Source organism: Cheilinus undulatus, linkage group 21, assembly GCF_018320785.1.
Source record: "Cheilinus undulatus linkage group 21, ASM1832078v1, whole genome shotgun sequence".
Classification (NCBI taxonomy): Eukaryota; Metazoa; Chordata; class Actinopteri; order Labriformes; family Labridae; genus Cheilinus; species Cheilinus undulatus.
Window position 1 is genome coordinate 34,222,815 of NC_054885.1, and position 61,130 is coordinate 34,283,944.

Here is a 61,130-nt window from a genome sequence, read left to right on the forward strand (position 1 = left end):
GTTTAGCATTGTCTTACTGAAATGCAACCCCATACCACCAGAGATGCAGGCTTTTGAAGTGTGTTCTCCACTTTAGCCACTGGACACAGCATTGGTGGTTTCCACAAAGAATTTCAAATTTTGATCTGAACACAGAACAGTTTTCCCTTTTTGCCTCAGTCCATTTTATATGAGCTTAGGCCCAGAGAAGATGATGGCGTTTCTGGATCATGTTCACATATGGCTTCTTCTTTGCATTATGCAGCTTTAACTTGCATTTGTGGATGGCACTGTGAACTGTGTTTATAGACAGTGGAAGTGTTCCTGAGTCCATGCAGTGATTTTCAGTACAGAATCATGCCAGTTTTTAATGCAGTGCCACCTGAGGGCCTGATGATCACAATTCCAATATTGACCTTCAGAGATTTCTACAGATTCTCTGAATCTTTTGATGGTATTACACACTGTAGATGGTGGGATATTCAAACTCTTCATAATTTTACATTGAGAAACATTTTCCTGAAATTGTTCAACAATATTTAAAGCAGTTTTTTGCATCTTGGTTTACCTCTGCATATCTTTACTTCTGAGAGACTCCGCCTCTCTAAAATTCTCCTTTTATACTGAGTCAATTTACAGAATTGCTGCCAATTGACCTAATTAGTTGCAAAATGCTCCTCTAGCCGTTTATTATTAGCACCACTTACTTTCCAGTCTTTTTTTGCCCTGTTCCTACTTTTTTGAGATGTGCTTCTGCCATCAATTTCAGAATGAGCTAATATTTTTTCATGAAATGCTAAAATATCTCAGTTTCAACATCTGATCTATTGTGCAGTTTATGTTCGATTGTGAATAAAATGTGGGTTTATGAGATTTGAAAATCATTGCATTCTATTTTTTTATTTTACACAGCGTCCCAACTTTTTGGAACTCAGGGTCATACCTCTATATTACATCACTACTGGTGTGCAATCTTATACTGCTTGTGCATATCTATGCTGCTGTTTCAAAATCTAGTTGAAAGCTCTGATGATCTTGTAATAAATCCTAAAAAAAATAAAAAATAAAATTCAGAGGCTTCTGACAGTTACCACAAGCATAACAAAATACACAATAACAAACATCAAAGTTTGCAGGTATATTTCTGTTAAAATGGAGACTTTGGTCAGTTCATACAGCGATGTGATGAGGTAAGCAGACCTCATGAACAGTGCATAAAAATCTGAATTTCATGAGCTCCTCTCTGTGCTGTGTGTGATAGGCGGTGCAGTGAAGGCTTAAATTAACTTACACCCCCATTCCCCATCATATGCTGCATAATCTGTGGACATTTTAGGGGGATTCAGAGCTCAAGTGTCCTACAAGATTATATTGGCCTCCTTCCTGCTTCTTTGCCACATAATCAGATTCTCCTGATAATAGGATATCCCTATCCCCAACCAAAAAACGAAATACAAAATCTCCTAAATGAGTGAAATCCCTGAGAAGACTGAATTGGACTTTTCTTTGGCTTGGTGTGGCCCCTGGATCACAGCTCAGGAAGACAAATGGACAGATGTGAGGCCCCTAAGCTTGGGGATCCACCCCCTCAGCCCCTCCCAGGAGGAGAGAACAATTAATTGACTTTTAAAGAAACTGCTTTCTTAGCCTATTCCACACTTCTCCTTGGCTGAGCAGCGCTCACAAATTGGTGTGTTGAACTTTTTATGAGGACTAAATAGCTGCCAATGAAAGTGTAAATGACTGTGAGCTGAATGGGGCCCACACAAAGACCCTGCAGCGACAAGGCCTCTAGCAGACATAATGACCATTGTCCCGGCTGCTGTCATCTAGAAACCATCAGGGCTCATGAATCCCAGCAGCTAGAGGAGTGGCCGTCCATGCTCGAACTCACTCTTTAACCACAGTTTGGCTTTGTGCTCTAAAGCTTTATATTCTTATCTAGCAAATGTCTCACCTTTTCTTTCTTTGTCTGAAATTGTTAACTTTTTAGTTAAAAATGTATTACTAATCAGAACCTCATACAGGTACGATGCCCCAGCAATTAAAACCTCTATACTTGCAATATTAGTTTTAGTTAATATTTACTGCCTTTATTACAGATAACAAATCAAACATATTATAATAATACTTGGGCTGAGAGAGCTTGTAGTTCTTGTGCAGTACTTTTGATTTTTGCCAATTTTGTCAGCCAGTTTGGACAAAGTAGTATGGCTTATCTTTTCTGGTCCTGTGGTAGTATATTCAGTGTATGTGCAGTCAGAATAAGGCAATTTATTGTGTCGTTCCATCTACAGCTTAGAGTACATGTAAAAGTATAAGTCTGACAATAATAGTATAATATAATAGTATAAGTAAAAGTTGGACTAACATGCCGAGTTAATGCGGTCCTCGGCCAACTTATTTTGCATGAGACATGAGGCAATGCATGAAACTTGCTCCTGTTTTGTGTCATCCACTCCCGCCTGCATCTGCAATACTTTTCATTACATATTTCTCAAATTCTATTTGTGCCTTGCTGTTATTATTCTCACCAGTATATAAAATGATATTTGCAATAAGGCCAATTTGCATGGAGGAAGGGTAATTTTTCTGCAACCGACTGCATAATGCCTCAGTATCTCATTGCACGCCTCTCTGTGCACCACACTGAGATGCACAAGTGGAGATACTGCAAGGCCTGTAACGCATAAGGGGAGCATTAAACCTTTTACCTGTGTTATATGAAATAGACGGTGCCTGTTTGACTCATTTACACAGTTTAAGCAGGAGCAAGAGCTGGGCAATTCTTATGTAAAGAATGTCCTCAGCTTTTATTGTGCATCACATTTTTTGGCTGCAGTGAGACCATGCCAACAGACCATATTCAAAAATATGTGCACAGCACATTTAAGTGTGTCACATCTGCCATATAATCTTGTTTAATATGAGAGAAGAGAGCATACTGATCAAGGAGAACAGAGAAGTGGTGTGGCTCTATCAAGACATCAGTGTCTACTGTTCTAATATAATGTTTTCCCCTGTTTTCACCAAGTACAGCTATTTTTCAATGTAGTCACTAACTATTACATTTATAGAGGAAAATGCATCCACCTATCAGACCTGCCTTGCTTTGTATTTGTATTTAACAAAACAATATTTACTCCTTTTTCCCCACAACATTGTCTGATTCCATCATAGTACTAGATTGGGTCCCTTAGACCTGCTAAACATCCTAGTGAAACCAAAACTGAGCAAGTCTCTGCAGCTCTAACCCATAAATTGGACAGCATAAATGCCAAGCAAAGCAGAAGTTGCATTATCATCTCCCTTTGGATATTATACCAGAAGCTAGAGGACTAGCATCAATTGCATTTGTACCAATAGTGAGGCTTAGATAATGTATACAATATATAGACCTGGGACATTTCCACTGTGCAAAGTTTGCCGCTTATATGTATGCTAGGACAAGGACAGTGGCAAAGCTGAAAGGCCTAAGTGAGCTATAACTATAGCTACTGTTTACAAAAAAGTTAGGAAATCTTATAACTTCATTCTGTTTCATAAGTAGATAAAAACAAATTGGTGGGGCTTTAAGTCAAATCATGAATATCAGTCATTTATAAAGGCATTTTCTTTGTCTATCCTAAAGTGTCTGTATGTAAAACATAGATAAAAGTTACAAAAATATATTTTGCTAAATGTTACAGAAATTCAAGATTTCCAAAAACTTTCCTTAACCCAACAGAAGCCCAATTTGAAGTCTCCTCCCTCAGTATTGTCCCAGGGGGGCACCATGTCAAATTTCCAAGCAAAATATTGCCTCTCTGCAGGCTTTTGAGAGCACACAATCCACATCTCTGGGAATTCCAGCAGGCTCTCAAGGGGAACGAACCCAGGAGGGCTCGGCCCCGGAGCCGCTGCATGGTGCACCGGCAGGAGTCCACCCAGACTGGGGGGTAATTGGTTTATCCCACCGCCTATCCAGCTTTCCCATGTGGGCCACTGCTGTGGGGAGGCCTGGGGGTACAATATGGAAACAGCGTGATACCCTCCAGTGCCGAGCAGGCATTCAGTCCTGCGGCTATAGAGAGCAGGCACAGGGTAGCACCAACACAAAGCTGAGGCAGAGTTGTCTCCTGGCTTTGAAAAGGTTGCCATTTGGTCTCCTTTTAAAGGTCTGTAGCATTTGTGGTTGAAAATGTTAAGTAATTTAATTTTAGCTCAGGCTCTATTATAATCGTTCCTCTCACTTCAAAAGGTATTGAGTTAGGGAGTTTTTTTCCCATTTATATGAAGGTCAGTGCACATGCACCTGCTGCACCTGGTTGGAAACCTGGTTTTCCCCCAAAGTCTTCATTGTGTAAAATAATATAAGGGGTCAAAACAAAGCAGTGACGAAAATAGCATCCACTTGAAGCCTATGAGAATGTGCATTGTGCTATTTTTTTTAAAAAAGGGCCATATCTGAAGTTAGAGTTGAATAAAATCATCTTTAAAATAATCCCTAGATAAAGATTTTTATCTGGAACTGGCAATCAATCTTTCTTCCTAAATAAAATAAAATTTTAGCATAAAGTTTATCAGTGGGAACATTAAGTATCTTGTCTTTGGGATGCATTTGATCAAATATAGGTTAAATAGTCGTTATTTTATTTCCATTTAAACAACAGTCCCAACTTATTTGGAATTGGGGTTTGTACCTGGTTTCAGTCTTTATGATCACTTTCATGATTCACCACTCCTTGCACCCACATTTTCAGCTTTAATTAGCTGCTAAAGTTGAAAAGATGACATTTCTATCAGCAGGTAGCATCAAAACTTCAAGCCATTCATGCAATTTATTATTTGTCCTGATAACAGGGAGATTATCCTGTTATCTCTGACAAAGCTTGTGTTCTTAAGATAACTAAATGGCATTCTTGAGTAAACTGTTTAAACAACAAAGCCATGTTGAACCCCTGTAATAAAGCTTTCCCTCTCCAAAAGAGCCACAGTTTATTCGGAGCAGTTTCAATTACAACATGCATTTATATGAAGCCTGTTACAGGATTTTCAGATACAGCTTTGGCACTAGTAAGCATCTCTACTCCTGCAAACCTTGTCTTATTTCTCAGCCCTTCATTCCCTCATTTGAGATATCAGGTAACTTATTTAACAAATGATCTCCAATTCTGTTTAACTTTAACTCAATGTGTCTCAGACCAGTGTCATATTAAAGCAACCTTTAAGCTCAGTATTTTACATTATGTACACACTAAAGCTCCAATGCGAACACAAAGCCTTCTCTGTATTATGCTGCAACAATATTAAAAAAAACATTTCACAAAAACAAAGAGATGATTTGTAACTCTAAATGATAATTTCCTGATTTAAACCCAGGGAATCATGTCAGAATGAGTCTCATCTTCTTGTCTCCAAGGAAGAGTCTGCAAAAAAAAGGAGGAAGTTTTGATTGGTTCATTAACAAACGAATCTCTATTATCAATACAATCATTTCCAACAGGGTTGTCTCTAGTGTTTAATCTTTAAAGCTTATTTTATTTAGTTTTATGCATTTGTTGTGTTGCACCTACCGGACCAGTGCAGCCGCTATGACGCCCCCTATGATAGGTCCCACCCAGTAGACCCAGTGTTTCGTCCAGTAGTTGCTCACGACAGCGGGACCGAAGGCTCTGGCAGGGTTCATACATGTGCCGGAAACGTCTCCACTGATAAAAGACAGATATGAGGACAAAGTATATTTTTACCTCTATTCATGCAAAAAATTGAGCAATTATCTGAATTTGAGTATTTCTGTTCCATTTGCTTTGGTCAAAAGCTGCTGCCTTATGTAATCTCATACTAGGACATAGCTGTCATGTGATGCAGTGTTAATTTTAGCAGATATTTTTAATTTTTGTCTTAGTCTTTAAATAAAATGTCTTTTGAGTTTTTGTCACATTTTAGTCATTTCAACCCTTTTTAGTTTTAGTCTAGTATTAGTCGATGACAACTCAAAACCATTTTAGTCTAGTTTTAGTACAAGCATTTATTTTCTTGCCTTAATCTGGTACCAAATCATAGTAGTGTGCTCTATGCACCCGGCAAAAACCTGGGACCCCTACTTTCTTCAGCTGAGAGGTAGAATAGCTACAGCTGCATTGTATTTTGACAGATTTACCCACAGTGGAGAAATATCATGGATTTTGAATGTAAGACGAAATCTATATCACACTCTAGTCTAGTTTTAGTCATCTTGATGAAAACTAAACTTACATTTTGTCAGTTTAAGTCATCACAGATCTATTTTTGTTAGTCATAGTCTAGTTTTTGTTATGGAAAAAAAGGCTGTTGTCGAACATTTATAGTCATGGTTTAAGTGATGAAATTAACACTGATGTGGTGTCACACATTCATTGAACCGCCCCCTGGTGGGCAAGAACATGTACATTAAAGTGAGGTTGACGGGTCCCAGTTGTCACCTACATGTTTCCGCCAGTTTTATCTCTATCTTTTAAATGTACATTTGTTTCTGGTTTTTGTACCCTCTTAAAGTGACTTCCTGTTTGGATACAGACCTGCTCTAAAGTGGGACTTTGGGTAAATCAAAGATGATGGAATGAAATGAACTGCAGAAAAAGGAACTTGTCGTGGCTAGAACAGTACATGCTGTGGGTTAATTTTGATAAAATGGGTGCTGATGACTTTTGACTTGTCCACTGAGCTTTCTGGGAGTTTTTTAAAGTGAAATGTGATGCTGAGGAGCTGTTTTACATCCTCGTGGCTGCGGGAGGATGTTGTAGTGGCTTATGCAAAGGGTACTGATATTTAAAAAAAAAAAAAGAATGCATATATCATGGACTTTAACATTATTGTGCTTAATGCATCAATGTTGACAGCCTTATTTTTAACACATGGTATTGAAAAATATAAAAATGATCCAAAATTTTCAAAATTGTTCATACCCATATGTCATATACGGAAACTGATTTTTTGCAAGATGCAATATTTCACAATATCCCCATAAACACAAATGGTGGAGGATATTACTGCATTATTAAAAGTTTTTTATTAACTCTTTCAAAACTGCAGCATTTAATGCAAAACAAACTTCTGTGGCATCACGTTATCTAGTCAGCGTTCTCATCGACTCACCCAGCCAATATGGTTAGTATAACAGTGCCTCCCACCATAAATGGTGCCATGGGGTTTCTAGTTTTGGTGTTGAAAGCCCCCAGCAGCAGCACCATGGTGATCATGCAGGTCATGAACACCTCGCCAAACAGAGCGCCTCCAACTTCAGAGTCTGGCTGCAGAACAGCAAACGCAGCACCGTGGGCTTTGAGGAAGCTCGCCCTTGAAGTCATTGCCTGTTTGCACCAAAGGAGTCAATAGTATCTTATTTTTATGGGCACAGAAGCAAAGGTAATAAAGATTGTTGAAACAATAAAATGAGGCACACTAACCTTTGCCATAGCAGCTCCAAGCACCCCACCAAGCAACTGAGATGCAAGATATGGCAGCCCCATACTCATCTCCATCCCTCCACACAGATAGATTGCCAGGGTGAAGGTGGGATTAAAATGGGAACCACTGGGAAGTAAAGTGCAAAGGAGAAAGCTTCACTTCTGCAGGTTTTATTATCTAGAATATGATTTATGACACAGTATTTATTTTTACAGGAAGAAAAATGATCCTCACCTGATTTCAGCCATGCAGGCTACCAGCGCAGCCACAGCCAGCCCGTGCACCAGAGCAGGCTGAAGTCTACCTGTAGACTCCTGGTTCTCTATGACTGACACACACCCGATAAATACAAAGAAAGTAGTCCCCACCAGCTCGGCCAGACACGGCTGAAACACCCTCTCAAATTTGTTAGGAGGTCTGGCTGGAGGCTTCTTATCTGGAGACATAAGAGACGCCCCAACTTCACCCATCTCCATCTTCTCATCAGCCATGGGTCGTCAGTGGGTGCCGATGATGTGACACTGAGTGTGCTCTCCTGAAGTGTGCACATGCATATCTCTGTGCCTGCTTATCACACAGACTTTGGCGTGTGAGCTTAGGCTGTGATGGATCTGCTCCACTGACCTGTCATTGACTCACTGACCCTTTTTCTCATTAAGCCAAAATAGTTTGCTCATCACCTGCCTTCTCCCTGCTGCAGTCAACCTGCAGAGGTTAATATTGTATATTCCTGCTGAAAAGTTGGGCCATGATCTGTTTAAAAATCAGCTAGTTTTGTTAATGATTGCCATGAATAAATAAATTACCATGAAGCTATACAAACACAGATTCAGAATGTCTCCTTCATTGGCAGAGAGGCAGAGAGAGACAAGGTCCATGTCGAGAAAAGTAAAGATTTCTGCCTAACTAGGCAGGAAATCAGGTTATAGCTAACATTATATAGCAATGAATGCAAATATGACAAGGCTTGTCTCACCATCTTGGGTATTTTTGCTAATTCAGAGGATCTTTAGCAGAGCTTATGTCTCCTTTTTAAATTATAGGTGAAAACATTATACAACTCTGCTTTGTAACATACCAGAATGTGTATCTTCAATTTGATATGAGTAAAAATGAGACAATTTCAATACCTGTTATGATGCCAAGGCATAAATATAAAAGTTCTGGGCACTCAGTATTTGTTGATAAGAGCCCCGAGCATTGAAACACTGCAAAGACCCTTTGGAAACACAAGAAATTGTTATTCTTACGCTCAGTCTTTGACGAAATGAATCACATTTTCAGGTTTAACGCACCCAAACATCTTAAAAGTTTCATGTGTGCATTAGGGCAAAATTTGGATATTCTAAGGCTCCAAAGCACTTCCCTTAAAATGTGAAATAATGAGTTCCCCCTACATGTATGAAAATTGAAAGGCATATGAATCATGTCCAGGGCTACAAAAATGCTGCATCATAACCTCCAAAGAACCTGCATGCACATATGAGGCTTTCCTCCAACAAAGTAGTAATTTCTACCATTAGAAGTTTTGAGATTACAGCCTTGTAAGTCCAATTTACTTAAAATACTGGAGAAATTTGGGGGTGTGCCTTTGAATCCAGAATTTGCATTTTGGAGGATTTTTCCATCATTTTCACGGAATCTTGGGGGAATTTGCTTTAAAATATTGAGATTAAGATTAAAATTTGGGGGTATTTTTATAGCTATTTTTGGAAATATGTCTTAGGAATTATGGAAAGTATTTTTATTTTATTTAAATATGCATACTTTAGAGAGTTTCATTGAAATTTGGGGTATTTTCATGGGGATTTTGGGGCAGAATATTCAGGCATTTTCTGTACATTTGACTCAAGCATTTGTAATATTGGAGAATTTTATTTTATTTTATTTTATGCTTTGAATGTTTTGGTATTTTTATGGAAGTTTGAGGAATTCATTTGTTAGTTTGGGGAATTTGGCAGGAAATTTGGGGGGAGGGGGTTCTTTGAAATTTCCAGAACTTTTCTTGGGGGTTCCCTTCATTTTCATTTATGGTCAGAATATTTCCTGTTCAAAGACAAAGCTGAGCTTTAAACTTATCAGTTCCTATTTATCCAAAATAGGTCTGAGAAATACAAGAGCTCAGGTCTCAGGAGGTTAACGAGAAATAAACAGGAAGTGAACCATTTCGATCTGAATTTCAAAATAAGGCAACTCACAGGTCTTTCATGAGCTCGACCTAGAGGTGCCATCTTCTAGGTCCCTTGAGATTTAAAAGTTAAAGTGTCAGAAAGATGTGTGATCATAGTAGCGTGTAGACTAGAACTTTTGGTTCTTGATTCTTTGCCAAAATAGTAAAAGCATAATAATTCTCATGTACACTGCACAATCGACTTCATGTTTCAAACATGTGATAACTATCCCAGTCTGAAGACATTCACATAATACTGTCTACAGTATGAAATTTGATAAGAAAAAAAAAACTGTACCAAACACAAAGGCAATGCGCAATTTCGTGTCCTTTCCTTTTCCTTTGGGTAATTAGTTCATAACAACAGTAATAAAAATATTAAGAAGTCAAAGAAATGCTTAAAGCAACCAGACACTCTGGTATGAATACCCAGTTTCAAGACAGAACCTATTCTTGAAAGACTCTTATAAGAAAGCTGTATGCAGTGACACTGAGAAACAGATTCCCAGAAAACTATTTTAAACTAATTTTATCTCCACAGAAGAGAGTTTGTTCATCCCCTTTTATAAGGGAATTCACATGACTTGATTTACTGAGCGCCGCTCAGATGTGAAACTGTAAAGTAGGTTGTTCTTTAACATCAACAAAATGGGGTTAAAGTGCACAGAGCATTATTCACAGCAGTTCTTTCTCCATTTAAGAGCTCATATAATCATTATTAGCATGTATATGACCCCACCAGCATGTTCAAAGGTCAATAACATTGCAGCAGTTCAGATAAGAATGCAATTAAAACATACACATGATCAGCCACACTTTTTAATAGGCATTTAAGGTGAAGCTGTGCCCTTTGTCTGAGCAGGCATAGTGGTTTATTATCAGTAATTATGACCATAAATATCTTTGAGGCCCATGGATGGAATTCTTAGTTTTTTATGATGTAGGAAGAAGGGAAACTGAATAAGCTGTATGCAAAAGACTGCACAAATCTCAGCATACAAGTGATCATTCCCTGGAAGTATCAGAAATAAGTGGTTAAATCATTTTATATGTTTATTTTAGGTATTTCATTCAGATGGTAAAATTCATATACAGAAATTAATAAACCAAAGATCTATTGTATGCAAACTAAAAAAATCAAAAAGCTGCAGAGCCTACTTCTACATCCCAGGGTTTTGTGATTGAGACTGTATCATGTTATAACAGAATCTTGGATTCTTAATTGATTATATCAGTGATACTCAACCTGTGGCTCTGGAGCTGCATGTGGCTCTTTTGTGATGATTTGTGGCTTTTTTATGTCTTAGTTTGAAATATTTTAAAAAAAACTAAAAAGGGAAATTTTGACCTCAGAAATTAATCACCTTGATCAGTTTGTTACCCATACTTATACAGAAGGCTATAAATGTCAAACTTAAATGTCCCATTTATCCAATTTTTCACACATTTAGCCCATTTTGGACCATTGCCACAAATTTTTGCCACTTTTCACCCAATTAAACTACCTTTGCATTAAACCACTTTTTTTCCCTTTATAAGCCCAGTCTTTGCCACCTCTTGTTTTCACTTTTTCACCATTTTTTGCCACTTTTATCCCATTTTTGCCCCTTTTCACCATTTTTTGCCATTTCTTGCCTATTTAAACTACCATTTGCCATTAAATACCACTTGTTTCTTATTTTTTGCATTTTCTTTTTGCTTCTTTTTCCCCATTTCTGCCACTTTTATTACATCTCTGCCCATTCAAGCTACCTTTTTCCATTAAATACCACCTGTTTCCTATTTTTTGCCACTCTTGATTGCTTTTTGCCCATTTAAGTCACTTTTCTCTCATGTTTTGCCACATTTTTGCCACTTTTGGACCATTTTTTGCCACCTTTAACTCATTTTTTTATTGCTACTTCAAGCCATTTTTGCCACTTTTCACCACTTAGATTGTGGCTCTTGCGAAGGTATCTTTCAACAATTTGGCTCTTTGCTTGAGCATGGTTGAGTAACACTGGATTATATGCTTTCCTTTTCATGCTTTCTTTTGTGCTTCCTATTCAGCAATTGTAAAGTTGTTAAAGTTGGGTCTTTATTTCAGAAATGATTTCTGTAAAAAACAGGTTTGCTGCAACTTGTATGCCATTGACTACATGCATCTTTTCAGTGCCTTGGATCTTTAGATAATTACAATTGGATTGTCCACTTTTAAACAAAATCAATGGCATAACCTTATTCATATGGCGCTATGTAACGAAAATGCATTCTTGTCATCTTTCCCCAAACAAAGCAGCACTAATGCCTGATTTTCTGAAACACTGTCACTGTTAAATGTATTTTTACCGTTTAATACGGAAACCAGTTATCCTTTTTCCCCCTTTCAAGTAATTTTAAAATGTTATGCCTTTAAAAGCCCCTTTAAAGACGGGTTTGTTGCTAAGAGATTCTTAATCTTAAACAGGCTTTCCTTGCTCAACAGATCAAAAAAAGGCTGCCCGTGCCATGACAAGCAGCAGCCACTAGATGGCAGCAGACCACATGTATTGCAAAACTGCAGGCTTCACGGCGCAGGTAAACTCAATTTCAACCAACAAAACGGAATAAAATAAACAATTCTTGTTGCTCCTGCAAACATTGTATGTATTACCTGCTGGACAGACTTCTTGCAGGCTCCTCTTGTCCCTTTTCTGCACTGAAATCCGCCTTCAAGCCTTCGTCAGTCAAGGTAAGTATCCTCCTTCACCTCTTCATCAGGTGCTTGCATCTACTGTAGAACGAATGCTAGTCGACTTTTAGCACTTTCACCCTGATTTATCGACGCTAATGACGTTATTTGTTGAAAATATAAGCTTTATCTTCAATACTTTTGCAGCAGTAGCCTAAAGTTTATTTTATTCTGTATTTTTTTTTAACTCACTTGTACCTTTATGTGATATAATTGCGTTGTTTTTTCCACTTATCTCCGCTCTAATTTTGTTTATATTTCCCGCTTTGACTGTGACGTAACGTGGACGGATCGATTTAATGGCGTTGGAGGGGAGGATCACGGTCAGTACCACTTACCTTACCTTTACGGGTGATTTACCTAAAGCACGTGTCATTACTTGTACAGAACTATCCTCATTTTTAGTGCTTTAATTGCATGAACTGTGAAAACGCTATTTGTTTTCACGAGGTGTTTCACTTAATCTGACCCTAAACAACGGACTTGCCGTTGAAATAGCCTTGTGGAATAATTTTTTTTTTTAACTATGATTTTTTTTTCATTCAGTAGCTCTCCGTGTCCCCTTCTGTATTTTTATGGATTTGTGTCTTCACATTTCACATTTGCTAATTCTTGAGTTAAAGCCCATTTTTGTTGGAGTTTTTTTTAAATTATTTTAATTATTTAGCAGTGTTTTAGCATGTATTTATTATTGTTTACCATGTATTTATTATTGTTTACCATGTATTTATTATTATTATTATTATTATTATTTGTAAAAGTGATTGTGCATATTCTTATGTTATAACTAATTTTTTGGGGTACTTTTTAAAAATTATTTTTATTTTGCCTTTATTTTAGTAGCAGTTATTTATTTATTGTTGTTGTTTTGTTGTTGTTTTGTTGTTGTTGTTGTTGTTATTATTATTATTTTATTATTATTATATTCAAAAGTGATTGTGCCAATTCAAAAGTTATAGCCCATTTTTGCCCTTAAGTTTTTGTATTTTTTATAGCTTTTACCTTACGTATGCTTTAGCTGTATTGGTAGCAGTGATTTTTTTTCAACTAAAAAAATTGAATGTATTTATTTATCCATGTATTTATTGATTTATTTTTAAAAGTTATTTTGCTTGTTAGATTTGTACCCTGAAATGATATATTAAAAATAGTCTGTGGTCAGCCTGCTAACATTTCAGGACTGCCTGACCCCTCATAAAATGAGCTGTTCCAAAACCAGGTGGGCCTCACAGAGCAGGTAATTCCCCCTCCTCCCCACCCACTTTGCTGAGGGCGTTGGCCCACTAGGTGGACCCCTCTGACTCTTTCCAGAACTGCCTGATTACAAGGACTAGTTGGAATAATACAATTAAAATGCTGAAAATTGGAGCGAATAACGTAGTAACTCTTAAAATCGGTGAAAACTTCTTTTAATAGCTTAAATGTATTATTTCCACTAGCTTTTGTAAAGGGGTGCCTTTTAATTAGTATTGTTTGTCATGTTTTTTCCATTTTTTTCCAAATTCTGTTGACTTTGCAGAACTCAACTCTCAATTTTTATTGTTAGGCTACTCATAGAAATATCTAACCTGCGAAAGAGACTTAAAAGTTAACTTGTGTCTGACTCCGAGCATTAAACACCTTTCCATGTTGAGTTTTAAACCACAAACTTACTTTTACAGCCAACTAAAACGTAAAGGAGAGTGACTTTGCTGTGACCATGACAGAACAATAGCTGACTCAATGCTTTTTCTTTCTCTCTGTTTTTTCTTACTGAGGTATCACATGTCAGCTCTGGGCTGTGCAGCGTACAGTAGGGAAGTACAGGCACTTCCTCCTTCCTACCTCACTGGTTGCACACAGACCAGCCACTTTAATAGGAAGTGTGATTTTCGTGGCTATGAGGATCCTGGACCTCGTCTAGAACTGCTGGAACTGACTCCTCTGTGTTTTTTCCTTGTTGTAAAACAGCTTCAGCAGATGTCACCTGGTTTAACCGGGGGAACTGCTCTCCGGTACTGTGTTAAACTGCTCTGAGCTCAGCCCTTCATTCTGCCACAATGGCTGCGACGTAGCGCAACTTTTGGGTCCACGGTGGATGAACGAGGGCGCTCCGAGGCGCAGCTAACTTTTACTGACTTTGTGGGGACTAAAAGAAGGAAAAGTCATGAAGAAGCAGTTTAATCGTATGAGGCAACTCGCCAACCAGACTGTCGGAAGGTGAGTTTTATTTTGAAGAACACGTATTATTGTATGTGGACTTACAATGCAATTGCAAAATGGCACGGTAATCTTTTTTTAAAGATTTGACAGTTTTCTGGGCAAAGCGTTTCCATTGTCAACCGTTTTCTTAAGGGCTTGGCTGCGTTACCTTCAAAGTTTTCTGTTGATGTCTAAATCAGTCTAAACTTTATTGCACGCCTGTTGAATCATCTCTTCTGTCTATGTGGAGCCTCCCATATGTCTGCTGTTGTAATAAATCCCTGACTTCAATACCTTAGGATTTAAAAACTAAGGTTTTCCAATAGGCTACTTAAGTACTTTAGATGTCACGTGGTTTAAAAAGTATAGTCGTTCTTAAGTCAATAGTTTTTCTGTACTAAAAGGTACCAAAAGCTATTAATAACCGACTAGTTTACAAAACAGATGCCTTAGAGAGGAATGTCTCCAGCTATTGTAATTAGACTCTTGCATACAGTCTAAATTGCACAAAAACAACAGTGTTGCCACTTTTGTATGCCAATGTTTTTACACAGTTAAGACAGGAAAAAACAAAACTGGGTGTCCAGGGATTGCATTTTTGTTGCTGTTGTAATAGACCAGGCATCATACTATGTTGCAGTTGTGTGCCCATAGTATGCCCAGGTTTTGTCATGTGCAGTTGAGAAGGCATCCTTTCTGCCTTTACAGCACAGTGTGTGCTCAGCCCCTCCCATCAAAGCAGCTCTCACTCTGATTTAAGTGAGGAGCAGAGGTAACCAGAACAAGTACTTCAGTTAGTTTGAAAAATAAGAAAAACAAAAAAAATGACAGAATTGCAGCCATTAGCTACACAATAGTTGAAAGCCTCAATCAGTTCTGACATTTGTTTTGTTTGCCAATAATTTTGTGCAATTGAGATGGAAAACACCCAAAACTGGGTGTCCAGGGATTGCATTTTTGTTGCTGTTGTAATGGAACAAGCATCAAACTATGTTGCAGTTGTTTTGTCTATAACTTTCTTCGTGTAGTTGAGGTTGGAGTGCACCCTTTCTGCCTTTACAGCACAGTGTGTGCTTAGCCTCTCCCAACAAAGCAGCTCTCACTCTAATTTAAGTGAGGAGCAGAGGGAGCCACAAGTACTCCACTTAGTTTGAAAGTGAGACAACCAAAGAATATGCAGCCGTGGTTGCACAATTGTGCTAAAACATTGGTCAGTCCTGCCAGTTGTTTAGTGTCATCTTCAGAGGAAGTAACAGAGGTGTTAAAGAGACAAAAATAGGATCAGCAGAGCCAGTGGGGGAATCCAGCGCTTTGTGCATGCATGTCTAGCCGTTTTTATACAGAGATTCTGCAATAAAGGCAAAAAGGAATGCCCGTCTCTGTTCCGCAACGAGCAATTCACACAAAGGTGTAACAGAGCCGTGCATGCCCAAGCTTACACACGCACCCCGGTGTCCCGAGCTGCTGCTTTCAATGAAACTTGAAACTCTGGATTTCTCTGTTCAAAACTTTGTATTTTCTAGATGAAATACAGGGAAAATAACATGAACATTCATTTTGATAGATTAGATTTAATGGACTTTCTTTACTCCATGTTTCTAAGTTGGAGGTCGGACTTTAAACAGTGTCACAGCCCACATATTTACGTCAGAGGTCGGAAACTTCAGGGTACCGGGCTCACTTGAACACATCAAGTAACTTTTCAGATGCTGCTGTGAGCAGAAATGTGTCTGCTCTCTCCTCTCCTGTGCAGAGTGTGATCAGCTCTCTAACCTCGCAGTGATGTCCTTTCACACTCGCTGCGGAAAAGTCTGTTACGGCTCTGATACTACCTCTCGATCAGGATCAGAGGTGGGGCGAGATCGACCCCCCATTGCGGAACAGTCACTTTCATACAGAATGGCATTGCGGAACAAAGGCATAACAGACACAGAAAAGAGAGGCAGTGTGAAAGTAGCTTCTGACTGAATATGTACCGTATGTGGATCTCCCATTATTACATGATCTCTCATGCTCCTGCAAAGCTAAGATGCACTGTGAATTGAAAGACAAGGGTACATAATATCACAGATTGTGGTACAACTCTGTCTGAAAGTTGAAAAATGTCTTTTATTCTCTGTCATTTACAGTGTAACATTCTCAAATTCTCATGATTTAAATTCTGAGGAGATGTAAGACTTCAATTAGAAGCCCAGGCTTTTATTTACTTCAGTACCATGGTCAAGGTTCTCAGTAGGGATGCAAGGTATTGGACTTTTGCTGATATCTGATATGCCGATATTCATACTAATTTGAGCTGATAATGATTCTGATACATGCACACTTTTTATGAGAAGTGTCTCCAATGCAAAGAGAGGCTGAGTCAAGCAGAGCTGGAGGAAGAGATGGGAGGTAAATTATCTGGTAGTTGTTTTATGTTTAGGTCTTCATTCAAAATGTTCAGGGCTTATGATGGGCCTCCTTAAGTGTAGTACCCTAGCCCAGGGGTTCCCAAACTTTTCAGCCTAGTGCTATCAGAAAAGCATCACAGACCAAGGTAACCCCACTCCACCTGAAGGCGGCTGAAGCATAGTTGAACACAGCCGTGCACATTCAACTTCAGTCAGGTGCAAATTTACATTTTTAGGTATTTTTCAAATCAGTACTTTGATTTTAGCATACATTTCACCAGATTATTGTGTTTTTTATTTTAAACTGAACTAAGTTAGGCATATATCTTTACAAATTGGCTGAAATATACAATTTTAAATCATTTGAAAATGTCCTTTGTTTTTTTGGAAGGCATTTTGCAGTCCCCTTTTGGGGACCACTGCCCAAGACAACCACCGAAACCTTATGGTACACTTGTATATTTTACTGATATTTAAGGCCAATATGTAGTGCAATATTGGCAGAAATTCTCATATCTGCTGGTAATGATATGTTGATATTGTGCATCCCTACTTCCTTGCTGTTGGATCAGAACCTAAAATGGGTCATGGAGCTGTTTTCAGTGGGTTGTGTTTTAGCAACAAGTCTGTGCTGTGCTTTTATTTTGAAGGACCTGATTCCTCTTTGTTCCATCCCTTTGGTTCATTTCAGATCCAAACTGCACCATTGTCAGTGAAGCTGTTAGACTAGTTGAAAATGCTCCAATATTTGGGTTGCAAATTGTCAGCATGGAGGCGTTGGTGACCCGGGAAGGTGTTTGTTGACTTTGGTCAGAAGTGGGGAATCAGGTCTAAAATCAGCCTGATTATCTTGTGTGTCCTGCTTTAGTCTATAAAATGTCCCAGCCTTTATTTGAGACAGGCCTCTGATGATTTACAAACAAATGCATGCTGTGCACAGCAAAGAGGGGAAAGACTAAACAGTTTTAAATTTACTCCATAAAAGCTTATTGATGACCAGATGAAATGATAAATCAGTATTTTGCTTTGCCTAAGAAGGTAGCCCATCTATGAACTTGTTGCACTGTGAGTGAGAGAAGGAGAGACTTTATGTAGCTTTGATTAATGAAGATATTTCATATTTCAACTCTAAATGCATAGGGGTCTCTAATCGAGACCTGCATGTGGCAACACAAAAAAGACTGGATCTTAAATTAAGATGAGTTTTAATTTGAAGTTTCATGGTTTTTGGCCCTTTTTGTTTTGCTAAATAATTGATTTATATTTGGGCTGAGATTATATTATCTAATCTCTGTACCTGCCATAGCACCTGAAGGCAGAATTCAGGGTTTACAGAACCCTTTTCACATCAGGTCTTTACCATAGTTTTAGTATTACGAGTGATTGGTATTTTTACAGTTATTAGCTACCATGTGCACAACAACACATACTTCCTGATGTGTGGTGGTAATGGCGGTTAGTAAATACCCCCCACCACGACTTTTACACTCTCACACACAAACATGCACAGTATCTCTACTATCTCCTCTCGCTTCATCTCTGTCCCCACAGACCCCCTTTCTCTATCAGCCATCACTTAGAATCTTACTGTTGCATTAATGTTGTCTGCAGATGATGCCCTCTTTGAAATGTTCCTCCAAAATGACTTTCCAACCAGTAAAACCCCCGTAGCCGCTGGATTCCTCCACACATTCCTCCACGTGTTGTGTAAGAGCAGTAAAAACCAACAGAGCAGAATGACAGCTTGTTTACTGACAGGCTGATGTGTTTATACGTACAGAATGGATGGATTTTAACATGGCAGGAAATCCCTCTGGTGCCCATGTACCGCTGCATGGCTTAAACAAAGTGGGAGTTATGACTATCTGTGAGTAAATGGTTGAGATTTGCAGAATTATTTTTGATTCATGGGGAGATGGTGCAGTGGCAGATCAGTGTGCATCCTAACCTAGAAAGACTCCTTCACATGTCGATGGCATGGGATGTATTCCACATCCATCAGGGTAACACCCTGCAGTGTTGTGGAAGGACAGAACATTTAAAAATATTTCAGAGGCTGATTGGATGAATGCTCTGTCACATAGTAGGCGTGTGCCACCCTTGGGAAAAGATTACATAACCCGAGCTCCATAGGCAACCGTTGTTTTTGGTCACTATAGGTGGAGTCAGTTGGTAAGTCAAAGTCATGCCAAAGCTTTTCAACCCAAAAAAACTTTCAGTGCTTTTTGTTTTTTGTTTTTGCACAATGAACAAAGAAATGTTGTCCAGTTCTGGTAAAACTGCCACTGTAGCTGCACCCAAGAATCTCCCTCTGCTAATGTCATCACCAGCTGCAAGAAACAGAAATCTTTTAATTTCTCAAAACTTGTTTTGATTTGGATTCTGACAGGCTATGATCAGATTTAGAATCAATTATTGATTCAAACATGTTTCCTGTTTCTTATAAAGAGGTGCCTGTTTCAGAATCTACTCCAGTGCTGTGCACAAAGAAGCTTTGAATTATTATTGACATTAAAAAGCACAATAAAACATGTTCAATGTGTTTATCCAATTGTAGTGTATGTTACAATCATGTAAATATGCAGAGGGAAAAATAAAACACTACATTTCATTAATTTATGATTATATAATGCTTATTTGCAGGCTTATTAAATTGCAAAATAATTTAGAAATTATTAAAATGTGTGATTTTAAATGATAAAAGTATTTATCTGAAACTTGACAGTAAAAAAACAAACATATATTTTTAAGATTTTAAGACCATAAAATTGAGCTTATAGCATTAGGCCACAGAGTCTAGTGCTGCCATAACTGAGATCAGCTGATCTTGCAAGCCCTCTTCAGTTGACAGCCAGCTGATTTGCTCTGAGCACACAATTGGCTAATCGCACTCATGCTGCCTTATTTAAACTGATCTAGCTTACTGCTCCCTTTGCAAGCCATGTTCTACAACCCTCCTCCACCCCAGCTCCTCCTTCATTCAGCTTCTGACTTCCTCAGTAACATTCTGTTGTCTCTGATGTCTGCTCTCCTCTGGGATTTCTTGCTGCTTCTCTCCCTGCCTCAGGCTTTCCTTGTAGGAACAGGAAGAGCAGGAACATTTGCTATTCCTGCTGCGTGCTTTCCATGTAGGCTTGTTGAAGGGCAGGGGGATCCCAGAACAGCCACACCACCAAATATAAATAACTGCATAATGTGAATAAATCAGAGCTGAATTTTATCATGCCTTTCTGTGCACATCAGGAGTAATGCGATTGTCCGCATAAATTATGCACAATTTAAAATCATTTGTGCTGCAAAAGTCTGCGGTGTTTTCTTCTTAACTAGGCTTAAGTCCCATGAGTTTGGAAACAGCTCCAGCTGTGCACATTTACATTCACATGGACATGTCAGGCTGCCTGCTCTCTGTCTCCTGCTCTTACCAGGCAATGTAATATCACATAAAGGCAAAACAACTAAGTCCTGGCTTAAGACAAACATTTATAAGACAAAAGGGATGAACATCATGTGGTGTTGGAGAGTGAAAAAATCAACCTCAGTTCAAAAAATATCAGCCAGAATTTCGCACAATGAAATTCAGCTGCTGATGTCAAAGCATGCATTGACTTATGCTCGATAATTTTGACAATATTCAATATGCAGATATTTATATATTTATCATTGTAGCCGATACCTTTATCGATACAGATATTTAAATGTAGTTTTGACCTAAAACTTCAGTTATTAAAACACACTTTAAAGTTTATGGAATGAGGATGAAGAAAGAAAAGGACTCCAGCAGTTATCTATTGGTCCGACCTAAGTCCACACAGATTTACTCATGCATATGGCTGATAATCACAGCTGATATGGGCTGATATAGGCTGATATTTACAGCCAACAGTATTGTGCATCCCTCATTAGAATGTAATAAAGTAGGTCTAAAAAATTATGTCTTTTGGACATTTTGTATCAATTGAGAATCGTAGAAATAAATATTTGCCATTCTGATGTGAACACATTTTTTCCAACACTTCTACCGGCCACCATTGTTTACAGGCTCGCAGAACAACTCCACAAAGTCTGTAGCTTTTGCCTCTGTCTCCTTGAATGACCCTGATTGGTCCGGTCATTCTCTCACCTGGAGCAAGAATCTTAAAGGGATACTTAAACATTTTGGCAAATTCGTCCATTGCCATAATCCCTATAGTCTTAGTAATAGGTTTGCTACCTTCAGTTGTCGGTGCAAGCTATTTTTAGATCGCCGCCACGAGTTTGGACCTGCTGTGCCAACTCAATGTAAGCAGACGGTATTCCGGCTTTCCCTCATCAAACTCATCAAATACACAATCCAACAACTCCAGAGCGCTCTTGTGGACAAGTTGTGACCTGTACATTCACCACGCTATGAAATAATAATGTATAATTATGTAACATTACGACGCATGAAGCAAATACTATTTACAAATAACTATTTCTTGAGCAAAACACTGGGCGGAGTGACACAGTGCAGCAGCCATGTCTGGAGTTTAGTTCCGGCTTTGCATTTAGCTTTAAAACATCTCAGTCTCGTAATGTTCCATGATTATTTCATAGCGTGGTGAATGTACAGGTCACAACTTGTCCACGAGAGGGTTTTGGAGTTGTTGGATTGTGTATTTGATGAGTTTGATGAGGGAAAGCTGGAATACCGTCTGCTTACATTGAGTTGGCACAGCAGGTCCGAACTTGGCAGCGGCGATCTAGAAACAGCTTGCACCGACAACTGAAGGTAACGAACCTATTACTAAGACTATAGGAATTATGGCAGTGGACGAATTTGCCAAAATGTTGAAGTATCCCTTTAAGAAGATTTGCAAGAGGACTCCACCTCATGATAGATGACACTCATGTTAGACCTTGAAAACAAGGGAAGTGTTATACACTCAATAAGAGGGAAACGCAGGCTCTCCAAGCATGAACAGTGAAACAATGTTAAAGGAAATACTTAAAATACCTTTGTTATAGCAGCCAAATCACTTAAAAAGCAGACATATTTTAATCTTGGTTGTCCTCATGAAGGCTTGCAAAAAGCTTTGCCATGCTTGGGAGGTCTTTGTTCCCTCATTTTGTGTGTATAAACACTTGTTTTTTTCTCTAAATCACTTTATTTCCACAGTTTGAATGAAACTATTTAGTTTGGAGCATCTCAGAGGGGTTGTTTTATCTCTGTTATTGAATTTTGTGATCAACATCTATTCTAAAATGTGTAAAGAGATGTGTTTTCTTCACCTTATTTGTCACGTATGACTCTGTTATAATGAAAGTCATAGCTTTCACACGGTCAGAATCAGATAAACCTATTTACACCCAGGGGAATTTTGATATTACAGTTTCTCTTATGCACAAGTAACTGTAGGAAATAGAGAAATATATATGGAATGCAAATGTGAATACGAAATAGAATAACAAGTAGGAAAAGTGCAGAGAAATGGACAAATAAGCTGAGCATAAAAGAGCAGAGTGTTGCAAAAGTAAAGATATTTGTACAAAAGGCACTGTTTTGAAGGTCAAAACAAATTTTTTATATGCCCTGATGGAAAATTAATCATTCCTAAAGCACTGTTGTGGCTTTTTAGCTGTTGGACAAACCAGCGAGTCTCATCCAGCATTGTTTTGGTTCTCTGTTTGGCACAGGAAGGGCCCGGCATGCAGGTTGTTATTCTGTGGAGTAAGCATTTCCACAGTTGTTGACGGGGACACAGCAGAGGGTTGGGGGACGTCACGCAGCAGCAGAGGGGGTGTTTTTACACAAGAGGAAACCGCTTTGATTTACATGTGATTAATAATGGGGAAGCAGCTTGATTTAGTTGTGGTGTGGTGCAATCTTGCAGAGTTGCAATGTCTTTGCATACCACTGGAACACTTTTCAGAGATAGTCTTCCACAGAGAAGTCTTCGAGTTGGGAAGAAGATCATAAAAACATGAAAACAGCGTTCTGTGTAAAAGTGTGTCTGTTCCTCTCTTTCTTTGTTGTTTTGCTCCAAGTTTTCTGCCGAGGTCTGGGCTCCAGCATTGTGGGAGGTTATTTTTAGAACAATAGCAGAGCCAAGCTGTGCTCCAGTCAAATCAATGCTAATTCAATATTGATAGGAATCTAAACATTCTTCCTGAGACTCCAGCGTCACGTGTAATGGGATCATATGGATCAGTGTGAGGGTATTCTGACTGCAGATTGGATTTCATGCCATAACATAACAGACTTGCAATGAATCTGGACCTTTGTTTGTTTAACTGTAGCTTTGAATTCGTCATATAAATAAAAGGCTCATTTGCCTTTTCTGTCTGCATGCTAGGAAGCTAGTTTATTTGTTCCTGTTTTATATACAGCCTCTTTTTCAACTAAATGCTCCATATAGTATGTAAAAATTCACCTTATAAAGCTGCTACGAGTTAAAGGAAACTTGGAAAAAATCAGAAGTACCAAATATTATCTTAGCTTGAGCAGCCAAACTTAGTTTTTTTTTATAAAAAATACATCAAAAGAGTATATAATATGATCTAGATCCAGCAAAATTCTCTCGGGAATATGTGGAAAGGATGTTGAAACTGACTTAGAATTTGATGCCTATCTAGAATAGGATTGTTGCTCTTATTAATAGATTTATTTGATTGTTTCTGTATTTAGTCCTAAATTATGTGAGAAAACATCAAAAACATGAATAAAATATTCTAAGGAACCAAGTAAGGCTCTCAAAATTTCAGTCCTTTTGGTTCTTATTGTTATCTTCGGTTTTAAAATGATTGATTTTGCATTATTACAATAATTGATAGAATTTATTGCTGTAAAAATGTATATGCTTTGCAAGACAGACATGTTGGAGAAGAAATAATCCATTAAAAATTGCAGACACAGTCTGTCTCAGTTGCTCCAAATTTTGCAAAGTTTCTGTATGGAAGTGTTGCTAGTGATTTTGTGCACTGCAACCATTGTGCAGGAGTGTTCTGATGTTTTTTTTATATTGATCCTGTTATTAATACTGCTGAGTCCTTATCTATACCTCTGTAAATATCCTTCTTTTATCATACAAATGCTGTTTAATGCAGGATGTTTTCTACTTTTAACGGAAAATGAATTTTCATATCTATTTTACATTTCTAAGAAAACAAACAGAATTCATTTATCAATAATAAATCTTGGCTGTATCCATGTTTTACCCATGAGGCTGACAACAACCACAGACTTGGACTCACACATGGAGCGATGGGTTCACCGAGCAAGACAGTGTGGCATTCCCAGTATCTGAGCATGTGGATGAAAGTCAGTCTTTCAGCCCTTAGTCCTCCTGGTCTTTCTTTGCTCTTGTGAAGCCTGAGTGTTGACCGAAGGCGCTGACTGCAGTGTTAATTCTGGCAGCCATTTTTAATTTTAGTCTTAGTCTTTCGATTAAATGTATTTTAGTTTTAGTCTTGCTTTAGTCGATGAAAACCCCAAAACATTTTCGTCTAGTTTTGGTTCATAAAAAGTCCTCACATTTTAGTCTTTACTTTTAGTCCAAGCATTTATTCTTTTGCCTAAATCTGGTATCAAATCATGGTAGTGTGTTCTCTGCACTCTGCCAAACCTGGGGTCCCTGCTTTCTACAGCTGAGAGGCAGAATAGATACAGATGCCTTGTTTTTTGACAGATTTACCAAAGTAGAGAAATATCACGGATTTTGAATGTCCGATGAAAACTACATTTTAGTCTAGTTTTAGTCATCACAGATCTATTTTTGTTAGTCTTAGTCTAGTTTTTGTCATGGAAAAAAAGGCTGTCGATGAACATTTTTGGTCATAGTTTTCGTAGATGAAATTAACACTGGCTGACTGAACTTCTTTCTCCTTGCTGCATTTTAGTATTGTTTGCAAGACTGGATTTCTAATGCTGATGTGATCATGAGAGCGAGGATGGGAAGGGTCAGCTACCTGAAACAGGAACAACAACTGTGTTTTTACATGCACCTGGGTGCCCAGGACCTGCTGGGCTGGTTTAGACTTTGGGGTTGACGGGGCGTCATGAAGGGGGAAGCTGGGAGGATACCTGGAGAGGTGGTACGTCGTCCTGGCACAGGCCTCTATGATGGCCATCAGGAGGCACTGGTATGACCTTTCATATGGTCATACAGGTGCAGCTAAGTTACACAAAGCCAGTCCTGGGTGAGTCACAGTGCTCTCTAATAAACAGACCATGCACGGACAGCTTTAAACATTTTTGGGTAAAAATAAATTTAATAGATATGTTGCAGAGAAAAAAAAATATCACAATCTCTGTTTTTTTCCAACATCATTCAGCCCTAATGTAATGAAACAGCTTGTGTTTACACATGCTCTTCCCCCTACTGAGCACTGAGGTGTAACATTAGAAAATTGCTAATGCATGAACGGTTGTACAGATAGACAATGAGGTGAGGCTCATAATATACTATAAATTTTTAAGATAACTGTTGACAGGGAGTGAGCACAAACTGGCATGGCAGTTTACTGGAACTGTAATGTGCAGGCACACATCTCTGTTCGGAGAAACTGCATCATGGCACCAAAACAGGACAACCAACACAGTGCCATTGCAAGTTTGCACTCTGGCACTCATTTTCAATACTTCCTGTTTTCAGGCACCCGAAACAGTGTTGTTGTGGCAAAGAACAGCCGAAACGGTTACCGTTTACAGATGAATTATTTTTCCTGTAATGTGTGTGCAAATAATCATTTATGTGCTGATAATTTAGTTTACATGAAGTGACTCCACTTGAGATCTAACACCATGTTACAGGACCCACAAGACTCCGTATCAGCAAGTGCAAACATGGATTTTCAGATTCTGAAATATGCCAGACAATTCTGATCTCCATCCCTCACTTTGGTGGACTCATGGCCTTAAATTAAAAAAAAAAATCAAGATGAGAAATTAGCCAGTATTTGGTGCATACAACTTTTATTAGTGTTGCTGTAAGAGTTTGTTTAGCCTGCACTTATCCTGTATGCCTACAGCAAACTACTGATCATGTTTAACAAAGTACTGCACTAAAACATCTTTGTGTCTTGCTGTTGGTGTTTCAGTGAAACAGAGAGGATATTTCTGGCATTAGTGAGGTAAGCTTGCATCTGTAGGGTGTTCCTTACACCGGTATTAGGTAATAAGTCTGTGTGGGTGAGGGTTAATTGATCCCTGTGAGGTTTGAATCTATAGCGTAGGCCTGCTCAGGAGGAGGGCTCATGGGATTAGAGTGTGTGTAGATGTAATGTGAGTGTGCGTTGGTGTTTTAGTGTGATATCGGCAGGGTGAGTGATGAGCTTGAATGGAGAAACAAACCAAAAAATAAAGAAAAATTATCAAACACAGGTAAGGATTTTGAAGAACAGATTAAGATAGCACTTTATGGAGGGATAGACCATGTACGTATTGGGTTTTCAATATATATCAATAGATTTCCCAACAAGATTCAGGGTAAGTCATAATCATTTATATCCACGTAGTTTATGTTAGTGTTGATTTAAAAAAAGAAATGGATGCAAGGCCTGAAGCTCAGTAAAAATATGGCTTTCAGTGAGAACCATTCACACCAATATGCTTACTAACCATGAGATAATTTATTTAAATGTTTAGGTAAATAGGATGCATGGCATTATCAGCATGATATTGATATCAGGAGATAATTAGCAGTTAATAACAGTAATAGCACTAAATTATTCGTATCTCCACAAACAGCAGCCATACCTTGGCTGAAATATAATTTTTTTATTCTTAAACCTTAAAATTTAAAGTGTGTTCTAAGAAATCAAGCATTTGAGGTATGATCAGGCAGGCCACGGAGTCGAGCGCTGCTATGTAATCCAGATCGGCTGATCTCACTCAAGCCCTCATCAGCTGACAGCCAGTACGCTATTGGCTAATCACACTCATGCTGCCATGTTTAACCTGCTCTTAGTCTGGCCACGCTTTGTTGTTCTCTCTGCAAGTCACTTTCTGCAACCCTCCTCCACCCCAGCTCCCTCTCCGTTCTGCTTCTAACCTAATCAGTGTCATTCTGTTGTCACTGATGTCTGCTCTGCTCTGCTTCTCTCCTTGCCTCAGGTTTTCCTTGTAGGCACAGGAAAGGCAGGAACGCTGTGTTGTTTCTGCTTGAAGCTTTCCACGTAGGCTCATGGAACGCCAATTAATAACTGCTGATGAGGAAAATATTTATAACCACAAATCATGTGCTTCTTGACTGAACCGAAGTGTTAGCTCTGAATTACAGAAAGTTTTTTTTTTACTCTTAAGAAGAATGAGTTATTTCAAGAATTTTATATCAGGATTGTCTCAGTGAGGCCCTGTGTTTAAATGTAATATATAAACTAGATGAAAAAAGGGTCACATTGTTATTGAGAGCTCTACAGAGCTCACTGTCTGTCAGCAGGTAGTGACAGTGCTATTTATAGCACTCTGAAAGCACATGAAGCTTGTTTTTAGTTTTACTGTTAAACGTACAATTTACATATAAATCAAATAACTTTAGATTGTGTTATTACTGAAAGTCTCAATTTGAACAGAAAACAAGACTCAAAACAAGAGGAATGGGTTCAAGATGCACTGAAAACATCAAGGCCAATAATGATAACATTTAAATTAACATTAGCTTATATCTTTTTAATTCCTCTTTCCTCTCCCACAATACCAGCATTTTCACTTGTTTGACCATGAAAACCACATCAGATTTTGTTAAAAGTTCACACCTTCTGCACAATAAACAGCAGTTAGGGGCTTAATACCAGCATTAAATTGTTACAACTCAACAGATAAACATCTGCAACTGATATCTGTTCATACCTGCTTTATGCCTGCTGTGGCTAATCTCAGCCAAAAGGGCTGATACCAGTAAGTTCTACATCTGTGCATCAACAGGTAGAAAATCACAGACTTATGTTTGTATTCTTTATTGTAGTATACTTCAACATCATTACACAGCACTAAATCGCAGCAGGGTAGTGCTGTCTCAAATCTCAGTGCCATTTGGCACTTACAGGAAGTGATGACAGTTTAACTGCTTCTGTTTTCTTCTTCTGCTTCTATTTTCAAGTTGCAAACAGACTTCATCGAAATCTGGTGGCTTATTCACCCACTATTAAATACATTAAACTTTATTTTGACATTACTCTACTAAAGAAATTAAACATTCTTTACCTCATGGCCTATTACTTGTTTAAATGGTGCTGTTGTTGCTAGCTAGTGGATGCTAATTTTAGCTTATGTGCTAACAGTGCCATGTCCTCTGGCCAGACGCGTGAATGTGCCACGCCCTGGCACTGAATGCCACAGCTGTATTTCCAGCGCGGACGGCCGCTCCTGGTGGCGTGTTTTCCTGAGAGAACAGCTGTTTTCATCACAGTTGCTGTAGTAGCAGCTCTGTTTGAGAGCACAGAAATTTAGCACCATCTTTTGTTCAAGTTTTAGAATAAACAGTAGGCCTCATTTATTTCTCTTACCTGGTGAGGTGGGGAGGTGAGCCCTGAGCAGGCTTTCTGCTCTGGCATCACGCACATTGCCCAGCAGTGGCTGGAGGGGAGTTTGACCATTGGCATACAGCTGTCGGTGTGTGGAATGGCAATTTAGGGGAATCATAGGATGCAGAAAGTGTGTTTTGGGCTTAAAATATTTAGCACAGATGTATGCAATTTGGAGCACACTATTGGTGTTCTTTTTATTTTATCAATAGCAATATTGGTTAAGATAAGTTTGGAAATATTTATCAGATGTTGGCAAAAATTTGCATCCCTATTAGTTGGGAAAATGTTATTTTTTGCTAAATCAAAGGAGCATTTACATTTTAAGTAAAAGTCAAATGATGTGCCCCAGTAAAGCTGAGTTGCTGGAGAAGGCCCAGAACTAGAGACAGTCTTTGATGCACTGCTTACAGGCCCAAATCTCGGTGCTGTTTTTTTGCATGCCTTCCCTCACTTTGTCTCCCTGTGTCTCTTTTCAGCTCTCCTAGACACCATACATTGGGTATTCAATGCTTTTACTGGTCAAATACTGCAGGATAACTCCTGCACAATGTCAGGATTGCACAAAATTGCACTGATATACCGGCAGCATTTGAAAAGACAGTGCACTGGGCAAGTTTCCATTACTCCTTGTAAATTTCACACACTCTTCCAAACAATGCCAACATCATTTTGCAATTTTGACAGTCCTCTCTTTCTTTTTTACTATCTACAGAAATGTTGTCATAGTTTTGTACAGTTTAGACCAGTGGAACGGATCTGAACCCACCACCAACTCCTGATCGAGCAATCACGACCCAAATTTCCTACAATTTTTAACAAATCAGTTTCGTTTAATGATGAATGTGGAAGTTTCTCATTTGGACCAAAAAAAGAGACAGGACTAGCACATCATTGTGGAAACCCTTCACTGATATGCATGTAAAGATTGTATTTTATTTCCTAATGTAAGGTGTAAATTTTGGATGTTTTCTAGAATTTCTGAGAAACTGACACATTTAAGCAAGAAGGCTAGTTTTGTGTTCCTTAGAAAAGGAGTTAAATAGGTTTAGATCTCAAGAAAATTACTGAACTATATTTGTTATGATGTAAAAACAGAGTAAAAAATGTATGAATGTATTTGGCTTTGGCCCTCCATAGATGTAGTTTACAACCCACTTTTGGGTCCTGACCCATCAGTTGAGAACTATTAATTTAGACGGCATGTGGGAGTTTGTATCTAGGTGAAAACAATTAATAGAAATGTGCATTTAATTATGATATTACTACTTTTTTTTACAGCCCCAGATTGTGTTTAGTTACTGACAATTAAATATGAAATATTGCCTAAGACATTTACTTTTGTTATACGGTTTGATTTTTACCAGAGTTACATGAAAGCTTACTTTGTTTGTATTGTAAAATCTATTTTTTATTTCATCACAGAAACACCCAGTCCTAATAAAAAGGTGCCATATCTTACTATTTAGGGATGTATTTGGGCCCTTTTTCAGTGTTTCCCTGAAGTTTTAGAGTAACATCCCTGCTATCCAAACTCTGCCATAATGTGAAATGTATCTCAGACATCAGCAAGCCTCTGTGTAACGCCCTCCTGCCCACAAACTCACACACCTTCGTCTTGTTGCCATAACAAACAAGGAGGAGATGACACAACAGGAAGTGTGTCTTCGAGCAGAGTGCAGGAATCCGGCAGGTCTGTCATGGAAAACAGCCACAGGGCTTGTCTGTTTGCACACACGATGAGTACTAATGCACAAATGGTGACCAGTAAATTAAGGATTCTGGCACATTCCACATTATCAGCTGGTGTGTCACCTGTAGTGTGATTTAGATTCTTATACTGTACATTATGTGACTTTGCTGCAGGCTCAGTCTGCAGACAGGTCGGTCTGGATCAGCTGTTTCTACTTTGTAGCGATAGCTTTAGTTGCAGGTTTGGTCCTGTCTGATAAAAATTCAGCTGAAAAAGCGGCATGTCACTTAACAGCATTCATCACCAGTAAAGACGACTGTGTCGTACCAGATTACACCATATCGTTTTGGAGATTAATCCATTTTTATCACTAAAGGCGTGTCCCTTCACTCATGTCTTCAGATTGTGTTTTATTGCTTTAATGTTTATGATTTAGTGTCTTATCTCTGTATGTTGAAGGTGTGTTTTTCTCTGTATTTATTTCTCCATATGTTGTCATGACTGACCTTTGGCTTTACGTTTGTTTCAGGGCTGAGAAAACCGAGGTACTCAGCGATGACCTTCTACAGGTGAATATGCTTCTTTTTTTTTTCTCAGTTTCTAGGAGCTTCACTGTATCGCTTTCTGGGAGGCCCATAGGAACTGTCTGTGGGTGTGATATTCTGGCCCAGAATAAGGTCCTGCCTTGCCTCCTTGTCCCCCAAAATTTAGCCTAAGTTATGTTGGGCCTTTATTTTTTTTCTAAGAGATATTTGGTGTAGCATGAACCAATCAAAGTGTAATGGAAGACAGTGTCATCATTGCACCCTCCCAGTAGTCTAAATTGATTTTAAAATAAACTTAAAAATGTTTTTGCAGCATGCAGAATTATTTGAACTTCATGATGCTGTACTGAGATAACAACTGATTCAGAGCTGTGATCCTAAGATTTTTGCATTCTATAGTTAAAAACGTGTATGGTACAATTCAAACAAAGTAAAAGAGAACTTTAATTCAAATTCCTATTTTTGTTTCTGTATACCCCCCTTTAATACATAAAGAGAAATAACCAATGGTTTTTCAGTGTCACAATGTAATGTTGCATTTTTGTGATCATTTTTGTCATAAGCTAGGGATGTTCCGATACCATTTTTCCTCCCCGATTCCGATACCAAGGTGTTGGGTATCAGCCGATACTGAGTACTGATTCAATACTGGTGTGAACTTTCTGGAATGACTGTGCAGACTAGCATATTATTTTTAAACCTATGTTTGACTCAGAGCATGGTTCAACAAATAAAATCATAATGTACAGCATCTCTGTGACCCTAAATTTTTTCTGCTGATTATTGAGTTTTACTGCTAAATATTAAAATAGCAATAATACAAGCATCACAGGCTCTCTCTCTCTCTCCATTATGCTCTATTCCAGCAGCATCATGTGATTACGGAACAGCCTGCCATTGGCTGACAGTCCCTCACAAAGGGTACATAATACAATATGGCAGTTAGCATTCAAGATAGCGGTAATACATGAATGTAACTGGGTTAAAATGGTTAAAAAAACATTCAGTACTGGGTTTACTGGTGTGGATTTAATCATTAAAGTCCCCAAAAGTCACACAAGGTCCAGGCTTGCTGGAAATGCTGCCAAAAGGGATTCAAAGGCATCAGTAGTGTCAATGGGAAGGCACAACAGCTAGCTTCAATAGGAAAAACAAGTAAGAGGCAACTATTTATGGTTCAACAGTTATTTAACTTTCGATAAACTGTGGCTCTTTCTGTAATGTATGACAGCACCACTCTGAAAGGCATTTTAACGATCACATTCAGAGAAAAACTGTCACAGAGTTACCATTCTCTGCTGCTGCAGTGGGTCATTTCGTTCTTTTTTGCTGCTCTAAAAAATGGTAGCTCGTGCATGCAGTGTTTTCCAGCAGCAAAGAAGAATTAATTTCAGGTTTATAGCGCTAACATTTGGCATGGTTAAAGGAAGAAAAATATAAAGCTAAACCAAACAGTATCGGATCGGTGCATAAACTCGTGTACTTGCCGATACCAATATCTGAATTTTAAGCAGTATCAGACGTATTTCTAATACTGGTATTGGAATCAGAACAACTCTAATCTAAACCATTTAAACCTACATTCTCTTTTTAGTACGTTTTTAAATTAGTACTTTTACTTAAGTAAGTTTTAACCTGAGAAACAGTACTTTAACTTGAAAACAATAGTGGTGTGCTTTACCTCTATCATCGGTTGTTTTAAGCCATGGTTGTACTGTATTGTTGCGTCCCTAGCAGCTTTTAGGCCCTCCTGGAGTAAAACCCTGAAGTTTCCCTCACAGACTCTGTTAAAGCCATCACGCTGCTGCATCTGTTTGATGCCAAGTCTCACTTCAGTTTTAACTACAACTGCTGCTGGCATTAAGACGCAGCCAGTCAGTCTTTCATTCAGTTCAAACTTGCCAGCTTCATGGTTTTCCACTTAGGGCGAACTTTGGCAGTGTTCTGCTATCTTCAGATCACACCGGGTGTACTCTGAATGCAGCTTGTGTTGAGTTTGTGTGTTGGGGGATGGGGGGGGGCTGCTGGTGAAACCATGAGATCACTGTTAGAAAAAGGAAAAATTAAAGAGAGACTTAGAAAGCAGAGTGTTTTAACATAAGAGGCTTTCCTTAAAGGAAACTTAAAGGTGACTTCAGAGCTCTTATTCAATCATAGCTGAAGTTTTATGACATGCAGGAGTGAACTCTGAACCTAAACAGTTAGCTCACATGAATGTTGGTAGATGAGGTGACTATTTCCAATTAAAAGGGGAAAAAACACTATTTTAAGGCTAAATGTGTTAATTTTCTGCTTTTACAAGGCTGATGATGATATTCAGGTGTAGGAGGAATATTATGTTGAATAACCTGGCCCAGCCCTTCTACTTTCTCTACTCTTTAGTGGAGAATGACAGCAGCTTTGTGCAGCGTTGACATTCCTTTAGCTCCAGCTCTCAATGAGGAATGCGATTGTCAGGGGTTCAGAGTGGAAGTAGCTTTTTGGCGTAATAACAACAACTTGAACTCAAGCTTTAGTCATGTTGAAGATATGCAACCTGATTAGAGTCATATCTTTAAAAGACTACAGATCAGTGAATCACTCCTTTAATTTAATGACCCGTCACTGGGAAAGTTTTCCCCTCTTTCCTAACACGAGCAGAGAGAATAGTTTTCCCTTTCCCCATCCCCTCGTCTGCTTCTCTGAACCTGAAACTCGACACTATGATTTCCATGCTGTGGTAGTATTTTTTTCCTCAGTTTTTCCACAGCGCTTTGCTTTGGTTGAGGCATGTTTCTTGTTCTGACACGTCCTGAAACAGTGGGAGAATCGAGGAGGCTGGGTTACACTGCTGGTCTCATACAGAAGAGAGTTGGGCTGGAACTGGTCCATATCTCAGTATTTGAATACAACTTGGGATGCACAATAGACCGTCATTGTTGTGAGACTGGAGTATGCTCGTATCTGATATTATATGCTAAGTAAGGTTGGGTGTTGAGACAGTGGAAATGTATCAGTGGGTATTTAAAAATAGCCACCATATCGCTTTAATTACAGACATGAAAAAATCTGCTGTGTAATGTGCACTTCACTATTAAGCCTCTAAAGTGTGTGAGCATTTCCAGCACTGCCTGTGCTTGAAGATATTGTAAAAGTGATGACAGAACTCCAATTAATGATGTAGGTCTTGTTTATCAAATAAGGGGACAAAGGAAGGACTGACATATGAAAGAAAGGCACCATGCTATGGTAGACAAAAGTATTTGGCCACACCTGTTATCATGTAATCATTAAATTCGGGTGATTCAGTCAGACCTTTTGCCACAGGTGTATGAAATCAAGCTCCTAGCCATGCCATGGGCATTTGCAAACATTTGTGATACTAAATTAGCTCAGAGATTTCAAGTGTGGTACTGTGATGAATGCCACTTTTGCAATAAGAAGGTTCATGAAATTTCATCCCTGCTGGATATACCACAGTCAACTGTAAGTGATATTATTAGAACCTGAAAGAGTTTAGGAACAGCAGCAGCTCAGCCATGAAGAGGAACGCTCTGCTAGTGTCATAGCTGAAGTGTTCTGAACTTCCACTTGCATTAAAGGGGACATATTATGCAAAAAACACTTTTTCAGGCTTTTCTAACAAAAATATGTTCCCAAGCCGTTCTCAGATTTTCCCTTCATGATGTCATGTGGGGAGTTAGCCCCCCCCCAGGTTCTGTTGGCCCCCTCTGCTTGGAAGAAAGTTCTTCCCTCCTGACAAAGTCACATCCATTTCCTGAGAGGGGCAGGGTCAGGGGCGGAGACAGCTCAGTAACATTTAAAGCCACAGACACAGAAACAGCTAGTTCTGAGCAGGGCTGAAACAGAGTGGCATTTAGACATGCAAAAACCCAATACTGGAGTGTTTTCCAGTTTTGGGGACCTCTGAGACCAATGTAGACTCGTCTTAAAAGGGTAAAATATGTCCCCTTTAATATAAGCATAGAAACTGTGCAGCAGGAGCTTCATGAATGGGTTTCCATAGCCAAGCAGCTGCGTTCAAGTTTGCAATTATTTGATATGGTTACAAATTGATTTAGACATTACCGAAAACAATACCGATATTGAAATGTAGCTCAGACCTGAAGCTTTGGTATTTAAAATACACAATTTACAGTTTTAGGATGAGCAAATTTCAATCTTTTAAACACACTTTAGAGTATTAGGAAATATAAGTGAAGAAAAAGACTACAACTGACATGCAGTGCATTCAGAAAGTATTCAGACCTCGTTCACTTTTTAAAAAATTTCCCATGTTTCAGCCTGATGCTACAGTCTTTTAAATTCATTTTTTTCTCATTAATCTGCACTCAGTACCCCATCATAGCGAAGTAAAAATAAAATTTCAGAATTTTTATATGAAAAATAAAAAATTGAAATATTTCATTGGCATAAGTATTGGGCTCCATTTCTCTGGATCTTTGCTGAAATGTTTCTACATCTTAATTGGAGTCCACTTTTGGTAGATTAAATTGATTGGACATGATTCTGAAGGCACACACCTCTCTATAGAAGGCCATATAGCTGACAATGCATATCAGAGCAAAGACCAAGCTATGAGGTCAAAGGAACTGCCTGCAGACCTCAAAGAGAGGATTGTAGACAGGCACAGGCCTGGGGAAGACTAAAAATAAAGTTCTGCAGTACTAAAGGTTTTCAAGAGCACAGTGGCTTCCATAACTCTCATATGGAACAAGTTTGGCACAACCAGGACTCTTCCTAGAGCTGGTCACTTCAACTGAGCAATCAAGGGAGAAAGACTGTAGTAAGAGAGGGGGGAGACTCTGACTGAGCTCCAGAGATCCTGTGTGGAGATGGGACAAAGTTCCCTCCACTGATCTGGGCTTTATGGCAGAGTGGCAAGACAGAAGTCTCTCCTTAGTGCAAAACACATGCTTTGCTTTCATGTGGAGTTTTTTGCAAACTCCAAGTGGGCTTTCTTGTCTAGTCTGCTCACAAGATGGCCTACTTCATGAGAAAAGTCTCTAGTTGTAATGTTGTTTGAATTTTTTTATTATGAAAATATCTGATCTGTAGCAGCTAAGCACATCTCAGCAGGAGAGAAATGAAACTTAAACCCACCTTGTAGGTACAAGCTACAAAGTAACTGAGCACAGAGGCTTATTAAAGTACCTTTCTGTGTTGTGTTGAATATCACATAAGAGACTTGTTTTAGGGGTAGCAGAGGGCTTGACTATAAATGCATGCTGTAATCCCAATATATAAAACTGGTCCTGCAAAGAGGAAAGAATACTATGATATAGATTTCAGGTCATATTGTCCACCTCTACTGTTTTCACAACTGTTGCACTTGAATCCTGTTTTTGCACCATCACCGGCTCTCCTCTCCAGACGTTTAGCCATCCTGCCAACAAGGTCAGCCTGTCAGTGTACCAGCTCTACTATCAGCCAGAGCAGCCTCCCAGAGCCAGAAAACAAAACTGAATCCACCCACCGGTTCCTCTGTGACTCACTCCATATTTTCTGCTGTGGCAGGTCAGAGGTTGAGCTCACTCTGCTGGCTGTTTTCTTTGGCGCCTGGAAAAAAATGCCAGTAACTTGCTTGTAAACCTTTGGACAGCTCTATAACAGAAGAGGCAGGGCAGAAGGGAGCAGCTCTGCTCTGTTAATTGTTGAAGAGTGCTCAGGATATATGAATTTGTCTGCTTTTTCCACCTCTATGGCTTTAGGTTTTTTTTAATCTAATCTATATTTACAGCTAATATATATAGGTGTAAAATTTGCACACAGGAGTTGTGATTTTTTCTTAAATGGTTCCATCTCATGGATGATTTGTACTAGAATCACATTGAAGTTGTTGAGTAAAAATCATCCGAAAAAAGGGCAGCAAACTGTTCAAACTTCAAGTAAATCCACAAACAACTCCAAAGACATAATTTTTTGAGTTTTGGTGTCTCTCAAGGGTCTTTAGGTGTAAGTTCATAGCAGACAAAGAGACTAATGCGATCTGCCTGCTGTGCCGCCCACGCTGCACTCACTCAGACCTCTCTCTTTCCTTCTTGGCAGTCATTATTTGGATGTCTGGATCCACCAAACAGAGCTAGACTTCCATGCACTAATCAGAGCCAGGGATCAGCTGAATGATGAGCAAATCGATTGGATGCAAACGAGGAAGCTGATTCCAGCTGTGGTCTGGCAGTAGGCAACAGCTGCAGGAAGAGGGAGGAGGCGAAGAGTGTCTGAGAGAGTCAGGGAGCGCCAGCATGCCGTAAAGAGACTGGCAAATTAGCAAGGATAAAAGTAAAGGAAGAGGAGTGAGAGCAAGATGGGGATCAGACAGAAAACGATGTCGTGACACAGCGGGATGTTTACACTGAAACAGGAAGAGGAAGTGAATAAACGGCAGACAGACGGCTGGGTTCAGAATCAGCACATCATGCTAAAATCAGAAGTGGAGCTTTAGCTCTCAGTCAGACTCGTGAATTTAAGTTTTCACACTTTGTCATGAGTGTTTCACTTCTTATTGAACCTCGTATTTTGGAAACACTGCAGAAAATGTCCTGGGTAAAGAATGTGTGCATTAATTTGATTCTAACAATAGTTTTTATTTTAAAAAGTCAAACCATTTTGACTCTCATGTGATACTAAAGCAATAAAACAAAACTTGTAGACACGTAGTATTTGGGTGATCTTCTGTTTTTTTAGTGTCAAAAGTAGACAAACTCCTGATGTTTGTCCATAGAGCTGATATGGCAGATACCAAAATCAAACTGATTCATTTGTTAGAGTTAGACGGCCTCATAGCTGCATCTAAGACTCAAGAGATCTGAAGCACCCAAAACCCCCACAAAAGTCACTGAAATGATTGCAGGACTTATAAATCTTAAAGATGTATGTTAAGTTTGTATTTTCAGCAAACTGTTCATCTTCAGAGAGTCAGAGTTTTAAAACTCAAACTTTTAGGTTTTATGTGGTAAATTCTAAAAGAAGGAATTTGTGTGCAAAAGTTGTGACTGCGGCTGGGTTTGTTGTACATTTATATGTTTTTACATGTTGATATGTACAGTGAGGGGAACCACTGGTGTAAAGTATTTCCAACCAAAATCAGGTGATTTTACACTCTCAAGGCTTGATCCTACATGTCAGTCAGTTTCTGTCAAAGACTAAAACTAAGGAGATTTTGTTTCAGTTAGTTTTTTGTAAAGCTTAGTTTTTACTTCATTTCAGTTAATTAAAATGATCTTTACATTTTATTTTTAGTTAGTTTTAGTCAACCATAATAACCTGACTATTGACTCTCAGTACAATTTAACCCTGCCTATAGCTACCTCCTCGTTCTCCTTAAGTGATGCTGATTTGTCCATAAATATATCTAAATAAGCTTGTTATATTGCCCAGCCCTGGTCTTTCTCTCTGCTGGTCTTGTACTGCATAATAAAGTGTTTTTGACAGCTATACCTTGAAAAGGTTTGAGTCTGCAGCCTGCTTTTTCCTCTCGCCTGACACTTAACTGTAGCAGAGGTGATAGAAATCTAAAATAACCACATGGAAAGAATTGTCTTCCGTCCTGGGCCTGGTTTGCTTCTGTAGCTGAAATAACATAATCAGTATTAATACCAGTCTGTTTCATTAAAATCCTCACAGTAAGCTTTGAAAACTTTACTTCAGCCTCAGTCTCCTACTTGTTTTCGCGGCATATGGAAATCTACAGGCAGCAGACTTAAAGTAAAGCCTCCTCATAGCTAGATCATTATCACATGATCATAAAACTCTCACTGAAGGTGCATTCAAGGACACACCGTTGATCTGAGATCAAAGAACTCTATACCATACTGGTCTAGTTGGTGGTGACTGTTTGCTCTTTTTTTGCAGGTTCATTTAAAGAAAGTCAGGGTTATGTACTAAAGGATATTTTTTTAAATCTGAAAATCTATTGTAATAAAAAGTGTTTTTGCAGCAGTAACTTCAATTAAAATGTGTTTTGTTTTGGTTTTTTTCTTTTTTCTTTTTTTGGGCATCAGGATTGCATTTAAGCTGGAGATAAGGGGAGTAGTTTCACATGCTAGGTACACAGGGGTCCACAGATATCAGCAGAAATTTAGTTTGTAGGAACATTAAATATCTTGTCTTTGTGCTGTATTCAGTTAAATATGGCTTAAGAGGAAGTTTCAAAATTGTGTTTTCTGTTTTCATTTATATTTTACACAACATCCCAACTTTTTGGCACTGTGTTTTATAAATTTAAGTGCGGATAATGGGCTCTTATTCATCACAAAATACTTACCGTTCTTTTCTCAAAGGTTTTTGAAAAAGTGATGAACTTGCTCACTACATCCAAATGGTTTTTAACACTGATTTTATCTTCTAGATCAGTGATTCCTTCAGTCTAGTGATTTTTTACATACAGATGTTCATCCATTAGTAAACCCTTACATGGACTTTAACATATATTTGCTGTCAGCTCCTGCATTGAGCCAACTATATTAGAAAGTTAAGATTTCGGAGAAGAGAGCAATAGGAATAGTATTTAATGTTTGCAGATTCTCTGAGCAAAGATGTCACAATAAAGATGGAGAAATGGTTTTACTGTTGCTTCTGTGTTCAAAGTTTGCAGGTTGAAAACCAAAATGAAAAGTGTAGCATGCGATGAAAAAGAATACTTGTAGTTAAGGTGTTCAAACAGGAAAAAAACAGTAGAAGAACTTCTCTTTATGTATAAACGTCAGTTCAGGCTTCGTGCTTCTACATATGCTCTCATTGATAAAAACTCTGCATGGAGTTTTCACATGTCAAGACAAAAAAGTGTCCCCCTGCTCTCACTAAAGACCCCGATCCATCACTCTGTGCAGCTTATCAGCCACAGCTCCTTCCATCTGGCTGTCTGTGCTGCCTGTCCTAACACTGCAGGCTGCAGAACAGAGCTGCACAAACATGATGACATCCTCCATCATCTTTGAATAACAGGAGCAGGATGGGAGGTTCACAGATGGATGTGTTACAGAGCAGCGTCTGTGTTTGATTTGTTACTTTCACCTGCACTGTTTGTATTCAAATACAAAGTGTCTGTCATTTCATAGAGGGAAAAGTTCCTCTATCCTGGGATCTCTCTGTGCAATATTTAAATTTCTGACAATTCCTTTGCTCACACAGATCGAGAGGCGGATGGAGATGGTGCGCTTGGTGTCGCACAACACACACAAGAGGCTGGTGGCGTGTCTGCAGGGTCAGCTGGGCACAGACACAGAGAAGAGACACGTAAGAAAGACTCTGTTTTACTCATTTATATGTTTTTTTTTCCATACTGCAGCACATTTAAGATGCCAGCTGTTAAAAATTTTCTGTTATTTTAAAGATCGGAAATACTGAAACTGTGTTAAATATGACTAAAAGAAATGGCAAAAGCAGCAAAAATGGGTTAAAGGTGTCAAAGAAATGCCAAAAATTGGAAGTAAAAGTGGTTCAATTGGCTAAAGTAGCACGAATATAAAATTTCATCTGAACCCAACAGTAGCTTGCCACACTTTTCAGCTCCAAAATAAGGTAACTGTTAGCCAGGACGCTAGCATCAATGCTACCGATCCAGCACACATGCACTGATATCCTCAATAAATCAGGACTGAGGAGGGCCCATTCATTGGGTTATTCAGGGGCTCAGCTAATTCTGTGAGTAGACCTGGTCACAGTACTTTTATAAAGTTGAAGTAATAACTTAAAACACTAATGTGCCTTGCCACGCAATTTGAGAACCACTGTTGTAGACAGTGCAGAATTTTGTCTGCAATTTTGATGACGGAAATGGGAAAAAGCATTTTTGTGCCTGTCATTCTTTCTTTTTCACTGTGGTATAGAAACAGGTTTTGATTTCATTTCACTTTTACAGCAGTCATATCAGAATTCTGGTATCCTGGCAGTTCTACTTTCCAAATATTTTTGGAGAGTGTTATTATTTTGCTCTCAGAGTCACTCAGAGAGATGCTAACATATCACGGCTCTGAAAAACTATGAAACCACCTTCAGCATTAACAAGAAGTTGCTATCTGGTGCTAGGAACACGTAGCATCCCCCATTATGTAACACACTGATACGACAGAGACTCAGGAGGAAAATATTCATTGCTGGCCTCATGCCAGCTTCACTCTCACTGAATAACAGACCTGCCCCTGCCATTCACACTGCTGAAATTTCCAGAATAATATGTTTCTTTGCCCTAGTTTTAGCCTTCTTGTTCCTTTATTTGTTTTGTTTGTTATTTTGTTTGCAGAAAAAGCTTCCTCTGACGACACTGTCCCAGGCCATGCAGGAGGGAGGAACTCAGCTGGGAGACGAGGGTCTGATTGGGTAAAAGTTAACAAAAATCATCTCATGCATGGCCAGTTTAAGCTGTATTTAAAAAAAATAGTATCAGACTGTCTCAAGAGTTGATCTAAGTGAAAAAAGTCGTTATTTGATTAAACTACACATGCAGATTACCGACTCAAGAGTCTCCCTGTTTTATTCATTGGCACATATTTGTTAATCATGGTGTGGAAGCAGTGATAACGGTCATCTGTGTGCGTTTTCTGTGTTTTTTGTGCATGCAGAAAGATGATGGATGTGTGCGGGGAGGCTGAGAGCAGATTAGCAACTGAACTGATGCAGCACGAAGTCCAGATTGAGAGAGACATCCTTGAACCGCTCAACCAGCTGGCAGAGGTAAAAACAACAACCAAGCCCCACTTGTTTTGTAGCAACCATTTAAAGCTGTACGTGTGCATCACTTGGACTAAAAAAATACCCTTTTCCAACATAAATGCAGACATGAATGTTCAGTATTCCTGCACAGGATTTATATCGACTAGTTCTGTGTGTATCAGTCTCATGTATCTCAGATGAAACTTTGCATTTGGCAGCTTTTTGTGTCCAGAATCTGTTTGATATAAAATGTTCTCATTGGAAAGGTGTAGCATGGGTTTAAATGTGGTTATGATCCTCTCTCTCCTCTTTTAGGTTGAGATTCCAAATATACTAAAACAGAGAAAACAGCTGGCCAAACTGGTACTCGACTATGACTCAGCTAAGACGAGGTATGCTGAATGTAACGGGTGAAAATGCCTTCATTTAGCCTGGTTGTTTTCAGATGTTTCTGCTCTATTGATGCTTTCTGCCTTTTTTTGTATGTTTGAAGATTGTTTTTAATAAATATACATATTTCTGACATTTTGCACCTTTATTCAGAGCGAAGGACAGTGGCTGCTGAAACGGGGATTAGATAGTGGCATGTGGAAAAGGAGCCACAGACTGGACCCCAATCTGGAAGGCCCACGTACATGGGGCGTGCCTTGACCATTACAGCAAGAAGAGACAGTTTATAAAACGTTAAATAACTTTTGAACCATAGATCATAGCCTCTTACTTTTTTCCTCTATGGAAGCCCTAAGTTTTGCCATTCTATTAATGCCACCCACGCCTTTGTAGCCCTTAATATAAGTTTTCTAGCAAGCCTGGAACTTGGGTGACTTTCAAGGGCATTTAAGATTAAGTCCACGCCAGTAACTCCAGTATTGGACGTCTTAATACATTTTTTAACCCATTTTTGATGATGTCTTCCTCTAACTCAGCATTAGCCACCATCCTGAGTTTGCAAAACAGATGTCACATGAGCTGTGACAACCAATGGCAGGCTGTTCCATCACCATGTCATGCTTTGGTGAACACTGCATGTGTGTGCTCTTAAAAACTGAATAGGGTCTGAGTGGCTCATAATAGAGAGAAAGAGAGAGAGCCTGTTATGTGTCCCACTGTGTCATGCGAAAAAAATGTGAAAAACTTTGAAGGTTTTTTTGTCACAGAATGAACTTTTTACACTTTTTGGCCCCCAAGAGATAGAAAAACATCATTGTGCAAAAAAAGTCCTAGTCATCCTTGTGTGTATTAGCTCCAACTCCCACATAATGCACTCATTTGCCATGGTGTCTTGTCCATAAACAAGAAGAAAATGTGGAAACAGGACAAGTACTGCAGAGTGATGGTGCAACAACAGTGTAGGCCACTGCAGCATAGCCACGTCCTAGTCTGACGCAGACGCATGCACCAGGCTTTGTTCATAAGTGTCTTCATAATTTCTTCCAGATGGTACCAAGCAACAAAGTCCAACAACCAGGCGATGGCAGCTAAGGCCGACTCTCTAAAAGATGAGATGGACGAGGCTCTCAACAAAGTAGAAATCTGCAAGGTAAATTTTGTTTGCATTTACATAGCACGCTACATTGTACACAATGATTTACCATCCACTTCAGTGTAAGTGCACTGTATATGCAACATCATCTAATAGCTGCAGATTTCAGCCAGGGCCTCCTTATCAGGTCAGGATCACGTCTAATGACTTGAACGAACAAAGAGAGCTTTGTACCAGAAGTGGATCGGCAGCAAACATGCTCTGCACATTATTAGGACCATGTAATGAAAGGTCATTGCTTTGTCATCTGGAGCTCATCTTTGTCTTAATGAAAAGTTTCTGTGTAGGGTAAAAGAGACGGTTTAAACCTGCTATGAATGTTTATATGTGTTTTTCCATCCTGCAGGACCAGCTCTCTGCAGACATGTACAACTTCGCTTCCAAAGAGGGAGATTATGCACGTTATTATGTCATGGTCGGTGCAACTGGATTTAGATGATACAAATTTCCACTATCACAGTATTAAGCAGTGTAAACACCTGATTTACTGTAAGCCAGAGTTTGTACATATAACTTCTTAATGTTTTTATGTGGATTCCAGTTATTAGAGGCCCAGGCGGAGTACCACAGGAGGTCTCTGGCAGCTCTGGAGGCAGCTATACCGACCATCCAAACACAGCAAGGTAAACTACCACAAACAAGCATATCTATTAGTCAAGCACAGTGTTTCCACTGCCATTCATTTAGAGTCACAACCGCACCACCAATATAAATAAAAGCATGAACTACTTTATTTGTTGATTTAAAGCTGTAATTTACTCATTTTATTTAAACAGAGTAAGAACATCTGTTACATTCTTAGCTGTCCTTGTCTCTGCTTTGCAAGGACAAGTTTCATCTTTGACAGCCGTATGGATAGACACATGCCCTTTAAGGTTTGTCTGATGCCAGTGTCAGGATGAGCTGAGTGTTCAGATGGCTGAGCCTATACCTTATTCTACTGGCTTCTTTAAAGATATTGCTCTGATGCAGCTTTCTTCTCTGCTGACTCAATATTTTGTATAAACCCCCATGAGGAGCCTTAGGGTCGTCACACACCACTTTTTACTATGTCGCCAACTGGCAAAGTAAAATTTCTAAAAGAAACTTTTCTTCTGATGCTTATGGTTTATTTCAAAGCACAAAAGACAAAAACAAACACACCGTCAGTCTAAGCTTAAAGAATCTCCAGAAGTTACTTAACATTTTGACTTCTTACTGTTCCTTTTTGTGCTGACATTCACTACATAACTTTGTACAAACTAAGATTTTGTAGTCAAGTTGCAACAAGCAACAGTCTGAACTTTTGATCAAGTTTCCGTTTCTTCTCCAAAATAAATGTTCATTTTTATTCAAACAGGAAGTAAACTAACCTTTGCTCAAGGCAGTGCAAAAATAGAAAATAAAATATGAAAAAGAAGCATTTCTTAAGAAAATTAAAGACAGTTGTTACCACCTGCTGGATGACCAGGCAACCCCCCCCCCCCCAAAAAAAAAACAAAACAAAACCAAACAAAAAAAAAAAACAGGCAAACCTATGGGAAGCACTGAAACCCCAGTGTAGTTGCAGAGCTTTTTTTTAAGGTATCTGTCAGTGTTGTAGAGTGTTGCACAACATGTAAGGTGCTGTGGGAAAAAGAGAGGTAAACCAGCTTGTTGTGGCTTGTTGGATTGACTGTGCAAAAAAGCAAATCAAAACAGAGTGAAGGGAGGCTGAATATTTTTAATCAACTCAGCTCAATCACAGAAGTATTGCATGCTAATGTGTATTTGGCCTGTATTTTTTTCAAGTTTTGTAACTTCTCTGCCACTGCACCAGTCAAGGGAACAACAAATTTCTACTGCAGAACTTATCAATCTGTATATGATGAGCTGCTTCCATGATTAAGGCCAGAATCCCAGAGCAAACAAACTAAAGGAACCTGGTGAGAAGGAACAAAGTCAGCATGCCACATGCCTTTACATGGAGTAATTACATAAGCTCAGAATTAGCTTTCTGCAGGAGCAAAGTACTTCAAATAATATGGTTAAGATTATTTGCTCTAAAATAAAGAAATCTGGATACATCTCACTAGACGAATGCAGCGTAATGTGCAAGCAAGTTTGACCCCCCAGAGCCTGGTTTGTTTATCTGGTATGAGTGCTCTATAACAGATAAATTTCCTTGGCCTTGGTATGGTTTGAAGCGGTGAGCTTCAACACGGTACAGTTATTATTGCATAAGCAAAAGCATGGGTATACAGCATCACCATGGCATGTAACAACCATGCAATCATTTCTCCTGATAGTCATCCTGGATTGATTGGGGCTGTATCTGCCCAAAACAACTCAAAAATGAGTTAAAAGGCTCATATGGGAGCAGTATGCTCTCCATGTGTTTGCCACTGTGCTGGCTTTGACACCATGCTTCTTGAAAACTAAAGCCACGTATGATTTGATGACATATGTGCAAGAGGCGACTGTGCTTGAGCCTAATTGGGCCTGGAGAAATCTAAGTAGAGGAGTAGTAGTAGAGGGCTGGAGAAGGACAACTAGGCCCAGTGTGTGAGTGCTCCCTTTTGGAATAATGTCACTGATGATCTCTCCCAGACTCCTGGACAGAGAAGCCGGCTTTTGGCACAGCTCTGGAGGAGCACCTGAAGAGGAGTAACAGGGAGATCGCTCTTCCCATTGAAGCCTGCGTCATGATGCTGCTGGAGACCGGCATGAAGGAGGAGGTATGGCGGGGAAACTCTGTTAAAGGGGGGCAAAGTTGAAGTGTTATTTGAGCAGAATCTTTTGTTCCCATTAAAGATGTTCTCCAGAAAGGATGGCGCGTACAGTCTGGAAACATCTGTGGCTGACTTGTGGTCGGTTAGCCTTAAGGCTGTGGCAATAAGCACTGTGTGTGCAGGCATCTGTTAACCATTAGCATGTTCACTTTTGCACTCCATAGATTTAACAGTCATACCAGTCTCCCCATGGAGGGTTCACTTCAAGATTTTTGTATGAAAGGAAACAAAACTGTCTGCTTCTCCACTTGAAAGAGCTACATCTTCTTTCCTCTTCCTTGATTTTAAGATTGAAACCAGTCACGTCTACCAGTCAGAAGAACAGTTCAGTCACCTTCTCTCTGTGTTTTCTCTGCAGGGTCTCTTCAGGATAGCTGCTGGAGCTTCAAAACTAAAGAAACTAAAAGCAGCACTGGACTGCTCCACCTCTCAGCTGGAGGAGTTCTACTCTGATCCCCACGCCGTCGCTGGTAAAAGCTCGTCTTCTACAAATCTGCAAAACGTAAAACCATCTGGTGCAGATCATTTACTAATAGATTTTCTGTTAATACACAGGAGCCCTGAAGTCTTACCTCAGGGAACTTCCTGAACCTTTGATGACTTTTGGCTTGTACGATGAGTGGCTGCAGGCTTCCAAGTAAGGAGAAACATAAGCTGCTTTTCCACAAGGCAGTCTGGTTCAGCTCGGTTTGGCCCACATTTTAAGCATTTCAAAAGCTGCAAAAGGTACTACAATGCCAGATCCACTCTGTCCTGCTTTTTGCACCCCTCTGCTGGGGTGCCAAGGGGGCCTATTTCAACCAAAAAAAACTTAGACTCACTGCAGCCTGCTGATTGGCTGAAAGAATCTCCACTTCCTGTGCAACTGCGGTATTAATGGACAGCTTTTCTCCCTCATTTTGTCGTAAATTTACTTTTAAAGGAAATTGTGATATGCTCTGTAGCCAATAATCCTTATGGGGTAAGACAGAAATGACAGCTTAACTCAAGAGCCGGCTCTTAAATATCAACGACAGGAGCACTTTCCTTCTTTTTCATTTTTCATGGTGTTAAATAGAAAAAAATCCAAAATGGTACCAAATGAAGAGCCATTTGTGAGCTGAAGAACCCACTCTCTATTGCTGAGCTGAGCCTAATTGAGGCTGGGGCAGACATTGGAAATGCAACAAGTTCAGGGTTTGGTGTCCCAAAAATGTGCCAAACTACTTGAACCAAACCAACCACTCTGCAGAAATGCACCAATAGACAGGATGCTTAAATATTGGCAGAAAACTCTCACAGTCTGTGCACAAACACTTAAAACACAACTGAAGCTGTTTCTACACTTAGACCATCTCAGTTATTCCTGTATGCATATGATTAGCAGATATTTATGTGTGTGTTTTCAGTGTGTCTGACCCAGACAAGAGGCTTCAGGCTCTATGGGTGACATGTGATCGTTTACCAAAGACTCATAAAGCAAACCTCAGGTAAGTTTGTTTTTCACAGTTAAAAATATACACTAATAAAAAATGTATCAGCAATTTGTATGTTAAACTAATAATAGTGTGAACATATGCAGGGTAAAAGATGTTTTTTAATAAATAGGCAGGCAGGGCTAAGCCCTCCTCTCCTTAAACACTAACGATAAAAACATTCGCATAAGTAACAGAAACAGGAAGTAATGGTAACTTCCTCTTGATTTGCTGATGAAACAATTTCAGTCCACTACCAACAATCACACACCTGCACTGCTGCAAACTGGCTGGCTCAGACTCCACAAATCCAGACAGTTTTTGGCCCAACTGCGACGTTTCAGCTCATCATTAAACAGCGGGCCTGAATATGAGTGTCAGGAACGACAAACGCTCTCTCAGTGTAGTATAATTAACAACCTGGGGGCTGGGCAGCCCCAAGATCCTAGTCCTAGATACTAGATACTCTGACACTGTCAATTTAGATGATATGTTTTTAAATTATGATTAGAAACAAAATATATGATGGCATATAAGGGCCAACCTAAAGAAGAAACAAAGAGAGCAAAAAAAAAAAAGAAATTTCTAAGATTATTAAGTCATATAATTTCAAGAAAGCAAACTCAGACTTTCAGGGTTAAAAAGTCAGAAAATATACAAGAAAAGACCAAAATTTCTTAGTTAAAAATGTCTTACATCTTGATATTATAAACTCAAATATTATTAGTTTTTAAAATCATGAATTTACAGTTTACTGTCAAAAATTTACAAGAACCAAGCTGAAAACATCAGTGAATTTTTGACGTTTTGACTTTATGATCTTAAAAATTTGAAGGTTTGGTTCATTTGTGACTTTTAAAGTAAAAACATTTCTGGTGTTTTTCTCATAAATGAATGACTTTTTAAATCTGACAGTTAGTTTAAGAAGTATTTTTTCTTGAAAATGAACAAATCCTTGTCATTATCAGTTTATGTCCTAAGTGGTCCTAATAGACTGTTGTAATAATGGTTAGTTTATTAATAGATCTTATGTCAAGAATGAGTATATGTAGGCCTGTTACGCTGGGATTTTATCGTTGAAAACAATTTACATTGGTGTTTAATTTTCCAGGTTGGTCCTTGAGGGCCCTGAGGAAAAAAGCTTGGCCTAGTCTGACACCCTGGCCTGACACCTACTATTAGGAGAGCACTTTCTCCTCTTCTTTGTGTTATCATCTACCAGAGAGACATTATACAAGCCCCCCTCTTTTATCCCTTCAGGGATTTTATTTGCACATACAGTAAAGCTGTATGTTTTAGCTAGGTTATTGGGCTAATATTCTTTACAGAATGCTTAACCACAAGATCAGTTTACTTTTAAGTTAACAGAGTCCTCATTTCAAAACAAGCAGTAAGCTACAGAGGTGGTTGAAGCTGAGCAGCACGTCATTACTCACCATCAGTCGTTATTTATTTGATTAAGATGGAGCTGAGCTTGGATGATTGAATCATCAGAGAGTGATCGTTATCAATTGAAGGCAAAAAACGCAAAACATTGATGAGATGCAGCAGCAGAAGGGTTTGCTCCCAGTTGCTTACATATTCTGTATTATTGTGATAAAAAACTTTATAATTAAAATTCACTTAAAAATGGCTAAAATAATATAAAAAAAGTAGTGTTAACCAGTCATAGTTAAACTTGTTAAGTGACAAGTAAGTTCTAGGGGGATTAACACATTTAAAGACTTAAAATAAGACATTCAAAAATTTTGTTTGAAGGGTAGGGTTATCAAAAATACAAACTAGATATGGGTTAGGTTTTATTACTGAACTGAATGAAAATCATAGTGGATTTTTATTTTTAAGATATAATATATTGCTCAATTTGTTTAATGCTGCCTTTGCAATTATAAAAGTATTTTTTGTGCTGTTGACCATTATTGTTTTTTTTCACCTGTATTGGAGAAATGCCAAACAATACCCAACCCTAATTATACCTTTAAAGGGATGTAATTTCCTGATATTGTTTAGCAAATGATTTCATTAAAATAAGATTGTTTCTTAAGTTAAAATTACCACAGTAGCTACACTAATTCTGTACGACTGTTGATGGCAATTTGCATCCCTTGTTAGCATCAAACTACTGAACTGAGATGTACCAGGTCTAGCTTTAGGCAGCTTTTTAGTATCATTTCACAAAGAAACATTGTTTTACTAAGCTGAAATAAATGTTATATAATTTGATGCCATTAATTTGTAATGAAATAGACCCCTGCAATTAAAGTAAGATGAAGACCTAAGAGCATCTTCAAGTCTTTTCTGTACTCTCCTTTTTCATACAGAAAACTTTAACAAGCCAACAACAGAAACCTCTTACTAACTGAAAATCATCTCAAAACCGTGCAAGACTTCTCAGCAGAGCTCTGACTTCTGACTGGAACAAAGGTTCACATTCTGGAGGCCGTGTCATCTGATAGATTAAAGCTTATGTTCCAGAAATCCTGTAAACTAATGCCTGAGGGTGAAAAGCATTGAGTTTGTGAAGTTTGAGGCTAAAATATGAGTTCACTTACTAGAATGTTATCATGACTGATTGCATACATTGGTTTTAAAATTAAGCTGAGTCTGTGTTTCAGGTATCTGGTGAAGTTTCTGGCTAAACTGGCTCAGGACAGTGAGGTTAATAAGATGACACCCAGCAACATTGCCATCGTCCTGGGGCCGAATCTGCTCTGGGCAAAGACAGAGGGGTAAGAAGTTTGTGCTCAGTCATTTATGATCAGATTCATGTGTTTTGAGTAAAGCTGAGGTTGGTGAAGCTTTGTGTCTGTCCTTGGATGGATTCAGGACTCTGGCTGAGATGGCAGCAGCTACGTCTGTCCATGTGGTTGCCATCATCGAGCCCATAATCCAGCATGCTGATTGGTTTTTCCCTGAAGGTAAAACATCTGCTTGCTGAATTTGATAAAAATCGTTTCTGTTTTAGTCCATAAAAACTGACAAACACAAGACAGAGAGAGAAGAAGACACAACAGAGGGATTAGGGGAGAATTCAGTATTTGCATTTTTGCTTTAAATGCTGTTTTTGCCATTCCTGATCATTGCCAAATGTCAAATATAATAAAGTCAGTTGGCTGTATGCAGCTAATTAGCACTAAAAACGAGCGAAAGAGATTCACGGGTGTAGCAAAGTTGTCATTAATTCAGATTTCTGTTGCACGGCTTAGATAAACATTTACTTTTACTGTAATTATTATGTCCATTATCTCTTCTTTTTATGCCTGCATCCTTCCAGAGGTGGACTTCAATGTTTCCGGCATGTTCGCCATGCCCACCCACCCTGCCACCCCTGACCCAGAACCCAGTCTGGATAGGAAACGCCCCGGCAGCCAGGGGGGGCCAGACGGGGACAGTCACACCCCGCGTAAAGACAGGTACCTGTCTCGCCCCAACATCAGCCTCAGCCTGCCGCTCACGCTGCCGTCACGTCCCAAGACTCTGAGCAGGCAGGAGTCACGGGGCCCGGCGGTGTCAGCACTCTATGTAGTGGCTAAGGAGTCCATCACGGTCACTGAAACGCCCACTGAAGATCTGCCCAGTCCAGACTTCAAAGCTGTGCCTTAGCCCCATGTAGCTCTCCTAAATCCTAAGTCACTTTTAAGTTAAAAAGGGAGTAATGTTCTGTGTAATTTTTGCACCACATTTCTGTTATTGTTTCCGTTAATTCACAGCAAGCTAATCAGTTAAATTTTGCACAAGGATGGTACTGAAATGATGATGAAGGAGTTGTCTTTTAATGAAACAAGTTGAAATAATTTGTTTGGAGCTGTTTCTCCTGTCACTCTTGTGTACTTTTGTGTTTTCTCTTTGTTTCCAATTAAAGCATAGGTTTGTGTGTATAGGTTGCTGGTTTTATCTTTTTTGTGGGCTTCCTCTGTTGCATTTTGTCTGTACGGTGTGGTATCTGTTTCTCCTGTCTTTGCAGAGATGTCACAGCAATGTTGTCTCTTTATAGGTCAATCAGTACGTTTGCATGCAGTTAAAAGAAGTCAAATTATTACTTTAGTTCACTTAAGCCTGGACTTTTAAAATGCATGCAAGCATGTTAGTCCAAATGAAATCGCAAAAGTCAGATTACCATCTAGACCAAGGGGTTGGAGATCAGTTTGCTCTTGCATGTTTTGTACACTTTACTAGACCCACGCTGGACCAGGCGCTCTGCTTGTGCTTCACAGCCTTCATGCTGGGATTTGACCCAGAAGTTGAACAGCATAAATGCAAAGTTTAGCAGAAGTCTTGTAGTTGTCTGCCTTGGGACATCACTATAGTCCAGGGGGAATATGTGCACTTTGTTTATACCAAAAGTAATGTGTTCAATATTTTGAAATGTACAGCACTTTTCAGTTGCTTATGTTTTTGCCATTCGACTTACAACCAGTAAGCTACTTGCTCACTTGTGAATGGGGTCAACTGGAACTACTGTAAAACCCTGGAATACAAGTCGGATCCAGCAAATAGGTGTGTTTTATTGGAATTTCGAGAGGGGAAAACGTTTACATCATCCTCCTATGTGGTGATTTATATCATTAGCAAAGTCCACAACATGCATTTTTGCTCTTTCCGTACCATCTTTTTTTTTTTGCCATGTGCTAGCTGCAGGAGCTACAGCTCTTGTAGATTGTTGTGGGACAGATTCAAAGCCCCCAACTTCCTTTTTAACTTCTGCCTCTCACTTGTTGTCCTTGTTGCCAAGTGTTTCCAGTCAAACTAGCACCTGTTACGGTGACACTGCCAGTTTTCTTTGAATACACGATTATGGCCTAATGAGGGAGAAAAGTGGTTAAAAAGTGGCGACAAATTGTGCCAGTCCGGTCTGTGTTGTCATGTATTCTAGCTTGTTCTGAGCAAACTGGCCTCTTGTAATGCATGATGAATTTTAGACTAAGTTGGGTCTCATGCAGCATGTGGCAGTTTCATGTTGCGATAGGCCTGGGCAATAGAACCTAAAATACATTGCTTTTTTTCTCTGTTGGTAACTATATTACAAATTAAGAGATAATGTATTTAAATTAATATTCAGTTGCTAAAACACACCTTAAGTTTTTGTGTGTTTGGTTCATTGTAATTGCGCCTGTAGTCTTAAGTTTTATTCCTCTCTAGCTATGGTTTGTCAAGCCACATTTCCATATATGGGCATTCAGAATGAAAGCACTCAAGGAAAACGGCAACTTTGGATTATAATTGTGCAGAACTTGACCGAAGTAGCATGTTTATCATTGATTTAACTTGTGTTTTAGCTGCGCAAACGCAAAAAATCAGGGTTTTTTAAATGGTCATAGACTTTAAACAAGTAAATCATGAGTCAAAACACACATTTATCAGTTGTTTAGACTGTTATAATACGAGTCATTGCAGTGCTGAACCCAGCTAGTGTTAATGCTTCTAATGGGCAAACAGAGACGCTTTGCAAACTAAGCAAACTCGCTGCATATTGCTGTTATTACAAACCTCAAATTCAGGGAGTTGAGAACACACCTTGAGGGGGTTGCAAAAATCTATTCTGTGGCAGAAATTTGACCAAAAACAGTATTGATACTGGTTTACCACCTACCACTAGACCAGGTAATGATTTGGCACTTTATACTGGTCTATTAGTTGACCCCATAGCCAAGTTTTTAGATAAAATATATGTATTAAATTTGTGGCTAATACACTAGATTTTATGGTAGATCCAATAGTTAATATTGTACCAGAGTCAGTAAATTAATTTTCCCTCAGTTTTTGTAAACTGGAACTAGAACATTGGTCCAGTAAATACCCTAACTGAGCTCTAACTGTTTCTCGGCTTAGCTGTTCATGTAAACGTACTGAATGTCACGCTTATTTTTAGTCTTCTAGGTGAAACTGAGATAAGGAAGTAGCATCTTACTCTGTCTCCTGCAGCGTCTCTCTCTCTGTCTCTGTTTTTACGGTCTCTCTCGGTCTCTTCACTCTGTGGTTTGCCCTCCTGAACTCTCTCCCCTCTCCCCCCCTTCCCCAGCCCTGTTAACAAACAGCCGACGCCCGCTCCACGTAGAGCCAACACTGTTAATAGAAAGCAGCCACAGCTAACCTCACCCACCTTCCAACCCCCACTGCCCCCTCTGGAAGCCTGGGCCGCTGCCCAGCCTGAGCCCCAGTCCCCGACTGCGGAGGCCGATCAGCCCGGCCTGAGTGGAGGAGGTGTTGGCGGTGGAGGTGTGGGAGGTGGGGTCCAGGTAGCCACAGTGAAACCTCAGGTTGTAACGCAGCTCAGCGCAGAGGAGAGCAGGTAAGGAGGAGCGAGCTGAGGGAGTAAGAATTCTCCACCGCCTGCTCGCAGCCAATCAGCCAATCCGGAGCTCGTCCACCTGTTTGTGTTTGTCATGTGTTTGATTGGTCCTTCAGTTCATTGTTCACGTCAGACGTCAGTACGTCTTTAATGTCCCAGGCTTTGAATTTGGCTTAACAAAGTCGGTCTGTACTGCAGCAAAAAATCAAATAATGCTTTGTTTTTCCCTCCTGCTTGTTGTGATGATTGACCAACCTAATTTAAAAAATACATTTATAATCTCCTTCCTCCTCCTTGCCTGTAAGCGCTGCAGCAGTCTTAGCGACTACTTTGTGGCAATGTCTGATTTTGCATGTGACACATTTCTGCACAAACTTCCTGATTCTGCATCCTCTCCTCAGTATTGTCTTTACAGTGTTGATTTAAGTTTTTTCTTACTGTCATTTAAAGTGATTTGAATGCATGAGTTCTTGTTACTGATGAACAACTTATTCTTTGAATGCAACGTGCTGTTCATATTACATGTTAATGGAATAAGACTTTGATTTATTTTACTTCTGCAGCCCAGCCCGGGAGCTGATGTCCACCCCTCCTCCCCAGAGGAATGGCTCAGTCCATCTTTCAGTGGGAACGCCTCACTCTCAGGGTGGATCCAGGGGGCCGAGCCCACATATGGTTAGAAGAGGTAAAAGAATGATTGTCTCTGTTTTGACTATAACCACTTAAACTAAATTATTTATTGTGGCCTTAAAATGAACTCTCATTAAATCATGTACAGGAATGCCTGATGTTTAAATGGTAACTATAGGCACTATAGTTTGAAAGGTTCCCATAGATTAGGAATGCACTGTTTTTGATAATCAGCAATAAATATTATCCCAAAAGGCATACACTAAAATCTTATTTCACTCATGTAATAATTGTTTTATTTTGAAGGTACCAAGAAGCAGGCCCCAGCCCCGCCCAAACAGGCCAGTCCCTTCGCCTCTCAGCCAGCGAACCCTCAAACGCCCACCTCCAGTCACTATCCACCCATCACTCCCCGACGCCACCCAAGCAAAGAGAACATAATTCACGCCCCGAGCCACCCGCCTCCGCAGCCTCCTCAAGCCCACCAGGCACAGGGGGAGTCAGAGCCGTCTCCCCCCAGCACCCCCACCCCTCCAGACACTCCACCTCATGATGCACCGCACTCCAACCCGCTTTCTTTGCACCACTCCGGGTCTCTCCCACGACCCTCTAGACCTGCCCCAAAGCCAAAGCCCCGACCGACCATGCCGCCTCCACCTCAACCTACAGCCAATGAGGATGGTAACGGCCTCTTCAACTCCGCCTCCAAGATAATAACAGGTAAACAATCTGTTTATTCTGCCTTAAGCACTTTTATAGAAATATAATTAATAAATACTAGCACGCTGACCCATCCTTTAGGAGGAGTTTGGTGGCCAGTCCTGCACTGTCCTGTCTGAGGTCGATGAAGCAATACGACATAAAATGGTTAGCACAAGTAAACAAGTTTTTCCAATCCATGGACAAAACATTTGCATTAAAAATAAAGTCCAGCCACTTCACTTATAGGATGTCTTAGACTTGAAGGGACTCATGTTAGTCTCTGCAGCCAATAAAAGCTTTCCATTTGCACATCACTCTAAAGGCTCCTACTCTTGCAAGAAAATTAATAGTAGTCTCTGAGACTGTAATGTGATGTAGCGATTTGTGTTAGTCTTTGCAGCCAATAAAAGCTTTCTGGATCCACATCACTACCAGCTCCTGCTCTAACAAGGAAATTAATGGTAGTCTTTGACAAAAGTTTGCTCAGAAGCAATGGGTTGAGATTCCAGGTGTGATTGGTATACTTGGGCTAATTAGGTTAATGACAATCATTGTGATGTTACAATGAGAGCAGATTCTGAATGGACTGTCAGATTTTGTGTTTTCAGACATGAATGGACCATGAATAAATAAAAAATTGGATAAAGCAGCAAATGTGGGTTAAGAGAGGAAATAGAAGGGGCAAAATAGGTGGGAAAATGGTGAAAAACGGATTAAAAAGTGGCAAAATGGACGATAATTGGCAAAAATTGGTCAAAAGTGTGAATACTGGGCAAAAAAGAAGTGAAAAGACACAAAAAATAGCTAAAATTGGCTAGAATTGGCAAAAATTGGTGTAATTTGGGAAACAATGTGGCAAAATTTGAGGGAAGAGTGATTAAAATGCCCACATCACTCTACTGACTCCTATTCTTACAAGAAATGGTGTTGTAGTCTATGGTAACAGTTTGCTAAGAAGCCATGGGTCAAGATTCCAGATGAGATTGGGATACTTGTGTTAATTGGGTTAATGGCAACCATTGTGATGTTACACTGAGAGCAGATTCTGAATGGACTGTTTGCAAATGTGGGTTAAGAACAAAGGGGGGGCAAAAATAGGCGTTAAAATGGTGAAAAAACGAAAAAAAAAAGGCAAAATAGCGTGTAAGTGGAATAATGGGTGGCTAAAGTAGTAAAAAGGGTTAAAAAATAGCTAAAATTGGCAAGAAGTGGCAAAAATAGGTGTAATTTGGAAATAAATGTTAGAAAATGGGTGGAAAGAAAGTGATGAAAGAGAAGAATTGACGAAGAGAGTGATGAAAAAAGGGTTAAATGGTGGCCCAAAAATGCTACTGATGGCCCATTCACTGGGTTTTTCAGGAGCCAAGCCAGTTCTGTGGGCAGGCCTGTTTTTACTAAAGTGCAGTCACTTGGTATTCAAATACTCAAAATGCATCACTAATGCAAAATGTCAGTAAGACCTGTAAGTATGATCGGCTATTTTCCTGATCATACCTGCATAAATCCCTCATGAACAAACATTTTTCAACATTTGGCAGCTACCAACAACATCCTACGTTACTGAACAGGATTATGAAATGCAATACTTTTGTCTGAGTTGTAGTGGATTTAGAAGTTGTATAATTCAACACTACGTCATGCTTTTATTTGACTGCTGTAGTTTATTTTTATGCAGCTGATAATTTTTGCAGGATTCTGGTGTTGTAATTCCAGATATGATAACCCATGATCTATATAAAAAAGTAATGTATAACATTAGTGCAAGTGATTTATTTATGTAGATGGAGAACGACTAAAGTCCCTCACTAAGTCCTCTGCTGATACTTAGTATTTAGCTATCTCTGCTTCCTCTCAGGGCGATGCTATTCGTAGTTCTCCTGCTTTTGGTTTCACTGTGTCATACAGCCTCACACACTTAATTTGGTGATCTAATGCATGACAGGAAATGTGTAAATGTTGCAGATGTCTGAACTGCTGCCCTGCCTGTAAGATGAGCTTTGCAAGGCAGGTAATGGTAAGGATCTGATTGGCTGGTCTTGCTTCTGTGTCCACTGCATGTTTGGGAGGGAGAGGAGGTCTGCAGATGTTTGCTCCTTTTTGTGTGTTATTGTTGGCTTTAAACATACTGTATACATGTTTTTATGTATATTTGTATGCATTTTCTTTGCACTTAAACCTTTGTATGCAACAAAACTGGCATGCTTGTGATTCTCACTCCTTTCTCTCATGTTAAGGTCTGACGGCTCTTGCCTGCTTGAAGTTTTTGTGATAGCTAATGTGCCTTTTAAACTGTGTGTGCGTTTCTGTTACAGTTTTTTACATGTGTGCATTAACAGATTAACACACCAAGGATAGCCTTCAAACACTTAAAAAAGTTACTGACCTATCTTCACAATACTATAAATACAAAAGATCAATCCTTGGTGTCTTACTGAGCGTGTAAAGGCAAAGTTTGAGCTTCAAAGTTTCAGACTGAGAGTTTATTATTCTCCAAACTGATCTATTTTTCCGTGTTGTGCACAGACGGAGGCCTGATCCTGAAGGGGATTGGTCGAGCCTTCATACCGGCAGTGATTGTGGACGAAGAGGAGGAGGAGAGCTCTGCTGGTCAAGAGCCCGCTGATGCCACCACAGCCCCGCCCACAGATCCACAGATCCCATCAGAGAGCACCAAGCTTTGAGACAGAACAGAGACATTCTCCTCCCTCCAAGCTGGTCCAGCTAAAAGTTTTGAATGTTTAGAATCAAATATCTCAGTGGTAACTCAAACTTAAGCTCCTTAAGCTGTGCTCACATGATATCAGGCTGCTTACTGGGGATAAAAGCCCATATTTCTTTCTGTTTTGGTAAGAGCTAAAACAGAAACTATACTAAAACTAACTATAATAAAGAAATACTAAGCTTCACATCTATTGTTTTGAAAATTCTTGGAGTTCATAGATGGGGCTGCAGAGCCTCACTAGTTGCTAGGCTAATTTATACTTTATAGCTAGGGCTGTCAATATTAGTGGTGTTAACTGCCATGAAATTAAGTTCCACAGTTAACACATTATTTTTGTTAAAATGGTATTAATCTCATTGTCTTTCCAGCTCTGAATCAGAGCCACCCTAGTGTGGATATCATAGATACTACCCACTACAGTGATGAAAAATAAAGACTTGCTGCTCCTTTGAACATCTCAAGCTCAGTTTTCCTGTGTTGAAGCTTTGGTAGTTTATTATACTCATAGCCAATATTTCAGACAAATATGTGTTTGTAATGAAAACAGAATGTACATAATGGGACAAATGTAAAACTGCATCATCAAAAAACAAGATCTTTTTAGCTCAGATATCTGCCCTGATCAATGAGGCTAGGCTAATTCCTTAATAAAAATCTTTTGGCTTAATTATTCACCTTAACTGGGTTACTTATGTAGAGAAAACAACTTAACAGCAGCTCCTAAAAAGTGAAATTGCTGTCACAATAACCTGAGTTCACTGGACATCAAGGGTCATTTTGTACATGCGCTCCTGTTTATCGCTTAATGCAGGGGTTAACACACTTTTTAGCCTATCCCCAAAATAAAGGTGTGAGAAACTAGCGACCCCCACTGTACCTGAGGTGATCTAAGTATAGCCAAACACAGCCATTCATATAAAAGATTATTCATGTGCAGACTTGCATTTTAAGGGTTTTTAAGTATAACTTTGATGACAGCACATATCTCACCAAATGACCATGTTTTACTTTACATTTAACTGATTTTATGCCCGTATTTAAAAAAGAGTAAAATATACAATTTTACATCACTTGAAAATATTCTTTATTTTTTTGAATGGCATCTGGCAAACCCTCTAAGTGTCTTGTGACCCTTGAGGGGTCCTGACCCCCACGCTGAGAACTACTGTCATATTGTGAAACAGTTTTAAACTGTGTATTTGACACATTAAGCTCTTTGAAACTGTCTCCTAACTTAAAATCATGGTTTGAGACCACATTGATGCTGCAGCAGTGCCAAAGTTCAGCACATTTTATTTGATTTGTTCTAAAGGCAATCGGAAAAATAAAATACTAATACAGCTAACGGACCAAATACTAAACATTAGCTCAAGAATCAGACAGGTCAATAATCAGTCAACCCAGAGTTTCTTGAAAAAAACTCTCTGCTTGAAAGTTAACCTTAACTGGGGTGCTTACACAGAGAAAGCTCCTGAAAATTAAAACTGCTGTCACAATAACCTGTTTATTGGATGTCAGTGAGTCATTTTGTACATGCACTCCTACATATTTCTTACCATATTTTCGTTTTAAAAAGTAGTTTGACAGCCCTTTTTATAACTAAAAATGCAACGTCTGAACTCCTATAATCAAAGAGACTTGTTATTCATTCTCAAGGTTTACTAAAGCCAGAAAAGAAAACTTTTATCAAGGAGCACAGAGTTATTGAAATATTAAACTATAGAATTACTTTTCTAAATAATTCTCCCCAGTTTCAGCCGGCTAAATGTGGCATTCAGCTAGAAAAGGCTTTTCAGATGTTACCACACCATTCAGCATCGCACTAAATGTGCACAATTAAAGGACCAAAGAAATTTTATAGGGCCAAAGGATAATACTTAAAAACTAGAGCTGCTAGCCTTCTATTATGGATGTTAATGACCAAATATTTTTAAAAGTGCAATAAGAAGAACCAGGAGTCTTCCAGTGGGGTCTCCTCCACAGCACAGACGCTGTAAATTTTGGTATTTTAGGTAGTTTTCCTTCTTTGAATCCAGGGGGTAGAATTTTATCATTTGAACTGTATTTGATTTAAAATGACAGGAAACAGCTCAAGGGTTAGTTTTTATCATTAAAAGGGATTTTGAAAGACATTTATTGTTGTAAATGCTTTTATCTTGTAAATGATTTCTCCCAACTCAGACTAAAGCTGCAACCAAAGACAGCCAAGTAATGAAATTTATCTTTGTGTATTATTTTTGCTGACAATCCTCACCCTGTTTGGGTTAGATTTTTTTCAACTTTTGGATTGTTTCTAATTTCTTCTCATTTTTTTTATGTTGGCTTCTCTGCACATAACACATCATACAATGCATCATTACTCTTAATAATTAAAGATTGTTCAATATTTTACAGTGCTGTCAGCTTTTTCTCACCCTATCAGTATTTGATTGTAATTTTTATACAGACTTGAATAAATTGCATTGTCATACTAGGGCAATTAGGGGTTGTTTCAGGTTTAACTATAGGTTGTTTGCAGATAGGAACCTCCAGGAAGAGGTTTCTGCATAAAGAAGCACTATCAAAATGCCAGAGTTTCGTGTTATTTACAGCTGTGCCATCTGCTCAAATTGGAGAAAAATAAACAAACAAAAAAACAATCTTGAGCCTCTTTCTAGTCTGGGAGTGGTGACACATTTAAGCTACAAGTTTAAAAGGCTCAGAGAAATGGCAGTAGACATGAATTTAAAGCCTCCACCGTCAGTCTGGAGGAGTGGAGTTGGAGAGGACTAGCATACATTCTGTTTCCAGTGTTCAAGTTTGGTTCAGTTTGGCACAGTCAGCGCTGATCTTGCTTTTGTTTCTATCACTGTTGTCTGCCCAGCCTCACTCACTGGAAATTCCTCTCGTTTTAGAATTATTTAGTGCCACTTATAAATAAGAGCCAGTCTATTGGCTCTCAAATGGCTCTTCATTTGGTATCAGTTTGGATTTTTGAAGAATGGGCTAGTTCCTACATGACACATCAATCAGAAGAGACTTAACGCGGTTGGAGGCACTGATGAAGGGCTGCAGGATGCCACAGAGAAGCTGGACCTGGACAATGATGAGATGTAATGGAGGTGGCTGGGGTGGAGGAGGGTTGCAGCAGTGGCAGTAAAACAACAGACTGACTGCAGAGGAGAGGAATAACAGATCTTCAAATATGACAACAGCAGAATGATTGGATCGAGGAGAGAGGTCGTGGCAGAATGGGAATGGCTCTGGCTTAAATGAGCAAACGGCAATGCCCATTCAAGCTGATTACCAGATCAGGATACAGATAGCCTCTTAGCTTTGTGCAACAGTCATGTCTCCCTTTATCTGGTTAGATTTACAGCAGAAGGTCTGCAGGACTAATTCATATGTGATGTTAAGTGCCTCCATGCCAGGTAAACTTAATAAAGTAAGTTGTAAAGGGATCATACCCAAAGTACTTGCAGTGCACCCCGCCCCTATGCTTGGTCCTGCAGGCGGTAGGCCCACAGGGAGGCAGCTCCATGTAAACTCTTCTGGCTGGGCTTGATTGTGCCCCATGAAGAGAGGCTGGGCCACTAGACTCACTGTCCAGGTCTGGCTCCAGGAGGGTGCCTTGGTATCCCTCTTCCAGGCAGGGTGAGTCCACCCACTAAGTGCCACTTCATAAGGATTTGTTGAGCTGCTCTTAGTGTCGTCCCTCCCCTGGGACCTATTTGCCTTGGGAGACCCTACCAGAGGCTAATGCCCCTGACAGCACGGCTCCTGGGTTTACAGCAACATGCAAACCCCTCCACCCTGATAAGATGGTTCTCA

At 39.2% G+C, this 61,130-nt stretch overlaps 2 protein-coding genes across 4 annotated transcripts; one reads left to right on the forward strand and one right to left on the reverse strand.

Annotated features, from left to right (window-relative positions):
* Nucleotides 1-4,948: 4,948 nt before the first annotated feature.
* Nucleotides 4,949-12,516, reverse strand: aqp8b (aquaporin 8b). Its single transcript, XM_041777812.1, has 7 exons — nt 12,486-12,516; nt 12,210-12,329; nt 7,642-7,942; nt 7,407-7,533; nt 7,096-7,310; nt 5,535-5,669; nt 4,949-5,387 (listed from the first exon to the last, which is right to left on the reverse strand). The coding sequence occupies exons 3-7, from the start codon at nt 7,896-7,898 to the stop codon at nt 5,345-5,347; spliced, it is 777 nt and encodes a 258-aa protein (XP_041633746.1). The 5' UTR covers nt 7,899-7,942; nt 12,210-12,329; nt 12,486-12,516; the 3' UTR covers nt 4,949-5,344.
* A 1,567-nt stretch (nt 12,517-14,083) lies between these two features.
* On the forward strand, nt 14,084-59,706 carry arhgap17b (Rho GTPase activating protein 17b). 3 transcript variants are annotated; one of them, XM_041816894.1, is made up of 21 exons: nt 14,084-14,486; nt 30,562-30,601; nt 39,710-39,814; nt 40,821-40,897; nt 41,140-41,251; nt 41,546-41,622; nt 42,668-42,770; nt 43,120-43,188; nt 43,315-43,396; nt 45,342-45,469; nt 45,882-45,993; nt 46,079-46,160; nt 46,912-46,992; nt 49,593-49,706; nt 49,804-49,895; nt 50,252-50,390; nt 52,997-53,266; nt 53,830-53,951; nt 54,203-54,616; nt 56,561-56,612; nt 57,122-57,257. In XM_041816894.1, exons 1-20 carry the CDS (start codon nt 14,434-14,436, stop codon nt 56,566-56,568), a joined length of 2,280 nt encoding a protein of 759 aa, XP_041672828.1. In that variant the 5' UTR covers nt 14,084-14,433; the 3' UTR covers nt 56,569-56,612; nt 57,122-57,257. The 3 variants fall into 3 exon arrangements, with proteins under 3 accessions (XP_041672828.1, XP_041672827.1, XP_041672829.1); XM_041816893.1 differs by lacking the exon at nt 56,561-56,612 and having other exon boundaries at nt 57,122-59,706; XM_041816895.1 differs by lacking the exons at nt 52,997-53,266; nt 56,561-56,612 and having other exon boundaries at nt 14,086-14,486; nt 57,122-59,706.
* Nucleotides 59,707-61,130: the final 1,424 nt, after the last annotated feature.

Coding starts and splice junctions, on each gene's coding strand:
- arhgap17b (XM_041816893.1), top strand. CDS start 14,434: ATGAAGAAGCAGTTTAATCGTATGAGGCAACTCGCCAACCAGACTGTC. Junction 41,623..42,667: donor TATGACTCAGCTAAGACGAG/GTATGCTGAATG, acceptor AATTTCTTCCAG/ATGGTACCAAGCAACAAAGT. Junction 45,470..45,881: donor AGACCGGCATGAAGGAGGAG/GTATGGCGGGGA, acceptor TTTTCTCTGCAG/GGTCTCTTCAGGATAGCTGC.
- aqp8b (XM_041777812.1), bottom strand. CDS start 7,898: ATGGCTGATGAGAAGATGGAGATGGGTGAAGTTGGGGCGTCTCTTATG. Junction 7,311..7,406: donor TTGGAGCTGCTATGGCAAAG/GTTAGTGTGCCT, acceptor TGGTGCAAACAG/GCAATGACTTCAAGGGCGAG. Junction 5,670..7,095: donor ATACTAACCATATTGGCTGG/GTGAGTCGATGA, acceptor GTCTTTTATCAG/TGGAGACGTTTCCGGCACAT.